Raw genomic sequence first — 63207 nt, 5'->3', positions numbered from 1 at the left:
GACATTGAGTGGATACCTGGTTCAAACTACCACAATTAAAAATAATTTTTGAATTTCTATAAAAGTGAGGTGAAGAAAGTGTGGCTTTGCTCTGCAGTTAGGTAATGACGTTTGTTTGTTTCCACAAAGCAGCAAAAGCATTAATCACAGGTATGGCTGTTATGCCCTGATAAACAAAGAGTTTTCATTTTGGCTCACTGAGTTGATTCAGTGGACTTTGAAACACAAGAAGTATCAGGTGCTCTCTGCAGGGTCCATTAATAATGTTGCAGAAACAGTTAACTGCACATGCACAGTAACAGATGAGTTGTGTGTCTACTATACAGATGTGAACTGCAAAAATTTCTAAATAAATGTGTGCTTAAAAAGGAGAAATGTTTCCTGTTACTTGTAACATCTCCTTGGTACCATAAACCAGAATGATCAAACAAAATATTTTAAAGAAGTGATGCGTATAAACATGTTATTGTTCAACAAGACACAGTCAGAGCTAATAATCTAGGTACTACTGATTTTAGTAATGTAGTATAAAGCAAAGAATTTTTTCTTTTTCAACGGTGATAATAGCCTATGCTCAGCTCATACCCTTTTTATTTCTTTGATATTAACATTAGCAATACCTTAAACTGATGACAGTCAGATGATTGGGCCCCGTCTGTCATTCTGTTCCTAACTGCCTTCTCTTACCAGATTATTGTGTGAATCTTCACAGTGTATAGAATGTGGAGCCTGCCATTTGAGTTGTTGTTCACATGCACGTTCGAATGAGATTTTTCCAAGTCTTTAATTTCATAGTTGTCCCAGGGAAGGTGCATTTTCTGAGCTGAAACATCAGCCTTCGTAAAGAATTTGGAAAAGAATGAAACCTAATAATTACATAGAAAAAAGCTGTGGAAGTTATTGATAAGTTTATGAATTCCCCTTTTTCTTGCAGATTATCTGTCCTACTACTATGATGCTTTACATATATCATTTATTTTCTTTATATTTCAATTTCCTGTCAGTTTATTACCATTATTTGTAGCACCTAAAAGTGTCCCTAATGGAACATGAGACCATTTTCCTGAGTGCTGCACAAACACAGAATAAACTACCCAGAGTGTTTGTAAAATAAATACAAGATGAGAGAAAGGGCTTATTATATCAGCGATCAATAATTATATTGTTCTTGTGAGCATCATGGAAGAGCAGAGTTTTCAGGATTTAAAGAAGATTATAACAAAGCATTGCTGTTGTTTGCATCAGGGACAGCATGAAGATGTTGTTTGAAAATTTAAGGAGAGAGCAGTGGAAGCTGACCCGACGAGTGGGATTTGGCAGAGTATACTGCTATTTCTCTTACTTTACAGGGGTGAATATATTAAACATTATGAATCATTCAGGCACTAAGATAATGATAGGTTTGTAAGGACCTGAAACATATATAGGAAACTAAACACAAAGTCAAGATTGTAACTATGTGTCAAGTATTGTTTGCTGTCTACAGGACGTTACTATAACAAATGGGTAAGAAGCCAGCAGCAGTAACAGTGCACTTTAGAGAGTTGACGGAACATTGTTTTTGTCATTATAATCAAGGTTTAAAACCTAAAATAATGCAATATTTGAGAGTTGTAATTTTCTCAGTTCCTCAGGCAACAGAACAATCTGCGTGAGAAGGATATGGCCAAGAGGGGCTGTTTCCTTGTTCACATGCCCACCAAAGTCCTCAGAGCATCAGGATCAGGTAAGATCATTTCCCGTTGGTTGGCTCTATTGAGGAGGGTGGGAAGGGGAAGGAGATGAGCTTTGTGCTGTACAAGGATTAGGTCTGCTACCTCCAGAAGGAAGGACTCTGATACAGGGCCTTAACCTCCAAGGCTGCCAGCAGGTAACCCCAGCACCAGGGAAGAAAGGAGAGAGCTAATGGATGAGTACTTGGACAGCTATGGCTAGTTTATCAACACCAGTCACACATGCTGTGGGGATGTCAAGAATAAGGACAGCAAGGAGGTTTTGGGGGAGAAATATTCCTCCTCCAGGATGTCTCTTGCTTTCCGTTTCTGTGAGGACAACTGGACTCCAAACCGTGCCCTGTGCAGTGGCAGGAGGCTGGGGCAAGACAGTTCTCACCCCTTTGGCACCTGTGGCCTCTCTCTATCTTAGCTGAAAAAGACTGCCCTCTACCATATTCTTATCCAGCTTGGGGACCAGACATGTGTTACGGATTGTCTCATAATGATACTATGTTTTATTCTCTTGCCAGAGGCACAACAGTGAGTGAAACAATAAATAAATAAATAAATAATATATATATATATTTTAACTTTGTCTCTGACTGCTTGACTAAGATATCCATGTATAAAATACCGGATTTCCATTTTAGAAAAAAATATTATAATGATTCCTAAAATTAATGCATATCATAGCTACACTACTATGTTGTTCACAACAGGTATTTCTCCTCTATTGCTAAAAGATAGCAAAAAAAGCTAGCAACTAGCTATAAATAATATAACAGTTTCTTTTAGTTCTTCTACATAGAGTTTCTAGATATATGAAAATAAATTCTAGATTTATGAGGTATCCTTTTACTAAATTTTTCATGTTTGAGTATCTCATGCATTCTATATTAGACAAGGATATTCTAACCAAAGTAAAATCTCCTCTCTGGTTTGTTGTACCATTTAGATGTCTGTAAAGAGCTACAAAATATTAACAGATGCATGAAACAGCTCGGTGTGTGTATTGATTTCACTTACTATCTTTTACTTCAGCTTCTCAGAGAGCACACAGGAAGCTAGCACTAAGCTGGAATCATCATTCAGAGTGCCATGATTTCAGAATTCGTATTGCCATTCCTTTGGACATATTACTTTCCTGTCATCTTACATGGCATTGCTCTAAACTGACTGTGTAATAACATTGAAGAGAAATGACCTTGTGAACCTTTATATAACTAGTTTTAATAAATGTTCTTGACAGGGTAACCATTTTTTTGGTTCATTTAGTAGATGAGTTTAATGGCTTAATAGGTGGCAGCGTGAGAAAAGTTTTACTTCCTCCTGTTGTGAAAACAAATGGTTGGTGAAGATTTTCTTTGCAGTTAAACTACTGGTGGCCTTTTACGTATTAACGTGGTCTCTTTGTCAAACCTCTTCAGTTTTACAACAGTGAAGGTACATTATTCTGAAATGCTTTCTTAGAGCTCTTTTGTATCAAGAGTTTAATTTGCAACTCGTTTACACATTACTTTTCATCATCTGTGATGACTGGGGAAGAATGTAGTTATTCAGTGTTAAAGTATGTCACTCAGAATTTTAGCCTGCTAAGCAAATATTGTATGGAATCTAGTAGGTTTCTCCTTGTTGTAATATGAAACTCTTTAAAAGAAAATGAGAGCTCATTCTCTGAAAAGAAATAATGGCAGCTGCAGAAAACAGCAGGAAGCAGTGCAAGGTTCCTGGAGGGACCCTATGTTAGAGGGATACTTCCATTTACATTATTTATAGGCTGCATGGCTCCTATTATTAGCTAATATTCTTAGCTATTATTAATAGCTAATATTATTAGCTAATATTCTCTATATTAGCAAAAATACAAAATTTAAGCATGCAGTATGCACTACCTGCAAAGAGTGAAAACCATCATATGGACTCATTTTACACAGGCCTTTGAAAGGCCATTGTATGTATAAGCTTTTGATCAGCACAACCGATAAGCTAAGAAGAGAAGTTTTGTGCATACTTGCAAACATGACTGGCCATATGGTACCTGAACAAGATATTCTTTTAATATATTAGAATTTTTATTAAAATAAAACTTTCTGAAGTTAATCAACTGACTTATCATTAGCTTGCACATGTTGGCTCTGTTATGGGGAGATGCTACACACGTATCCACAAAATGTGACTTTAAGGTCAAGTTTCACAATACATTCAATCCAATCCAACCTAGGACTATTTCTAGCATGTATGCTTTTTTGCTTCCTCCTCTTTGCCTTTGGCCATATGCTCTTGCCTGTTTCCTTGCACTAATGGAATAGTTTTCACCTGCTCTGTGAGCTGTACTGACTCATTCCCAGCTGCCTACTCAATATAAAGTTGTGGGGCTACCAAATATGTCCCTTTTATTAAAGAAAGAGAGGGTGTGAGTCAATAACTCTGCTGCTTTTAACAGCATCTCATGGTTAGCTCAGCTTAGGCATAATGTGTGATCATACAATACGACAATTGGATGCATATTAGATACCATAGTTCTCTAGAAAAACTTAGTGAAAAGCTGAATCTTTATCTAATGAGTAGAGTGAGTAGCATTAAGCCTTTTTTCTCCCCCCCCTCCGTTGTTAAATGTGCAGATAGTTTTGCAAGAGTTATGCCTCTTCCTCCTTTTCAGAGGGAAGGAATAAAATGGAAAAGCTTGGAAAAAGTGCTAAAAAACTAGAAAAATGGTGTCTTTCACTGGACATAACTCTTCTTGCCTTGCTGTTCTTGTGTAGCAAGTTGAGAACTTCATAAGTTTGTTAGGCTTGTTATTATCTTTCTTCTTTCTTGTATTTTCCTATCTAGCAAATTCTCATTTGCAGGCTGATGAGGAAAATAAGCCCTGAAGAATAAAAACCTGGGAAAATGGGGAGTGAGCTGCTCACCTGAAACAGCAGACAGGGTGGATAAACTGCAGCATACCACAACTGATTTTTTTTTTCCTCCAGAAGCGCACGTATAATAATAGTTTTGGCTGTTCTTTCATCAGCTCTGCCACAGGATGTGGTCATGGCTATAAGGTAAGAATTGGAAAACTTGTTTTGTTTTGCTGTGTTTTTGGTTATTTTGCGTTATCCTGCGGATGGTTAAGATGCATGTCCTTATGTGACCCTGAGTAAGAAAAAGGTTAAATCGTAACCGGGGCTGCACCTGAGCCCCTGAAGCCTCCCGGCAGAGCCCTGCCAGCGCTCCGCCTCGGGGCCGCAGCACGGCGCGCCCGGCGCGGCAGCCCCCGAGCCGCTGCCCGCGGGGCCGAGGCGCGGGCGCTCCGCGGGCCGCTTCTTCCCCCTTCGGCGGCGAGAGCTCCGCGCCGCGGAGGCCGGAGTAGCGGGGCTATTAGCCAAACCCCTCCCCGGCGCCTCCCCCGGGGCAGGGCAGAGCCAAGCCGAGCCGCGCCGCGCCGCGCCGGCCTCCTCGGCGGGCCGCGCCAGCTCGCGCGGCCGCGGAGCCCGCGGCAGTTGCGCCGCCGGGGAAGATGCGGCGGCCGCGCGGAGCGGCGGCGGCCGCAGGGAGGGTGCGGAGCGGCCGCGGCGCGGAGCTTCAGGTACGCGCTCGGCGGTCGCTGCGGCCCGGGGCGCCGGGCTGCGGCCGCGGACGAGCTGGGCCGCGTGAACTGCGCGGCTCCGCGTTCAGCGCTGCGAGCGTGCGAGCCCGGCTGGAAGTAATTTGCCTTCAGGAGGTGAATAGAGATTTACGGAGGTGATGAATTTAGGAATGTCGGAGGGGGAGGAAGGGGAGATCATCTGAATGCAGCAAAGCAATTTAAAGTTCAATGGGCCTTTAAGATGTTTGAAAAACTTATAAAGAGGCATTTTCAAAAAAACTGTTATTTGAATTACTATGTGAAATTAATGTAGTCTATATAATGCAGCCCTCGTTTCCTGTCTTAGACAGTCGTGTCTGATAAAGTAAGAGTTTTCTTGTGGTGTTTCTTAGATACTTTGCTTTTAATCATTCTTATGGTATTAAAAGAAAGGTATACTGCTGGGTAATGTGCTATTGTCTGCTAACAGGAGAGATTTTAAAAATGACTTTATCTAACGTGATACTGTTCCAGTGGTAAAAAGAATCCTTTCACAGTTTAGAATGTGCTGGAGTTACAGGACAAAAATAACTTTGATGTGTTACAGTGTGGCTTTATATTTATGCTGTCTTCAGTGGTAGTTTTTGAATCCTACTATTCATTTAAATGAGCTACGTAATTATTTTCTTCAGGAATCATAAGGGGTACTAGTTGCCTGGACGCTTTTTCTGTTGTACAGAGATTTGTTAATAGGATTCTTCTCTCAGAAATAAGTCTCCTTAGGAGCATTTAATGTCAGGAATGAAGCAGCATCAACTGGAAACTGAATATATTTCAGTGAAGAAATACATTCCAAATAATTTCTAATTTCATCTGTGTGCTTTGCATTTTGCGAAAGATTAATGACTTGGTGTTATTTAAAAAGCAGAAATGTTTCCAAATGGTGTGCACTTAACAGTGAAAGTTTTAAATATTTTCAAGTGAAAACTTGAAAAATAATTTGAGTGTACTCTTAGAAAACAGGTCTATGTTAACCAGAATAGAAGCTTTTGACTTAAAAATGTATTTTCAAGTGGAAAAAAAGATGCTCAAAAGATTTCTCATTTATTTACAAATGGTGAGAGAAAATACTGATTTATGAATTTGCCTATGAGGGTTTTGCGATCTGATACTGTCTCGTTTGGTCTTATTTAGCGTTAAGGTACGTGCCCAAGCATGCAGGGGGCTGGATTCCTACTTAGCAGTGCTATTCAATCTGCAAGTGGTCCTGCTGCCTCTCTGTACAGTGGAGGATGAACTGTGAAAACTGAGAACTACATCTGAGCATCCAGGGAAAGCAACCTTGGCAAGCAGGTCAGTGAGCGTTGTGGCACAAGCCGCTGAGTTTCCTGGGGTGAGAACGGTCTGGACAGTCATTTCCCTGGGTAAGATGGAGCCCCTGAAGGTACCTGCCCTCCAAGCCAGGCATAGCCCATGAATATACAGTTTTGGCTCAAAGTTAAAGAATGAATGACTCCCTTGACATTGCAAGTGTTTGGTGCTTTTGGTTACAACACGCTTTTCCTTCTTCTGGCTTGGTAAAGTTTCATCTAAGAATTTGCCTTCTGCTTGTTTGCTCTGCTCAGAATTTTGGGGAAACGGACAAAATGAATCCTACATTTCTAAGAACAAGTTTAATGACAAAAAAAGGTTTTGCCTGCTTTCAAAAGTTCTGACCTTTCTTTGAACAGCTTAATTTCCCACGCTTTCAAAAAGGGAACTAAATTTTGTTTTGCATGAATTTTCATCAGGGATGTGCCTTTAGTTGTTCCCTCTGAAAATTATCCGAAGTCTGGCCAAGTAATAAGCCTTGGGAAAATGCACATGCTTTGATTTTTAGTAACTCTGAATGTCTGAAGGTTCTGTCCTTAACGTACTGGAATCTCCAAGAACTTCCATTCACAGCGGGTCTAGTTGTGTGGCAGTCCCAAAGAATAAACGAACGTGGTTCAGATAACATGCAGGTTCACGGTTATGGGTCCTTCCAGTTGTCTTAGGCCACTTTGGAGCAGGGTATTGGCTCTGACTGGGCTCACTGTGGTGACTTGGTGGGAGGCTGGATGGCACAAAGCAGTGAAAATTAGTTTGTTAAAGAAATGAAGGGTGGGGCAGACACAGAAGTGGAATAGGAGTGCTGTGAATGTTCTTTTAACATGGTTTTACACAAGTATTATTTTAATAGACTGAACTAAAAGAGGAGAGGAGGGGAAAAAACTAATCATAATCAGTTCTGTTTATAATGTTCTCCCAATCATAGTTGTTAAAATCAGGTTTTACTTAAAGTTGCTTGCCATTGAAAATCTGGTTTAGAAATATCATTGATGTCAGGTTTGAGTATACCTCATAAATTTTATTTAATCTTTTATTTAGGTTTTCATCTTTGGTACTGTAATATAAACTTGCCATTTTCCCAGGTGTCTTGCAGAATATTCCAGTGACCTAGGTTTCTGCTGCTTATGCCAAGGAAGTGCTGGCTGCCTGGAAGGCAGTCCCAGTGCCTTGCACCGATTACAGTAGCAGTGTGCTTTACGATTAAGGAGTCCTGTGTGCATTGGCTACCATCCTGCTTCACTTCAGCAGAACATTTTGCTCATTTTTCACTGCACCATTTGCACAGACAAACAAGCAAATGTAAACTTTTTTGAAAATAGGGGTACATTTGTCTCAAAGGCATGCAAAAGAAATTGCTTTGGATATTTCCTCCTCATTTCTTTACATCTGGTTTAGGCCCAATTCAAAAACCACTGAAATCAATGTAAATCTGTCATTTACTTCAGTGGGCCTGGAATAACTCCTTAAAGAATCACAGCAATGTTTAATATGGCTATGTAAAAGTATGCATGTTTCAAAGTGAATAAATTTGTTAAATATTCCAAAAGCAGCCTGACAACACATTTGACCTGGAAGACTCTTGACTATCAGCAGAGTTGTAACTTTATGGCTTGAAGTTTTATATTATTGACACTGAGTAATTCCAGATACTGAGGTGTGAGAATGAATGTCTGATAGCATGACCTGGAAGTGAATTCAGTTTCACCGTATTGAGAACAAAGTTTCTGCTGATTCAGTAGGTTTTGTGTTCCTACTATCATACAATGCAAAGACTAAGTATGGTCCTCTGCACCATTACATGTGGTGTAGGATTTGTATTTTCTGTCCTTGGTGTATGCATGGGTGTTCCTAGACCATATGTCTCAGAACAAGAGACTTAGTTTTTCACATGCAAATTAATGGGGTTCCGGTGCTTGCTGTCACAGGCATTATTATATAAATATAAATGCAGTCTTTCTCCCTGTCTGAAAAGGAGTGAGTTTAGGCAAAATGCAGGATGCAGGGTAAAATGTGTCCCCCTCTCTCCTCTTGTCTTTATGTTAAATGACCTGCACTGCTAGCCAAGTTCGCCGGGGATCTAACGAGGGCCTTCGTCTGTTCTGTTGGTTCCTAGCTCCCAAAACTTCTTGGTCTCTATTGAAAGAACTAACCTTAGAAGGTAATGAGTAATAGAGGAATGGGTCAAAAAAGGAATACTCTCAAGCTACTCTATAATAATATAAAAAGTGTTTGAAAACATCTACTATGCAATGTATAAAATGTAGGAAATATGTAAAGTAAACAAATGTAAGTAACGAACTATTTGTAAGCAACTGTAAATTAATAATTAATATGAATTTGTCAATGATAAACTGTGTTAAATCAAAGTTAGGCCAACCTGATCCTTCCCCCTCCCCCAACTCTTTCCAGCTTTTCCCCGTTTAACAGGCATTTTATCTGCCTTTTTCCTGTCTTATCTGTCACCAACCTTCCAGCAGCCCTCAAAGATAACCAGTAACAGTTCTGAGGCTGCTTTAGCCAGGCCTTTAAGTATCCTTGAATGAAGTATATCAGACTCAGACAATCTAAAGACCCATAATTTAGCCAAATCTAAGCTATATTCTCTATTTCAGGGTGAGTGTTTAGTGTGGTATTGGTTATTAATAGTGACCAACTCATTTCAGCACTTTTGAGCAAAGATTTAGGGCTGCTTAGCAAGATAGCTTTCCTTCATCACTGAATCAAGATTTAATACTCTTCTTGTTTTTATTGATTTCATTTTATTTTGTACCTTGCTCTTTTAGATGTGTCCTTTTTGCCTGGACAGCCCCTGTTCTCCTGCTGGCTGCCTTTGCCACATTTCTTCCTTGTCTTTCTACTAACACCAAACACCAAACTCTTTCTTAAGACAAGTTCAGACTTGCCTGGTTTCCACCTGATATTTGTTGTCATTGTCTTCCTCTTCCAAATCAATGTTTCTTGGTTTTTAATTGTTTTTTTCTTTCCCTTGGTTTATTTCCTTTACTTCTATTTCAAGCTTCCTTGCTAGGATAGTCATAACAGTTTCCCTCCTTGGCCCATCAGTCCTGCCTCAACACTCTGCTTTCATTTCAGCATTCAGTCTTATTATAATAGACTCTTAAAGAGACTCTTAAAAGACTCTTGTCTTTTGAATTTGACCTGTTTGTGATCCAGAGAGAGTGGAGATCAGAGCCCAGCTGAGAGCAGTGCTCTGGTTTCGGTTTTGGTATCGGTGGGTGATGCTGCACTTTGACTGGATTCCAGGAACAGCCTTGTAAACTGAGGATTGACTGCATGGTGATAAGATGTTAAATGTCCACTGAATATATCCCAACTTATTATTCAGAGTTTTAAATTTGATCAAAAATTTAAAATATTTAGATTTCACAGATGCACCAAAAAAGTACCTGACACAAAAACTGTTCTTTATCTGATTTTAAGTCCAAACTCTAAAGCACAAAAGCTATGGTGTCATAAAGATTATCAATATTTTTTTAACATTGCTAAAACCATGTATTGTTCTGAGCATGGGAATAAATTTATTTTCTGGATTGTGGACGTTTATGTACCAGGTCCTACATTTATTATACCTTTTCTTAGCTTCAAGAACAGGGAGGAAGTATGATTAGAATTTGAAAATAACAGGTTCTTGCTATGCATCTGTCTAGGAGTATTTATGTATTGGGCTACAAACTGAGCCTGTATCTAAAAATTTTCAGTCCTGCTTTAAAGAAGGTGTTTCTCATTATTTTTTTTTTCTGATAATAAATATCAAAAAGGCAATATTTTGTTGCTCTGAAAAGATTTACTAATACATTGTTGCAAATGTTTATTTTAAAATTGTCAACAAACTTTCCAGGAGCTCTAGAACAAATACCTTTGTAGATGTACTGTCTGAGCTGAGTTTTGAGATAATCTTGGAGTCTGTTAAAATTTAAGGGTTTGTGAGCACAGCATCTGTCATACTTTTATGAATTACTGCAAAGCTAATGTCTGGATTTTTACTGTTCTATCTTTGCAACAGTCACACCATGTTCTATATTGCTGAAATTGAATGTTCTGGTATCTAAAATATCACAAGCCATTTTTTACAAGACTTTGTACAAGAATCAGGAATGACTTGGCTTTGTATCAGATATTGCAGAAAACCAAGCATTAACAATTTAATACTCTTTTTTTTTTAATATCACTGGCACCATCAGTGTTGTTCTGAGAAATGACCAGTGCCTCATTTTTCTAAAGTGCTCTGTTTAACAATTTGTGTGCTCAAATCTTTTAAGGAAGCAGTATTTTCACTACCAGCTAGCTCTGATAAGGGAGACTTGTGCAAGCTCTAGAACCTGGGGCATGCTCTGAACCACAGCGATGGACAATGTCGTACCCCAGCTCTGTAAGCTGAAAGTCTTGTCTCTTGAATGCTGATTGAGAGTTTCAAACAGTAACAGCTTGGCTTGTGTTGGGAACTTTTGTTCCACTGAGTCTCATAGCAGTATGCACATACTCCAACTTAGATTTGTGCATTCAGGGGTCCTTCCAGCTCCATATCAGGTGAGTTCATACTATTATTTTTTTTGTCTAATTCAGACAGTGTGATCTTTGTGCTTGTGGCAAACATTCAGTTTGCACCTGCCCATGCCTCCTCCATTTGTTTTTTCATCTCTCCCTCCTGCTGAAGATCATTCATACAAGAAATTAAGATAATTTAACTGTAAGATCCATGGGGAAAAAAGTACTGCCCTCAAGGTGTCTGCTGCTTTAGCTACCTCCAGTGCTCCTAGAAGACCTCAGTATGAGCTTACTGCCCAAGAAGTGTGCTACTTTCAGGTGCATTTTGCAGTCTTTGATAGTTTACATGCTGTTCAGCTATACTGCTGGCAAATCTAGGTGTTTCGTGGATAGTTTTGCATATCCTGGAAATGAAAAATAATTTTGGGTGAAATAAAACTTTTTATTTGGCACAAAAGAAAATTATGCTTTTAAGTTTTTTCAGAAAAGCTGAAAAAGTGATTTCAATATGAATTGAAGCAATTTCTACTCAATTGATTAAGTTGACATAGGAAAATATCTATGATAGGACTGCTAAAAATCTATTCCTACCAGATCTTGGCCTCAAAAGGTTCCTATTGTCTGACAATGCTACTGGAGTGAAATTTCAAGTTCCCAGTCACAATCTCATGAGAATTCCTTGCAAAACTTTGGCTGAAATAAGTTGTTTTAACTGGAGTGTGTTATTTTCTCTGTAAGCAGTATTTTGTTCAGGCAGCTCAGCTACTGTTTCTGCCATATGTTATTTGCCAGTGAAGGCTGAGCATTTGCATGCAGCAGACAGATGCAGAACCCCAATCAAGCTAGAATGACACGGGTGCGAATGATGCGGTGACGTATCTGTTCCTTCCCTGCCCTTCCATTTGCACCAGTTGTTCGCATTTTCCAAATGGCAGATCTCTCACAGTTGAATGTAGGGGCCATACAGAAATTCTTCTTCCAATGCTTAGAGATACTATGTGCCTTAACATGAATTTAAGTAAGTGACCTGGTTTTTAGAAGTACTTCTATGGTATTTAAAGGTGTCATAGATGGCATTTTTACAATTTCAGTAGGGTCAGCAGAAGCTTTTCTAGCACAGTGATAGAATACGAGCTTGTATGTGTAGTCTTAGGGCTCTTGAGTTTAAGGATGTGAATACATAACCTGAACTGACCTTTGAAAATGCTCCCACGAAGCTTGCAGATAGCATGATTATCTTGTGCAGAAAATCTGATCTAGTGAATAGAGCAGGGAACTGGAAAAGAGATTTATTCTCTTCCTGCTTTTGCCATTAACTTAATGTATGAATGTGGATAAATTACCATGTAGCCCCAAATCTATTAAATGGCTTTCTTCAGCTCTACATCTGAGAAATGTTATTAAGATCAAAGCAACATTTTTATTTTTTTAACTTTGAAAGTAATTTTTTCAGGTACTCACTGGAAATATTGCCTAAATTACATAAGAGACTGATAAAACAAGAAGGATTTGATCATATCAGATAAAAAGGAAACACTTTGCAGGTTAGTGAAACTTATTTAGTAGGCTATCAGCCATTAGATGAGATTGTAATAGAATTTTAGGTTACCTATGCAGGAAAATTGCTGCTTTTAATATAAACAATCAGTTTAAAAATGCAGTGACCAGTTATAGCTTTTTTTTTTTATATCTAATTGTAGGAATTTCCAGAACAGATGTGGTCTATGCTTCCTGTTTTCCTGCTAAGGTATTGCTGTTTAACTTCTTTACTTAGAACTTTACCAGTTGAACAGCATCTTGAAGCTAGTTCCTGAGTTTCTCCATAGCTAAAACTCTCACAAAAGTTGTAAAATTTCCATTGTATGTAGATTGTGGGATAAGGTCTTTACTAACAAAAATGTTTTGTAGAAAAGAAAATTTGTGCTTCCTATAATACTATTCTCAATATATTAAGACTCCAAAGAGATGAAAAATGGGGAAAGGATTTCTTATATTTTCTGTTATTCCAATGGCTTCTGAAGCTCAGGGAGACTCCAAGTTTTAAATAATTAACTGTCATATCAGCAAAATGAATGCTTACCAAAATGTGAAGACACACATGCAGTCAAGAGGTTAATGAGCTGGGTTTGCTTGGGGACCTCTGAAACTCATTTTAGAGTTTCAGTATTAGAATGATATTGCTTTTACTAACAAAAAGGTCTGCTCAAATTGCTTTTCAAGTCAAATTTTCTTCAAAAGGCTTTAGTTTTCAAAAGGCATTCAGAGGCAATAATGTAGATCCTGATAGTTTTATGTACTTAGCTCCTCTGTAATAAACATAGAAAGAAGTATCTGTTATCAATCACTATCTTAAACTGAACTAGATTTCATACTTGGACCTTCATGTTCTATAACTCTTATCCTGTATATTTTTTGCCTTTAAAAACAAAACAAACGAAAACCTCCACCTGCTGGCAGAGTCTGTGGCTTTCTTAGCTGCATATTTGCTTGTTTATTTGGGAGAGTGGAAAAGCTACCCTATTCTGTATTTGGAACTTAATCATGTAATGCTTCTTTTCTTTATAACATCTAATTGCTACATTATTTATTTAGCCTCCCTGTAATAAAGGCACCATTGTACTTGAGTGTTGTGAGAGAAAGCAGAGAGCCTGCCTGAGCCTTTGCTGTGTAATTGTATCAACATACCACCAGAAGCCTCTTTATTTATTTACTTTTTAAAGCGCCCAGAAGTGCATATACCTGATGACAAAAGCAGCTGGCAGCTGGCGTTTCTGCTCTTCAGCTGGATCCTTGTCCCAGGGGACCCATAACATCCCTCTTTTTTCACTTCTCTCACTTTTTATGGTGCTGAGAAGAGAAACAAATAGATCACAGTTTCCTGGGGATTGTTTGTTTGCATCCTGTACTACTGTTTCTTTTTAATACTTAGTTACAACTGTGATTCCTGAAGACATTTGCTAAAGGCAGTGACAAGTCACATTAAAATTCTAGTTTTTTGCTTTCCAGTTTTACTTTTTCACAGATAATTGTAACATTCCCAAAATGGTATGTCCTATTTCTTTTTTATGCTCTTTCAGGAAAAAAAAAAACTCTATGGAGCTTAAAGAATTTTGCTGTTGATTTGAGTGGAATCAATATCAGACTGAAAACCAGGTTTATAAGAAGTCTTATTCTTACTGTCTGAGTGTATGTCAGGTAAACATTCCTATTGTGGTTACAGTACTACCAAGGACACACCTTCCACAATTAGTGTAGGTGATTGCAGATCAGAGGAATAGACCCTAATGGGGTGTTTTGTTTCATGCCCAGACTCCTTTTTATACTCTAAGGAAGCTAGGCACAGGACTAATGTGGAGAGAAGGTAAACTGGCCTGGAGTGAATTTCTGTTTCACAGCATGACCTGTGCTAATGGCTTGGTGCTGCTGAGCAGTGCATGTCCTGCCCTGGTTGTGCACACTGAGTCTTGTATTCACCTAGTTCTGCTCTGAGCTGACTTAGCTCAATAAATAGCAGAAAACTAAACAAAAACTCTGAACAGTTTCTGCCCAGTTAGCAAAATGAATCAACTTAGCAAGGATGACCAGTACCAGAGATGCAGCAAGGAAGGGGCAGGCCAATATTGGGGGTAAGAAAGAACGGGGGGAAGGCAGCATCTCCTGCCCTGGCAGCAGTGTGATGCTAGATGCCAATGGCTGTAAAGTGTAAACCTGTGGCCTTGGTCTCTGGGGTCTGTTGTTCTGGAGGTTCTCAGCCCTTCCTGATTACCTTTAACTTTGCAAGAGATGCACTTCTGATATCATTGCTTCAGAGCACAAATAAAAGCTGCATGCATTAGCCAGGTATTTATACAGAACACAGCAGGAAAACCAATATAAAACAAAAATGAAGCTAATTTGAAACATACGTAATTATGCAATAGAAATGTAGTATGTTTAGCATTATCTTACAAAAATGAAATTTAGACATTAGGAGGAGGATATAAATGTAATGGAAAACTTTGTGTTTTTCACTGTGGGATGGTTAAATCACATCTTCTTAAATCCAGCCTTTGCTAATGGAGGATTGATAGCATGCACAGTATTTTCCTTTTAACTGATTGAGTAGTTCCTGATCTGTGGTCCAGGGATCACTGATAATCTGTGAGCAATGCTAAATGAAGTTCATCTGGCTTGAGGAAGCATATTAAACAGTAACACTAAAAGTCCTGTGTGTTTACCTAGGCTGGTATAGCCTTGAATGAGACTCTGAAAACATGTCTCAGTTTTTTGCAATATAGTATATGACATTATTTAAAAAAATTTGTATAGGTTCAAGGAGTTTGGATACTAGTGATGTAGAGAAACAAGTGCTTACAGCATGGTATCAATTGGCAACCTTGCTCAAGTAAAATTTGTTTTATTTTTTAATAGGACTTTGAAATACGATTGATTGTTCTGACTGAAAGATCTGCAGTCATATATTTTACTAGAGATGAGTCCTGTAACCTTATTTGGTCAAAACTCCCAATGAAGATTTGTGTCACCAGAAGTGTGGCTGTGGTTTCACAGTGCAAAGCATTTGGTGACATTAATAATTTGTGGTAATTCTTGGCAACCCTGCTTTCTTTTCCCCCTGTGTACAGCTGATTGTTTCCATTCCACACTACAGCAAAACATCTTACTCATTGCAGCTGTTTATATTGCAGTGAACTGGGAAAACAATCTTAAAAACAAACAAACAAACTGTGAGCTAAAGGAAACCTTGGTAAGTTGTTTTGCATGCAAAACACTTTGTATGAGATCAGGGACTGAATAAAAACTGAAGCCTCTATCTCTGACCTGTGGCATGTATGTAAAACTTAGTACAGTAGTAGTTGCTTAATACTGCCTTTCATCCATATAGTGTTAAAAAAAAAAAAAACTAACTAAATCATAAATGCTGAAAAGCTATTGACTGTGTGTGTTGTAATGTCATGCAGAGGGATTAACTCCCATAGGAATTACTAGATTCTGGTGAAAAGTAGTGAGTGTGTATCTATAATACAGTCTCTGAGTCCTCTCTGCCCTACTAACTAGTTTGGTTACTCTGCAGTGTAACCACACCTGTGGAGTCTGTGATTAATGAGTTTTTGGAACATTATTTTGTCCTTTGGGCTGCTGCTATTTGGATGGTTTTGGTGGGTGAAACCCAGCATTTTTATTTTATATCTGTGTCACCATCGACCTAGTTTTTGAAGCCGGTAACTCTGAGCAGCCATCTGTATCCCAGTTGATGCCAAGTAATGAAAATGACATTTAAAGGTAATACACCACTGAGTGATTTGAGGCTTTTATAAGTAGCATTTGCTGTTTACATTTGCATTGCTTCCCTTTTTGACTTTCACTTTCCACCATTTAGAAAAAAACCTGGGAAAGCAGGTGGGAGCTTGTGAAAAATGACCAGTTTGTATTTGGAGGTGAGAGTGGACTCTCAGGGCTATGAGCAAGTATTTCACTGTTTGAACATAAGTGATATATGTACAGTTTGTAAACATTTGTGTGATGTTACTGTTGTGCAGCCACTACTGAAAAAGCAATGGCCAAGTGTGAAATACAAGTGAACTGTGAGCAGAGCTCTCATTTGTTGCCCATTGCTAGTGTTTTCTATATTATACCCACCAGGATATGTCAGTGCCTGTAGGAGCTGTATGTGAGTACAGAATGTGTCCTAGTGATGTCCAGTTTAGGCAAAAGATCTATAATGTAGCATTGAGAGGTAAGATACGGGCTGAAATACTGATTATTGTTTTTCTGCTTTCAGTTTTGTGCAGTAGTGGTGGCAGTGTTCAGAAAGGAAAGGTATGCTCATGCCAACTACTGAGACTTTTGTCATGAGAGTCCAGTGCCCTCCACTCAAACTGGCTTTCTTCCCCAAAAGATGTTATGAGGCTGTGTAGTGAGGTGGGACCATCCACTCTTCAATGGAGCACATCCTGGATGAGTATTCTCAATCCTGGGTGCGCAAAAGTTCCCCCAAATCTTCCTCAGGGAACACTAGCAGGAGTGCAGAGCTGACCTTTAGTTTCCTCTGGCAGCAATTTAGGTAGCTAGCAGCTATTTTGGTCTTGACACTCTACACTACAGTTTACAGGTGTAGAAACTTTGGTTTTAGTCGTGTCACCTGAGATAATAGCAGTTCCTTTTGCTCAGCTGTAGGCTCATAACTCATTTCAGGTCCAGGACCATTGCAAATGATGCTTTATCCCATCCTCTAACATAATGCATTAAAAAAATAGATCCACAGTGAGATGTGCTGAGAACTGGATTGCAGGATGCTAGTAAGTACTCTATCAACTAGGAGTGAAGGATTTCTTAAAATACAATAAGAGGTGTTCCTGTTGTCTCTCACAGGCTTAAAACAAAACTGTATTTTGAAGAAGTTTGATTCCTTTGTGCAAAAATAGACTATTTCACAGCAAAAATCTTCTTAGGACAGTGGAACTCCTGAGAAGTTTAGAAATCACAACAAAACCAAAACATTTTTCATTGTTCTTTTTTTCAATAATTGTCTCTGATATCAGGCTGCCGTTATACCCCTTTTTGACTTATTTTCAAAACTATTTCTAGAGCAGGAGCACTGCTGGCAGTTATTGTGCACCCAGTTCTTAGTCCTGCTTAGGAAAGAGAAAATTACTCTTGTAGTTTCATCTCGGATTAAGTCAACTGCAACATCCCCAAACATTTCCAAGCATACTAATACCCTATTAAGTGTTTTAATTAGCAGTTTAAGGGTTCCCTGAAAATCTTAGTTCTCAATTAAGAAATCCACTGTGTAAATCAATATTTCTGCTTGTGAAGAGCATGAAAATATAATCTAAATGCACTCTAAGTATTTAGGAACCCAAAGAAAAATAAAACAAATCCTGGCTCTGTTGTTTTTACAAAATCCTTTGTTTTTATCCCTGACCCTTACCATGTAAGTTTGTAGATAACAATCTTGTGCGTGTTTTTTCATGACTTATAGATCTCCTGGCAATACTCTGGCAACTTGTTAGTAGTGATGAATGAATAGCTGGTGTGCTTGTGTCTGAGTGACTCAAGAATAATGTTGCTGTCTTGTTTCTAATGTATTGTAATCTTTTCAATTGCCAAGACTTGCTGTAAATTCTCTCTTTTGGGGTCTTTCTGTCACATCTCATTAAATCATTATTAGTCAGGAAACTTTGTCACGTTTAAGTCAGAGCAGGGCTGTGCTTAACCCTCGCTTCTCGGGAGAGTTTTCCCCCTTACTTCTGTCTTAAACTGGTGCGATGTTAAACAGCTGCATCATTCTGACCCACCGGTGGCTGTGCCTGAGGACAGAGCAAAGGGCAGCTATTTAGCCCAAACCTACAGCACTTCATGCAAAGGTGGCATGAAAGTTTAATTGTTAATACATGTAAAACACGGATTTACTGTGGAAGCTGGGGCACTAAAGGAGCTCTAGCCCTGATCCTTATTAGCTCTGCCTAGTGTGTTGCATATTTAAGGTTTTAGGAGGAAGTGTGGCTGCATAGTCCTCCGCATCTGTAATACAGATGAATCCAGCCTTGAAACAATCTACCATTGTGAGATACAAATCGTTAGAGCTGTGAACTATTTGTATTATTAAATAACTTCTTTACAAGGTTCTCTATTTTGGGAGCATTTGGAGGCATATGATTTATGTTTTGTAAAAAGTAAATGCAATTATTGTACTTATTAGTAAAACTTCCACTGGTTTAGAGGTCTAAGTTACTTGATATTGTGCCCACAGGGCTGATTTTCTTAGGCTTTGCTCTGGTTTGCAAAGCTTCAGCTTGTTTGCTCTGAGCTACTGCTGACACACCCTGCCATGCAGAAGCTCTCAGTACCATCAGGTCGAAAGGGCCTTAGTTTCTGTGAGGCTCACAGTTTTTAATGGATTTATCTTCACAACAGCTTGGCATGAAGAGTATTGTTTATCTCCATTTTACATGCAAAAACCACCTGAGAAGTACTTGGACTCAGCAAAAGTTTGATGCCTGCATGCCTTTAAGGTTCCTGCCCAGACTAATTCACAGACAGAATCTGAGTGATGTTCTACATCTGGAAAACTTGTTAGACACTGTCTTAATCTTGGTATGTTTAAATGTCTTAAGCTTTGGCCTTTACGTTAGATTGAGACTTATGTAGAAGGTCTGTGGCAAATCAGGAACTAAACCAAAGTAGTAGCCTGACAGTTGAATTCAACCGTCCTCCCAGGGTCTGGGAGATGCAAGAACTGGTGGACTGACCTCTTAAGGCTTAGGATGGTAGAACGATGACTTCGGCTTTCTGTATTTTCTCCTTTCATTATGCTACATTTTAATCTTTACTTTTTGTGTAAGACCAAGGTCATATTTTTATCCACAGCACTTTAATAAGTCAGTCATCTCTGACATATCTGTACAAAATTTACTAGCACAGAAGAAATACACAAAATGTCCCTGGCAAAGAATCTACAACCAGTGTCACCAGCTCTGTTTCCAAACAAGAACTTTGTGTATGACCCATGTGTAGCTCCATGAGGAGGAGATTTTTCAGCTGCTTTTTCTTTCTTTCAAGCGGGCATCGCATAGCGCAACATTACTCATTTCTTGGGCCGTTTGAAATGGTCCGTTCCTCGTGATGTTTCAGAACACTTGACTCGAGATCAGATACCATGTAACTGCTTTGTGAAAACATTATTAAATGTAATGACTAAACACTGAGTTAGTTACTGAGTAACTTTGAGGGAACTATTCTCTATACTCTTCAAGTTACTGATCACATAATACATTGTGGCTATGTGTGTGTGGGGGAAGTTTAGGCTAATAGTGGCCTATGTATATACATAATTTTGAAGAGGAGCCCAGACTGCTGCTTACAGAAATATCTCAAACACAGGTTAAATGAATAATATGGAAACAGTGATATGAAGGCTCCTGTATTCTGCTTATGCCGAGATGTGCAGTTTCAGAGACTGGCGTGGTTTACCTGTCAAAATGATCCCTATACTCTCCTGCTTTTCCTGTTCAGTAGCATAGGAATGGAGTCTAAGCTTTTTGGTATCATCACCTGCCTTAAAAGTGTGGTGAAACCAGTTAAAAACAAAGGCTGAATCTGAATCCCACCAGAGAATATTTTGCTTCTTCTCACTACTATATTGTAGTTACTTTACTGTAAAAACTGAATCTAGCCATAAGCAAGCAGATTATTTCTGTAGCAAATTTGGAAAGAATTCCAAGTTTTTGCTTGAGATTATGAATAAAAACTCATCTGAGTATTGTTGCCTGCATGAAATTATCCTGTTGACCTCTTATTTGGAGAAGAAAAATAGTGGCATAAAATTAGCTTATTTTTAAGCTCAGCTGGAAAGTAGTGGGAATTATCTCACCAGATAAGGATGTTATAACATCATGCTCAATTGACCATGTTTGAAGGTGAGAAGGAATTTGTTGCAGAGCTTTGAATCAATTCAGAGTTGTACAAAATTGATCTGAGCCTCAATCTGCATGCCTTCTGTGCAGTTTTACAAATAAAACATGATAAAAAACCTGCAGTATGTGGAAGATACGTTCCCTTGAGTTGTCTGTCTGACACTTATTGTACAGTCCTTTTTTTCCCTCACTGAGAGTAGTGAATAACTTTTCAAGGAAATGAAGTCTAACTACTTTCTGTTGGATTTGATTAAATTTTCATCTAGTAATGCTCCTCTGGGCTGCCATTGAGCTAAGGCTAGAAATACATTCACCGGAGCAAAGGCTCTTGGCCGACATAGTGTAACCCCTGTCTAGGGACAGCAGAGGACAAGGTGCAACAGAGTAAGGGATCCTCTTTGGATAATTATGTGTCTGTGAGACAAACGGGAACAGGCTGTCTGGGTCCTGAGGAGGGCAAGGGCTTCATCCGCTCTCTCCGCTGCAGCCTCAGGTTCATGGAATTTTTCAGCTCTGGCCACATGGGAGCTACGATCAGTGGCCAAACACTTGGGCAGAAAAAGAACTATAGTTAATAATTGACCAGTGAGATAATGAAATAGCTGTGCCTGCTGTTTGCTTTTCTTCCTTTTCCATGCAACTTTAACACTATGCGTGATGGAATGTAATAAACCAAAGGGCAATTTCCATAAGCTAGGCAGAGAAATTTTATATCAAAATTACTTGTGCAGCTTTAATGTTTGATCTATGTAGTGTTGTCTGCTATCTCTGAGGCATCCCAATCACATGACAGCCCAGGTAAGCAATTTGGAAAATCACATCCGTGACACTGTACGGGTTGCGATGAAAACATTTCAATTTTTGTTTTTTACAATTTTTTTTCCACAGTCTTTTAGATATTTTTTTCCAGACATAGTTGAAATGTGCATCTAAAGCTTTGGCTTTGGTTTTCTAAGGAGAAAGCTAGAGGTAGAAAATGTAAACTAGTTATATTTACTGTAAATATACCTTCAGATTTCTAGAGGTAATTTGAACCTCTAGAAGTTTGGTTTCAAATCAAATATGGTTTCAATGCATGAGCATATTTTAGATGGCTGTATCTGTTACATATTCTTTGTCTGTAATTAATCACTTGCTGTGACGCCTATATGTATATCTACTTTATGTAGATAAAGAATGAAAAGAACATTCTGGTTGCTCTATATTAGTACCCTGTTTGCTGTAGATCTGGTGAAGCAATGATTCTGCTGATCCAGGGCCTAAGTAATTGCTCCCTAATCTATATATAAAAATGTATGTTTGGGGAGAGGAAGAGGTTCTCTGAGACCCTAAGTGCATACGTTTGAAGGCTGCAGATGGGTGTGCTCCTAGTATATTTTGTTGTCTCCACTCTCTTCTTGCAAGCAGTTTTTCTTTTATCTAGCCAATGACCCTGAAAATACGTCCTAGAGCAGCTGGAAGATATCCTGTGAGGTCCAAGGACCCTATGTATAGCTTAATACAGAGTCTGGGTAGTGTTACACACTTCCAGGTGCGCTTGGGTGTGCTGTACATGGCTGGGAGCAGTTTGCAAGCTGTTTGCAAGGTCTCTCCAAAACAGGAGGAGCAGAGTCTGCCCTCAGCCCCCACACCTCTGATGGGAGGTGGGTAGGCAGAGCTCTCGGTGGCATAAAAGGAAGGATGACTAGAGACACTGCAATCACACACATAGTCCTGGCAGGAGGGAGAGTGCAGCAAAGCACAGGGAAGCATCATGTTTTCTGTTGGTCCTTTCTCCCCACCAAGGACCAACTCAGCTCTCAGATTTCATCCAGTTTGCTCCCATTTAAAGACACCTATTCTGTAACAGTCAGCAGGAAAAAGGATGAAGGAACAGGAAATATTTTGGAAAATATTAAAACAACATTTCGCAATGTTTAACCTAGTGTTCAAAGAAGCCTTAGGGACATAGATTACATGAGGCTTTCCAAACATCAGGGATTATCTTGTATATCTGTGAGCGAGAAAGACAAATTTTTCACAGGGGAACATGTGAAAGTGTCCAAATAATTGAACAAGGGCAGAACTGAATTTATACCAGAAAATTGTAATGTCAAAAATGTTAAAATTATTAGTGTTCTGTAATGCATAAGGGAACAACCTCATGTAAGATGTGGATGTGGAGAGTCTAATAGTCATTTCTGGTACAATAATCAGACTAATACAAAACACAGGAGCTCTGCATTATCACCGGAGTGGAAATTGTGCATTTGTGTGCAAAATAAAGAAAATCTAGGTACATGTTAAATAGGGAAGGTAAGAAGTCTGACAACGAGAGAGCAACTTTTATATAGAAAATAGTTAACTTGATACAAATACTCTTAATGATCCTTAAATACAGGCATTGTTTTAGTTTCAAAGCTGGTAATGAAATTCATGTTATAAATGACTCATTTGGGAACTTGAAGGGGAAGTTTCCCTACAACAAATTACGTGTAGAAGCCATATTTGAAGGAACTTGCACCTTTCTGTCTGAATACAAACTACTGAGTAACCTATGATCTTTCCGTTCTAGTCATAGCACCACAGCTATGTGCCCTTCCTATCAGACAAATGCAATGGACAGAGACTTTCTGCATAAGATAAGCTTGGAGAAGGAAATGTGGTGGGAAATTTCTGTGTTTACTGCAAAGTGGAGGAAATCAGCCAGAAGGAATTGCACGCCACCAAAGTCTCTGCAGTAGTACTCAGCTGATGGAGAAGCTAGCTGCAGAGGATGTTGCTTTGCTGAGCAGATGGAAAAAGGGCCTGATCCCATCAGCAGTAATTTGGCACATTTGAAAAGAAAGTCTGAAATAAAGTACACAAATGCATGTGCAATCCTATTATCTTCTAATAACAGAGCCTAATCTCATACAGCACTAGAAGGCTAAGTTACTAATTTTACAGTTATCTGAAATCTTTGAGTGAAAGCTAAAACAGTATGAAGTGTTACAGATATGTAATCACTACTGCACTCTCTAGTTTATTTGCAAACCATGCAAACTAAGTGAAACTTCCACTTCTCTCTGAAATATTCACTTGCTCCAGAAAGTTGAGTAGCTGGCCTGACATTAACTAAATTATTAAAGTCTCTCATTATTGCACTAAACACTGCCTTTTTCTGAGGATGAGAGAAATTTATCCTTTTATCGATCTTTTTCTTCCCAGATCTCCTGTCAATTTTACAGTATGTCTGAATGCTATTTGCAAAAGTAAAGAGGCATTTAATTTTTGCTAGTGATTCTGAGTAGCTTGCAGCTCATGATTAAGCCCGTCCTAATAAAAATTAACTAATAGATATATTCAGATTAGTTCTAACTACCAATACAGTTTCTCATGGTTTGTTATGAAACCAGTGGCAGCAATGTGTAGTGGAAGCAAGGATAAATGCTTATGATTTTTTTCCAGATTAAGTATATGGGAAAATATTTAAGTACAATACTTGTCAAAGGAATGGATCAGTCTAATGTAATACATATCTTGTATACATTTGGTGTTTTTCTTCTAGTGGAAGGTGCTGTAGTAAATGGATATTACAACTCTCACTCTCAGCCCAAAAGCAGGCACAACTGTATTTAACATTTGGATGAACTAGACTGTAAACAGACGTCCTCTGGAAAAGGTATTTTTTGCTTCTTGTGTCAAAATAAGAATGTTAAAAAGGTAACAGATTTTTTTAATAACAAATCAGTTAATATTAATCCATCATCCTTAATTTGCATGGAAAAAAATGGAAGTGCTAACGTTGTTTGTTAGTTACATTTTAGACTGACAATGTGCTATGAAATAATGGTAAAGCTAACATTTTAATTTTAAAGAAACTATTACTATTTTAAATTATTCAAAAAATAACCCATAGTTAAGTGCTCAGGAGACAATAGTGCTGGGTTCTCTTTGCAGTGTACAACTTTGGAGTGATTTTATTTAGCTGTTTATGGTTCAATTTCCATGTTTGAAAAATGGGGGTAAGTAGTGTCCTCACAATGAGTTTATAGGGATTATATGAAAATCAATGAAATTCTCTGAAAGCCTGGATGACACAGAGTAGAGTACAGCAAGTACTACTTCTGGTAATGATAGAATATTTGCACAATAAACTCTCAGGCACAAGGAGAAAAACTTTCTTCAGTAGATGTAGAACAAAATCTCCTGGTCTCAGGGCCACTCTTCTTAATGTCACTGAAGTTACTATTTGTGTTGTTGGTGGAACTGAGTTGTAATCTCTCTGCCATATCTCTCTCTGTTTTTTCCTCATGTCTTCAGTCTCTTACCTACATATGTTTTGTGTTATGAAGTCTTCTAAGTAATGCAGGCTGATTACTATGCTCTTCTGTTGTCTAGGAGAAACTGGATGTAACAGCTTGGCCATATTATCCTTATGTTCTAGATGCTTTTGGAATCTCTGATAAGGTTATTTGTCCAAAGTTTTACATTAAGGTAATTGTTAGATAGGCAATGACTTTGGGAATATTACAAGTGGAGTGTGAATGTTTCTGCATGATCAATGAAATTCATAATACGCAATCTAAAGCTCACTAAATTCAGTAGATTTTTTTCGTTACATTTAAGGAGCAGAGGGTAAATTGCTTAATACACCTTTATTAAATCTAAATGCCATAATTTTAGTAGCCCTAGAACCAATGGATCTGCATTCACAATATGGTATCATTACTAGAATAAATAGGAATTGGACCACTACCCCTTACCCATCCTGGTGCCTCTGGATCAGGCCCTTCTAAAACTGGAGCAGCAAGAAAGTTCTTTCTTATGGCAGTCTTGTCTATGGAAAACATAATTACAGTACAGAGAAATTTTTCTGCCTGGGCCTCTTAGACCATAATGAAAGAGTCATCCATTAAGTTTCTGAGAGTAGTTTTCTACTATAACAGAAGGAAATGTACATAGCTGCCAGAAAACCAGTATTCTTCAAAAGATAAGATGGCTTTATGGCATTTCTCAGTGAGCCAGCTCTCACCCTTAATTTTAAGGAGATTTTTTCTTCACCCAGAGCTCTAGTAAAAGCCCCCCTCCAAATTGATTCTGATCCATAAAATGCTGTGAATACATTTGGTTTGGGATATTTGTCTGTGAGAGGACCTGTCTGCTACAAGCACTTGGATTTTTCTAATTATGGTCAGTTAATAATGGGTGTATTTTTAAAACTTTGTTAGTCTTCCACAGATAGCATGAAGCTGTTTTTACTGTTATTCATTCTGAAGTCAAGCCACATGTGAATTTGTGTCAGTGGAAGGAAATGTTCAGCCCACATCCCAGATTTCACCTATTTAGAAGCCCATTTCCTTCCTTGTCAACTTGACTTGGTGCCTAAGATGTGGAAAGCTCAATAGAATCAGTAGGTAAAAGGGACTTATGAGAATTTTTTTTCTGATGTTTCTCTGACAACCTTACTGGCAAGCAGCTGATGAGATAGAAGCTAGAAAGCATCTTCTGAGACTGACCTTACCACTAATCTGCTAGCATGTGATCTGAAATTTGAGGTTACAGCTTACCCTTCCCCTGGAAATTGAATTTCTTTTCTTGTTGTCTGTTAAAATATATGTAAACTGTGCTCATCCATCAGAGAGAAAGTAGTCCTTTAAGGTGTTGTGATGCGGTCAAGATTTCTTTTCTCTCACTGCTTATACTGAGTCAAGTGTGTGTGACATGGGGGGAGCAGTTTTCTGCACTAAATTGCTCAGTCTTACTCTTAGACTTATTAGAGGAATAAGCTCCTGGAGGAGCTCATGAGGGCTTTTTATTTAGTTTGAATTTTATGTACTCTAGGATATTAGATTATATATTCTAAATTCATACTGAACTTGCATATATCTAAAATTAAACAGTATCATTAACATTTGTTCTTTCTGAAATTTTGATTTCTTTAATTTCTCTAGTTCTTTAATGCCCTTGAAATATTTGTGTGTGTTACTGCAGACATTAAAAGAGAGAGAGAGAGAGAGAAGAAAAGGAGAAGGAAGACTGTGATGAGTTAAAAGGGATGAAGTAGAAAAGATGCATGCATTTGGGATAAGGCTGTGATTTCTGATAAACCATTTTTTTGTGAAGTGTTTTGAGGTAGAAACCAAAAGAAGTGTTTGGTGTTTAATAGATTAGGGAGTAATGGTGATGCAAAATGACTCCAGTGAAGGCCCACAATGGACCAGTTCTGCCATCCTTGCTCAAGCAAAGCTCTGACTCAATAGGAATCACTTCCTTCTGTAGAGAGCTAGGGATCATTTGAGTAAGGAAGTTTAGGAAGATTCATCCAAAATAAGAGATACTGAGCTGGATCTTTATTTTCATCCTCTAATTTACTGAAGACATTTTCATGGCTTCAGAAAGCCTAAAATCTGTATCTGTGGTTTTCACTTGACATGTTTATATTTAACAAATGATGGTGAAGTTGATTTCTGCGCACATGAGGTATAAATTTAATCCAAATCCAATTTAGGCCCTCCTTCGAGAATGTATGGCACTTTGACTTCCTGTAGCTTTCGGTAGCAGGATAGATTTCCAATTGGGCCCTCAGTGGGCGGCCTTGCAAGTTTGTCCTCAGGTTTTCATATGTGTCATCCTTGACAATGTTTTGACAGCTACCAGTAAAATAGTTTTGGAAATTGCACTCAATGAGAAGTCTGTTTTTTAGAGTCTTTAGAAACCTTTGCAAGAAAAATAGTTGTCAGACTGTATGGTTTCTTTTCCAGTCATCTCAAGGATATGTCATCCGATATATTCTTTTATATTGCTTTCTGATAAGTCAAGTCCTAAACCTAAAGAAATTTCTAATGCATAAAATTGTTGATTATAAATTAGAAAAAAAAAAAAAAAAGATTTATTTATTCATTTTAGATAGAGGAAGCTAAGAAATAAATGGTGATTTTTCAGAAATGCTAGGCATAAAGATGACCATACAGTCCATTTTCCTTGATGTGCTATCCTTCTCCTTCCCTAATCCTTTTCTAAATCATGTGAAAGTAATGGAATTTGAAAACTTCAGACATTAGTCTGGAATTTCTGGATATTTCACAGTCTGGTCAAAGGAGCAGCTCTTACTGAGATGTGAGATGTCTGGAAATAACAGATACGTTCACTGAGAATGTATAGGTCATCTGTGAAGTGCATGTGCATAGATTTCTGTCCAGAAAGTCCTGGATGGAGATCTGGGAAGCCTATGGATATGACTGCTGATTTGCAACACTGATGCCTTACCAAAGGGGTCTATGATACCAGAGAGACTGTAGCTTCTCCAAGGTACTAGCCTCTCTGGACTTCCCTGAGATAGCCAGTGAGATTGCCTGCTAAAGCAAGAATCTCACAGATGACATTTTGGTTGCGATTAAATCTCTTGGCCTATGAAACAGATGGATCAGGTGCTGCAGACTGTGCAACCCACTGGAATCTGAAGAATGCAGGCTAATATTTACATTAATTGTTTACTCCTTGATAAGAAACAGATCATTCACAAACATGTACATGACATAATATTGGTAGTTTAGTCACAGTGTTTGCTTTGCATTTCACACAGTGTTCACGTTCTTTGGAGAACAGTTGCATATTGTAGTTTGCAGATTAATAGGTGTATTTTTCCCTTTATTTCCATGGCACCATTTATTTAGTAAAACAGTTTTATCCTGCAGAAATAGACCTATGAAGTTTTACACGTGCCAAAATGTTTGCAGTGTGTTGCCTTAGTCTCTGGAGTGTTTTGGAGGAACATCTTTGATGATGAAATCCTGGAAAACAGAGCAAGATGAGAACTCAAGAGGTCACATTTGGTCCATTTTTTCTTCTTCAAGGTAGGATCAGCTGTGTATATGTCATTCTTGTCATATTTACCTTATATAGTCACAAAGAATTTCTGTGTCAAGACACAGCTAATCAATTCTAGTGCTTCACAGCCCTTATTGCCAGAAAGTCTTTTTTAGGGGGCAACATGAATCTTTCTTGCTGCAATTTAGGCTAATTATTTCTTGTCCCATCCACTATATACATGGGGAATAACTTTTTGTCTGTTGATTTCTACCAAATATGCACAGTTTGCCTCACTTTTCAGGTTTGAATGCAAAACTTGCTTCTGAGAAGTTCCCCAGGCAAAGGGAAGTTGCTCAAGTTTAAGATAAGATAATCTTACCTGTAAGGCCTAAGACTCTAAAGTCAAGATTCATTGGACTCTCTAAGAGGACTGAAAGTAGCAAGATTTCTAATAGTGAAAGTACAAATCATCCAGGTGTTTCTGATAGTTTCCCTCATTGTTTGGATGAGAATTGGGATAACATCTTTTACAGAATTCCAGTTAAGTTAATGAATTCGCGGCACCTAATACAATCTAAATGAGTTTGAATAAGAGCAAGCTACAAGTAGAAGAAAACTGTCCTTAAAGGAAGGGTAACTTGTTAACTGACTGCAACCCAGAGACACTGATTTTTCTCTGTACAGAGGTAATTTGCCACAGACTTGAAGGCTTTGACTATTAAGATGATAGCAAGCAGTTCAAGATTGTGTAATAGAAAACATCTTTCCTGCAATTAAGATGTTAAGATAGCGACTGATATTTGCTGTCTGCAAGAGCCCATAGACCTCATTAGGACTAGAACCTGTGCTGAATACTCAGACTGTATTTAATGTCTGAGGGAAGTCGAAATTTTAATGTACTTCGCTCATACCTAATTTGAAAAAAGGTACAGCATGGACAATAACAGGGTACATTTCCTTCCACTGCTCTCCCACAAACTTTTTTTCCTCTTCCCTCCTCTTTTTTATTATTATTATAGTAGAGTTGTGGAACAAATCTTTTTATGAGACATAAGACATCATTATCTTAGACCATAGATAGGCTGGCCTAGTACACATACCATCCTGTGGCATCTGAGTTTTGTTCTTCCTTGGCTATCAACCTACTGTGAAGCATTAGACAGGTTACTTTCCATGTAGAGACTGTTTCTCTACCAGGCTTTTGTTTGTCTCATCTTTCTAGTTTGTAAAACCTATAGAGAAAAGATGGTATGTGATGTATTTGCATGTGCTTTGCATAGAAGGCTGTGGTCTGTGTTGGGTTTCCTAGGTAATGCTGTAGTAAATATAATAAATATCAAAGTAAATGGAAGTCAAGCTTTAATCTAGTTTGGATCTGAATGGGTTGTTAGTGGCTTTATTCTCTGGGCATCTGGAATGACATATAGCTAATATGCTTCCCTGTATCTTCCGGTGTTCTTGGTTCTGATAAACTTTTAATTTAACATTTTTCTTTTTGTTCTCAGGGGTGTACAATGAAAACATTGATAGCTTGGCTGGAATGTGCACGTTGTTCCAAAGCTGGGTATTATAGGCTTGCCAGGACATTTCTAATACCCAGAGGCAGCGTGGTCCATGTGGGTGCTTGGCTAACTACCAGATTAGGAAAACAATAGCATCATTTTTAATGTCAGTTGAGTTTTAAGCAAATTCATGTTTCTTTTACAAGTGAAAAGGAAGGTAATTTTCACACAATTCTTCCAGGGTTTAGGGAATAGATTCCCCAAAAGAAATAGGTTTTCCTTACAATATGTTTCATTATCATATTATTTAAATTTTAGGGGAGAGTTCTGGAGAACTCTGCATTATTTTGGTTCTTATAATTTTCTAGTCACTTCAAAGATCTGAAATTGCAAACTTAAAATAGCTATGCAGAATGAGAACCATGACAAGAATGGGACAACAGGACACCAAATGGGGAAAATGTTCTTTTACTTACCTGGTCCTTCCACCACTGGCTAGAAGGAAAGGCTGCAGATAGCTAGAGAGAGGAAACAGGAAAGACTGAAAAAGAGGATCAGACAGAGGAGGGAATGTCCTGTGCGCTGTAACATCTTCCTATACCCCTGTGCAAACAGTGACTCAGTGTTTGTGCTACTTTTTTTCAGTTAGCCATTCTTGATCTTCTAGGATACTGAAATTATATTTTCCATTATTTCTCATATCATTGTAAAACATGGAAATATAAATTCTTCATTATGTTGCTGACCTCACTCTAAATCACAGATAGCTTCCAACAGTCTGAAATAACTGGGAAAAAGAGATCTTGGGAAACAGTGGTCTAAGAAGCCAAGAGAGTACTTTCATAGACGTACATAAACCAAAGCTCAGCTGCTATTTAAATTCTACACATAACTGTGAAAAGTTAGAGCCAAATTCTCATTGTAAATCAGGGTAGCTCCATTAACTTCAATGGAGCTGTGCCAGCATATTCCAGACAAAGCCTTGGCTCTGTCTATTAATAGCAATAGTCAAGTAATAGTCATCAGTCAGAGAGCTGGAGACGTTCCATCAGAACAAAGTTTTGATTAAAAAACAGAGATAAGACTGACAGAGGAATTTGCCTTTTGTTTCTTGCATGGAAAGTAGCTCCCGTGGGGTCTGATCCTGTGCCATAGAGCTTGTGCAGCCTGGAGAGGGCTAAGTCTTTTCGATAACCCGGGTCTCGAGGTGCAGTCTGCTCAGTTGATGTACGTAACCCTGGTATGACTGTGAACGTGGTGCAGTCTGAGTTCGCATTTTGTGTCAGCCCAATCATTCTCTGTTCCATCTGCTTTTCTTTTTCTGTATCTTCAGAAAATCTAAGGTTTTCCCTTCACCAGATTTCTACGATGATACTTAATATTTGTCAATATGGCCTGATGAAGAGAATGTGAAACTTTGTCACCTACTGATGCTTCATCTTTCCTGTGTGACCCTATTGTTTAGGGGTCCTTTAAATTTCACAGCTGTTTTTTATGTCTCTGAAGCTGGAGCTTCTCTAAGTGTCATCCTTGAGTCAGTTTCTTTTTGAAATGCCCCCAAAAGCCCAGCAAAAGTTCCCACTCTGTGTGGTATTGTGCTGTTTTAATTTCCCAGAAACTACTTTATTTACTGTGCCCCACAAGTCCAAGTTCTCTTTATATATTAACTTCTGTGTTTTGGCTTTTATCCATCTCTTCCCTTGTCTCAAAATGAATAATACCAGAACAGTGTTTGAAACAAGGCAGGAATGTGAAGTTTTTTCTTTAAACAGCAGCATCACCACTGAAATCTGTCTTCTCAGTTTTATGAGATACCAGTGCTAAAGTACCTGGCTAAGAGTGATAAACTAAAGTCTGGTAAATTCTTCACTTTTGAATAAAACAAAGTTATACAATATCCTGGTAGGATTTGGGAACAGTTTGCATCTCTTCAGAAGATGTCAGTATCAAGCAGCTTGTCACTGAAAATTTCAAGACTTTGTTTGCTTTCTTTTAATAACTGATCAGTCTTTAGAACTGATTTAAATGAGAATTACTAAATCAAGTCATTGGCTATACCTCTCTGGCTTGCCAATTCAGTCTTTTGTTAGGCCTCAGTACTACCTATGAGTATGTTGGAGGGGTTTGAAGAGGGGTTAGGTCGTGTGGCCCTCTGCATGTGTACCCTCTGCCTAGTGATGGGCGGCTTGTAGGGATCTCATTTATTAAACTAAATTTGCTTGCATCGTGAATAATAATCATGGATGACTGAGTAGATGTCAAGTGCTGCTAATAAACACGGGCTGTTTCCTGTACTCCACAGGTATTGCATATTCATTACATGTGAAATCTAAGCTGATGCTGCTCTTTCCATTACATTTGCTGTGTTTGCAGTGGAGTTCCTAGCATCACAGTCATAAAAATATTCATTTGTTTTAAAAATCTGATTTTATTTTTTTACTGACAGCAGAATCTCTCACCAAGACACTATCAATCTCTCATCAAGACGCTTTCTAGCCTCTAGGAAAGATTTTCCAAGGTGTAGATTTCCGAGTGAGGACAGAAGTTGCATGAAAGCTCACTGAAACAACAAATCATTTTATCTTGTTCATCAGATAAAGTACGATTTCTCAGAGAAGCAAGAATGAAATCATGGAAACCTTTAGGAAGGAAAAGAAACCCCAAGCCCCAAACTCTACTAGATATTTTCTCCAAAGCAGTATGTTGCCCTTTATACATTTTGAGCCATTGTATTAGCAAATATTTACTCAGTGTCAGCTAAGCTTCCTGAAGAAAGCCATCTGATAACACTAGCAGTTTAATAGTTTTATTTATAGTATTGCTAATCAAATCATGCTTTCCTGTCCTGCAGTATAGTATGCCCATGGGTGTCTATGGACAGCCACAGCTGAAGATACTGAGACCCCACAGAGTGTCTGGATCATCAGCAGATAAACTGAAGTAGCCTCAGCTACATTCTTGTGGCTGTGTCCTCACTGTGCCACGAGGCTGCTTTGGGTGGAGTGAAATAACTGGATGAATCTGTTGCAAGCCATAACCAGCCAAAGAAACAGAAATAGTGGTCATATAAAGAAATAAATGTCTGATTTATTGTCATTAAATGCACTGGTTTAAATAGTTAGTATTTGCAAAAGTTCTTGTTCTCTTGTTCTCTTATTGTTACATAAACAGCCTCTGGATAAATGAGTTTCCTGTTCTGCTGGGGAGAGAGCTAAGAACTGGATGGGGGGGAAAAAGGAGGCACCATCACAGCTGCTGCCACATCAGTTCATATTTCTAAAAGGAAAGAATAGCTGCAGCTATACCTGGAAGAGTCCTAATGTGCAATAGAAATTTCTTAAAACCACCTACTGCATCAAGATCTAGACCAAATTGGCATAAATTCTGATTTATATATACTGGAAAGACTTGGTCTTCGAGGATTGGTTATGGGTTGAAGTGGCTTTGTTTTTCCCCCTGGTAATCTCATTTTATTACTGCAGTATACCTATCCTCTTTTCTACTTGGGAGGGGAAAAGGACAGTCTGATCTCATCCCAGGAACTCTAGCTGGATTGCCTGGTGCCTGCAAGTCAAACAGCCACTATACGTGTGGGTTGCTGGATATGTTCGGTATGCAGCAGGTTACTGTGGCTGTCGTAACAGTAACTTGTCCAACTAACTGTCCACATGTTCGTATTTCTGTGCAAATTTTTCTGAAAGGAAAAGTGGAGGTGCTGGTGAGGTGTGGGATACACTCTGTGTAAGGTAATTGCAGTCCTGCTTTTGCAAAACTTTGTGCTGTTTAGATCAGGTCTTCATCTATCTGAAAAAGAGTCAGACGCTGGCCTGCAGCTGGAAGCACGTTCAGAAGCATGGTCCTAAGGCACTCTGAAACTTTAAGCTTAAAAACAGTTTGTGCATGTGGTGCCTAAGTACCTCCAGCATTAGGTGGCACCTGAGCTGGAATTTTCAGCCTCTCAGGTTCATTTCCAGGCAGATTTGGATCCTGATTTGATTCTAGCTCTTAATGTTTCGCAGTCATTAAGAGAGTGTCTTCTAATTTTAAGTATAGTCTTCTAGGTTTTATGACACCTAGACACCTTTTGTTATTAAAAACTCAGTGGCTCTCTTTGTGATAGATAAGATAAAAAATGATCATTCCAAGATCCTAATAATTATTGAAGCCAAAAATTTACATCTGGTAACTCTAAATGCTATTTTCAATTAAATAAGGTGGTGGCAGATTTGGTTGTTTTAGTTTGGTTTGTCTCAGTTCTGTCATAAAATCTTGACAGAACAGTCAACTGCAGTCTAACTGCAGTGTTCAGTGCTGTTTGTGCTTGGGTCATTGTACCATCTCTTAAGGATTAATGAAGTCTGTCTGCTTTGGAGACGAGTATCACCTCAGCTGTAACAGGAATTGCAGATGTAGTGAGAAAAGACCAGAAAATACGTAAATAAAACATACTAATGTTCTCTGGAGTGTAATAAGAGGCAATTTTCTCACGAGTTTCCCCTTGAACATGTAGGTGATGATCAATGCTGAGTCTCACAGACAGGAATTAGAATCCTCCTGCTGAAGATTTATATATATATATATATATATATATATATGTTTCTTTTTCTTTTTAGGATCCTCTATTATTGAAATGTGACCACGGCTTTTTCAACAACTCTATTGTGGACTTTTAATCTGACTTTTCTGGAAGGGCTGCTTTTTAGTAAACATGGCTTCATCTGGGAATGAGATAGAAAGATGGAATCACAAGCAAGAGGGAGAGCTATTAGAGCCAGTGACCTCTCCTGAGAATGGTAATCGTCTTTCGCCAGTGAAGTCAATCAACAGTGTAGACAATCTCTCACACCTTCATGGAAAATCAGACTCTGCTTACAGCTCTTTCTCAGGGGGCTCAAATGTTCCAGAGTGTCACTTGCCATCATGTTACAGTGAAAGCTGCTGTGTGCCTCCAGAGCAGGCACCATACATGGACTCAGAGTATGTGAGAGGTATTTATAATCTCAGTGCAACAAACTCTGAACTCAGATGCATGCATCCATACAAGTCACCAGATCTGAGCAGCCATAACAACTCTCACAGTGTTAGTCTTGCTGAGCGATATGGAAACACTCCTACCCGAGGGACTGTAAATCAGAGATCGCTGCCTCTGGCTGCACCTCCACCTCCAATGCCCTCTCCACCTTCTCCTCCCACGCGACTTGACAGCTATAAAGTCACTAGACACTTTGAAAACACGACAGGGAGGTGTAACTCTGGAAGTCGCAGTGAGCATAGTGTGCAGCCATCTCCTGTGCAGGACAATCAGCTAGAAGATAAAGATATACCATGCAGTCAAATCAGGGACAATATAGCTGAGCAAGATATTTTGGCAGCTAGGAGAAAGACTCTGGAAAACAAGGACCTTTCCTCTTCTGATGCTAAAAATGGGCTATCTAAATCAAAAAATCAGAGGTTAAAGACAGAGGAAATTAAAAAGCAAAGTCTTTTCCAAGAACCTCTCAAGAGAAGCAATCCACGCATTTTCATTAGACCTTCTTCATTCATTTTTCAAGAATATTTAAAGACTGACTCCATGGCTAGTGCCCCTAAAATTCTTTCTGCTTATAAGATTCCTGAAGAGATGAACTCTAAAGCCTACCCTCCACCACATACCAACCCTAACACTGTTAATGATATACAAGAAAACAAACAGTATCCCTGCATTGTACATAAGCCAAATTTCAGAGAAGTAGGTCTGCTAAGCACAGTGTCAGAACCTAGCCAGCGAAAAGGATCCTTGCCCCATGCTCATTGCCCAGTCCATGCTGAGTTGCATTCAAACTTGGATCGGGATGTGTTTGAGGACAGCTATGACTTAAAAAATATGGAAAATACTCTCCCAGTTAAAAATGCATCAAAGAAGCTAAACAGTTGTACAGATAAGTATCAATGCTATGACTCTAAAGGAGAGACTGGGAATGATGTTTGGGAACCACTCCTCAATCAGCAAGCCAAAATGCAGAAGTCCTCAGTGTCCCACAGCTTGGATAGTGTAGAATCAGAGTATCCTTGCTGTAGGGAATTGGATCATGTAAATAAGCAATGTTGTGATAATACTAACCAAACTTTTTTCAGACCAAAGGAAGATGCTACATCTCATTTTTTAAATGAATCCAACAAAGAAAAACAAGTTAATAGTAGTCCTGACCTTGCAATGCATCTAGAACAAGAGAAATCTGCACCTCCTGTTTGTTTTCAGAAATATCAACCTGGTCTTCAAAAACAACTTGAAAGACAGCTGCAGGATAATATTGTCAGTGAACAAATAAACAGGCAAACAACTCCCCTTCTTTACTATCTTTCTGGGGGAAAAACCACCAATATCCTGCATCAAAGGAAGCACACCCAACATCAAGAGGACTTGAGGAACTTGCCAAAGAAATTTTCAACAAGCGATTACTCGGCCTCAGTACGATCTGTAGACATACAAAGGGAAAGCAATCAGCTTCAAAAGACCAAACACAACCATCAGTGCATTGCTGATAATCTGAATGAGGCTGATGATGTCATTCTGGGAAGTCCTGGTTCATCAGTAGATGAGAGTTTCAAGAATGACTACAGAGAGCAACTTAAAGTGGCTCAAAAAAAGGTTCTAAGAGAAACCTCCTTTAAAAGAAAAGACTTGCAGATAAGTTTGCCCATTAGACTGAGAAAGAAACCCTCCAAAAGACCTTCAATTGAACATCTTAGATCTTTTTCATTATCCAGTCCAAATGAGGATGCCAAGCCTGTTTCTTGTCCTCCTCCTTCTCCGCAGTTGATAGAAAACTTCAGTAAAGGTGAAGAAATTAATGGGACACAAATGGGTCGAATAGGGGGAAGGAAAAAGGCAACAAAAGAGCAAAAGAAACTGTGCTTTTCTGAACCTGAGAAACTAAATCAGCTGGAAGATAGGGATGTATTGTGGAGTCAGGTCAGGGATGAAATTACTGAGCAAGATGTAATGGCAGCTGGGAGAAAGACTCTGGAAAACCGAGGAAGGGCGCTTTCCAGTTCAGGCATCTCCAAGACTGAGCTGAAGCAAATCCAACATACTGCGCTTATTGAATACATGGAACGAAAGATTAGTCAAAGGCCCAGTAGTTCGCAACATATCCCACTGCATAATCCACCCATGCAGAAGAGACCTTCATATCCTAAATGGCCTTTTGGAAAGATTTCCAATCTAAATAAAAGCAGGAAGATACAAAACAATGAGGTTTTGTACCGAGTTTTCTCTGAAGAAGAATTTCCAGATGTTTTTCCTCCTTTGGCTGCCCCATTGAGCTTGACCAGTAGATGCAATGCCAGCTCCTCTGCTAGTACAGTGTCTTTGAAACCTAACCTGTCTCCCAAGGAAGCAGATGGAAGCTGCACCAGTAGGTATGCATCAGCTGAAAACCTCCCTCAGGCAGGTGCTTCTGGTAAAGATTGCGAGAGGTCAAAATCAACTCCTCCTCCTATGCAGGTAAGAAAAATGTTAAGATAATAACTCATTGTTTGAGTCTCATGTAAAGCCTTCTACCTATTTTAGAGAACAGTGGGACTATTCACATGAAAAACTGCTGAACAGTACAGATGAGGAATTAAGATTTGTTTCTTAACATATGGTACGAGAGACATCAAATAAGGAGGGAAGCCAGATTTGTTTATTCCATAAAAAATGCAATGGAGATATTTAAAAGGAAAATGTATGGTCTGCTTCGCAGTGTGCAGGAGAAATAAATTATTTTAAATTCTGAAAGAAGTACTAGTATTTTTAACATATGAAGTTCCAGTTCATGATAACTCTTCGTTCTCAGAAGTGTTTTTTTAAGGAATTATTGCAAACAAACAATGTATTTTTATGGGAAAAAAGCTGTAACATAATTACATAAGAATGGACACTTAGCAACAGAATTGACTGAAAAGTGTAAGCAGAATCCGGGCAGAATTATTGGTTATGACTGATCAAGTGTACAGACAGAATTAATACACGGGCCTTAGTGAGGACCAAGTGTCTGCTTCAAGAAACAAACTGTACAAATGTCATATGCAGCCCACTAGGGTTGGGCAACACACAGGGCACATAACGATCCCTTTTAATACTGTAGATAGATATATATATGATTTGACATTCAGAAATCTTGTTTGGATGAGCTGTAGAGGAAGGTGGGGTATGTGGTCTGTAAATCTGATGTATTCCAAGCCTCTTTAGAAGGAAAAAAAAAAAAGATTGTCTCATTTCCCTTGCAAACTGTGTTATGAGACTGAAGCTTTGGTTTCCTAGTTCACTGTTTTTTCACTTGATAGCAGAAAAATCCTTCCAAGGTCTAATTTGCACTTATACTGCTTTTATTTATTTATTTATTTTGCTCTCTACAATGTCAGTTTGGTTTATTCCTTCCTCTGCTCCTGGGCCCTGGCATCATTGTCTGCAGTGCACTCTGTAAATGTTGTAATGTAGTCTAAAAATGCTGCATATATCAGTGTGCTGTTTCCATTCCCAGGGTACTTCCAGATGTGCCGGTTCTCCAGCGCCACCAGCCCAAAGCAGTGAACTGTGTCTTGGCCTCCCCAGGTAAGGCTGTGCCACCAGCACGGCTGGGCGAGCGCGTGGAGCCGTGGCCACTGCTAACCAGCAGTAGCTCTTAGGAGTCCTGTTGTCCTTCCATCCCGGGATGGTGATGATGCCCTTACCTGGTGTGCGCTCTGCCGCACAGACTAAGGAATCACAGGACTCACCCCTGCCTGATGTTATGTCAAGTGTGATTGCAGGTGTGATTGCTTCTGTCCTTGCCTCTTGGGATCCTTCATTGCTCTAATGGGAATTATTATGTGGTATGCTATTTTCTTTCCCTTTGGAGCAATCTTTAAAACCATTTTTACTCTGCGGTGGAAAATGTACAAACATACCAGAAACTGAGCTGCTCTCTCTGCTGAGCTATGTCCTGCAGATATTTGAGATCATTGCTCCCCCATCTGGTCTCCAGCAAAAGCAGCACCTGGAATTAGCTCAGATATGCCCACAGTCTTGAAAAATATGCTTGCATAATGGTAATGGTGTGGGGAGGGGTTGTTTGCTTGTTTTTTTTTCCCCTGGAATAAGATTACAGTGCAATTTACACATAACTAGAAAGTTTACATGATCACCCTCAATGTTTGTTTTGCTCATTTAGGAGTATTGGGAGAAAAGCAGCTGAGCTTTTTTTCAATGATGAAGTGGTGCTGACGCTTGTGTAATAACCTCTATAACTAGATTTTCTCCTGTTACAAAGACATGAATGGTTTTTGGAGAGCTGCTCATGTCAGTAAAAATTCTATTTTTATTTAGATTTTAATATTTTGTTTAAGTTTCCAAGTTCAGCTGGAGGCTTAGGTCATGATAAATATAACCAAAAGTTCTGGACAAAATATTGTGACATGATAAATGTATTTGTCCATAGTTCTATGATGTATACTGGGGAAAAAAAAGATCCAGAATTCATTTCCTTGCTTATTAATTTAGATGTTCATCTATGGGAACTTGCTTTAAGTAAAGGTTTCATCTGTTTCAGATATTTTTTTCTCTTCTTCTTCCAGAAGAAAGTGCTGTTGAGCTAAGGTAGAAAATCCAAACTAGGATATGTTTGCATTATCAGTTACTTCAAAAAAAAAAAGTTCAAACTAGGGCCAGCAGAAAGAGCGTATTACGATTATTACCCACTCCAATGCTGTTCATATATCAATGGAAAAAAAGCTTGTTAACTTTATTTTTTTCATTCTGTATTTATTCTGCACATACAATTTTGAAGTCATTTTCATTGCTATTATCCATTTTCCCTGATAGTGGCTAGGGATGCTTTGTTTAACCTGCAAGATCTGATCTTAGCCTTTACTCCCTTAGCCTACTATCTTGCCCTTTGCCACTGTAGCGAGGCCCTGAACACGTAAGGATAAGGCCGAAGGGTCTCTGATGTTTGCGGTGATTTTCTTAGGTGTCCCTTCGTCTCTTCCTTTCATCATGTATCACTTCATAAAGATGTGTTGATCTGTAATCACAGTACTGCATCGCCATCTCATTGCTTAGTTGAGACATTGCAGGGAAGCATCCTGTTGTGATACTGCACTGTTTTGCAGGGAGTATTTTTAGAACAGTTTTTGATTTAAAAAAATGGCTTTTCCAGCATTAAGTGTATCACCAGAACCAGCTGAGTCAAGGTCAAATTCAGTTTTTATTTTTTAATTGCAGTTAAAGGGTGTGCATAATAGATTAGGTATCTCTAAGCAATATTGTTAGTCATTATGTAGTATGAAACACGAATAATCTTTTCGTCACCAAGCTGACTTTTTTGGATGGAAGGCTAAAAAGGCTCTGTTAAAGCTAAAAAGCAGAGTCTCTGCAAACCTGGAAGGAGGGCAACTATGGAAAGAGGTGGAATTTCAGAAACAGTAAGACTCATTGTTGAGCCAAAGCGTGGCTCAATTTCACCACATGAAAAGCCTGTGCATCTCACCAGTGCCTGGGCTTGAACTGAGTAAACACAGCTCAGCTGCAAACCGTCAAAGCACTCAAGAGAGCCCCAAATCTGGGCCAGGAAATCTGCCCAGACAAACAAATGCTGAAGATGTCATGGGGCTCATGGGATTAAATACAATAGTCCAAACATTTGAGAGCTTTCCTAGCACAACAAAGCCCACTCGCATTTTCCTAAATCTAGAGACAATTCCAGTGTATGTGTCTGTGTGTCTTCACTGTGTATCCTGCAGTCTGCACTGGTTAAACTTTAAGTTCCTCATCACTGTCCACTGGCCTGGTCTGCTTCAGGAAAATAAAATGCTCATGTTCGTATCTCCACATATGGCTTAGAAAAGACCTACATCATGCACAAAACCAGGGTTAGTTAGCACCAAGGGAAGACAGACTCTCACCCAGCTCTATTATTTTTATATGTGACCTTAGAGAAAGAGCTAAACAAAGGAGAACAAAAATTGAAGCAAATTCTTTACACCTATTTAAAGGAAGAAAATATTTGCTTTGTGTGTACAACTTTAAAACTCATTTGTCAATTTAACTTAATTATATCAAGGTTTAAAAATTTTCCTTTCATCTGACCCCTGTAACTTTCTTCTCTACTTGCCCCCTCATAATCCTATGAGGTTATGAAAAATGTTGCTAGAGGAAAAAGTAGTTTGTGCATTCAATCATCATTAATACAGTAACATTTGCATATACAGATGCACTGAGTATTTTTACAAACAGTTGCATGTAAATATATGCATATTGTTTGCAAAAGATGAATTGCACCGATATTGTTTGCATCTTGTGTTCAACAGTACTCCTATATTCTTGCAAATCCTGGCCCTTATGTGTATTTTAAAAACATGTATCTATACCTACTCTATCATCATGAATATAATTATTTGTGCCCTGCAGGCAACAGCTTCTTCCATCAGAGGTTTTTCTGAAATGTTGCATCAGAAAAATCAAAACACAAGATCAGACATGCATTAGCTCATCTCAAAAGGAGCAGTTTGATCCCAAAAGGATTAACTAAAAGGTTTCAGTAAAACTTTTAATAGCCACTTTAAAACAGAAGCCATAAACAGTGTTTCTATGTTTTTATTCAGTTCACCTAAAGACAAAAAAAATTAAGAGGTCTTTTGTGATGAAGATTGAAATGCAGACTAGAGCATTGCTTAGATAGCTGAAGTGATTCTGGAGACAGTGACTATATAAACTTAGGCTCTTAATTTTGGGCTGAAATGTTGTAGCTATAGAAATAAGGTGTATGGAAAAAGACAGTAAAGGTTTGCCCTCATGTGATGCTGTCAATGCATTAAAAAAAGTCTGATGGAGAAAAAATGAAAATATTGGAGGAAGTTTCTTTTCGTAATGGGAGAAACTTAACCTACTTATACTTTTTTGTTTATAAGTGTAGAAAACAGATCTAGATTTTTCTGAAGTTCTAAATTTCACCAAGACAGTAATGAAGCTGAGGCATTTCATTCTGTAACATGTGTCTAAATAAAAAATATAATTGCACACAATTTCTAAGACAGGGCAGTTGCTGAGAAGGTACCTGAAATTTCAGTCATGTCCCTGCCAAGGGCCATCACCAAACAAGAAGGAATCCCCGAATCAGTGACTGAAGAAAATTCCTAGGTCCTTCTGTTCTGGATGCCAGATAGAAACCTTCTCTTTTCTGCAGCACTTTCTTCTTACTCCTTTCCGAGTTTTTGCTTTCTCAGCAGCAGCATGGGACTGCCTGGCAGCTCTCAGAGGCTGCGATCCCGACCTGGAATTGGCAGCATGCTGGAGCTGGTGATCACTCCCCTCCGCTGGTGGGCCAGGAGCAGCTGCCGCTCGCTGGTCCCGGAGCGGGAGGGCTCCTGGCAGCCCAGCGCCCAGCACTGCTCCCAGGGCCGCGGGCTCGCGGTGGGTCCCCACTGCTAGCCAGCATGGGTCATCGCTAGAAAATGGGCGTTATTAGAAAATAAGATGAATGGGGATTCAGCTACACATTTTACATACTCCCTTTTCATCCCAATGTGCTATTTATCTCAAGCAAAATGAATAGCTCCTACAGAATAAAAATTTTAAAAACTTTTAATAGAAAGAGGATGCTAGGATTATAAGGATAGTTAGCTGCAACTACTTAAAATATTTCATCTACAAAAGTATCTATTATAGAGAAAGTCTCTCAAATAAATGCAACTTTTGTCTTCTTTCTTATAGTTTCCATGATGCTGAGAAAGATGACTGTAAAAGTTATGAAGATAAAGACAACAATATAATTGGAAGTTCATGCTGTCAGTTCAGTAAGGAGCTGATTCCTGAAACCTCTATTCCTATCCCAAGAAGTGGAAGCAAGGAAGATACTCAAGTGGAAAAGGAGTGCAGAATAAAATCTCTGAATGGCAATTTTTTAATAAAATGTCCAGAACAGCAGTTAGAGGCAGATGATCCAGTTGTCCCTCAGGAGAAAGTAATACACTGCCAGACCACATTTTTATTTCAGGCTCATCAAGGAGAAAAAAATACAGCCAATGGTTTAGCTGCAAAGGAAACATCTGTGCCTACTGGACAAGATGATATTCTCCCAGAAAAAGAGAAATATCTACCTAAAAGGAGGCTGCAGTCTGCTGAAGACCAACGATATGAAGAACTTGCTATGGAGATCATTGCCAAAGACAGTTCTCTGGCTGATATTCTCATGCCTCATACCATTAGAAAAACTACTCTAGACTTGATGGAGGGTCTTTTTCCTATTAATATTTCTATGTTAGGTAAATCACACAGGAAAAAGGAAGATGTACAACCTGTGCAGGAGAGCGAGTAAGTAGAAAAAAGTAATGCTCTGGTATTTCAAGCTATTTTAGCATATGGATATCATGTATATTCTTATACTAAGGCTTGGGCATCTTATTTTTGTTTCATTAGCAAAATGTTTTATTGTTCTGATTTACACGTCAAGAAATATCTCAGGCTATGGGTACATGACTGGAGAAGAGAAGCAGAAAGTGGAAACTTGGAGTAAGCCACACCACAATAGCTGTGTATAAACAAACAAGCTGTGCATTTTGAAAGTGTGAGAAACAAGTAGGCTGTGTATTGGTAGATGGGCATTTAAGGTATGACAAATTTAGCCCAATTCTGTTGGAATAAATTTGCTGCTGTTCAGCCAAGCTACGTGGTTTCCACGCCACATCGTTTGCACTTTTTGCAAATCTTTTTGACAAGTTCACCTACTCATGTGTCCATTGCTTACAGAAGAGGGAGACATGACTGGGCTAAGAACAAGAGCAAATACTGCTGTGCAAAGGTGGTGACAGGGCACCTTGCTAGCCATGCTAATATGGATATATTGTAAACAGTATGCCGAATGGCATGCATCAAAAGCACCATGACCCCTCATAAAAAGGGACTATGACAATCCAGGGCTGCAAATCTTTTACTCCATATCTTTTCAAAAATAAGAAACATTGTGGCTTTGAGAAGAAGGAAAAGTGATTCTGAAATAGATACGTACAATTAGAGAGATGCATACAATTATGAATGCAATGTTTGTGGACAGAATTCTACTCAACACAAATGTTTATCTTCTGTTCAATAGCAGGAAAGGTAATCAAGATCTAACAGAAGAGAGCCCTGAGACTGAACACAATGCCAAGGACAGGAACGAAGATCCTGTTTCTAAGGGGAACCAAATCCTGAATAAGAGTAGAGACAGCACAAATGACCTAGATGACATCACATCCAAGAAAGTAGGTAGATGACTATGAAAGGAACAATTGTTTCTTCACTGTGACAAAGATATTAATATCACATATATTATTGTGTACACTTTTATTCATGGCTTTTATGTCACTAATATTCTTTCACAGATAACTCTGAGTCAATTTTTTTTCTGTAGGTAACACTTAAAGTCCTGACAAATTGGTATATTGATTATAAATGGTGGTATTTAAGTCCTGTGTGATTTTATTCAAATCCCTCTTCCCACATACTCATCTTCACCATGTCATCAGGGATGGGATGTACTGAAATAAGCAGCAGAATTGGTTATACATTTCCTGGCAAGACCAACTCCAGTGCAGCAGCTGACTCACAATTTAACTCTCAGATCTGTTCTCAAAATCTATAAAAGTCATTACAACTGGTAGTCTAAACTAGAAATGCATTTTACAAGAGCTGGAAGCAGTTTCTACTGTTTCGGTACATTTGTCTCTTTACTTCTATATATGAAAAGAATAAAGTCAGGTTGGATAAAATTGGATTACAGTTCTACTGATAGGAATATGGTATCCTAGAAGAATAATACATAGCTTGTAGATTTTTTTTTTTTTTTCTGTAGAAACCTGGCCATATTCCATCTCAGGTAATTACAATCTACCTTCCTGAAATTCTTCCTGCTGTGGATGTGGTGACGTTTTTCATTGCACATTGTTGAACTGCTGCTCCTGTTCATGTCAGCATTGGCTGATTTCCATAAAAGCTGATACATTTGTTCTCCCACTCTGATCTCTGGGCCTTTTTCTGTATTAACACTTTTGTATCAAATGGCCTTCCTCGCTTGGTTTACTACCCAGGATAATTTGGCTTACCTGAATCCCCTGTGAAATCCTCTTTTTCTGTGTAGATTTCAAATGAAATTTCAGTCAGTTCTTCTAAAATTTGATATAACAGAGCTGTGACTTCATGCTTATGTCTTAGAGCATACCCATATGTAACCATGTTGTAATCTTTATTCCAGTTTATTCCTAACTCTGATTGGAAGCTTTCTGAGCTAGGAACTATGTCTCCAGTTTAAGATGATTACTCACCCTTAAGAGCATGAGAATTAAAGTCTACTCTGGAAAATCCTTCCCCTGCTTTTTTTTCCCAGAAGCTTACAATTATTTTAAAAGTCTAAAATTTAGTAGAGATGGTGTGAGGAAAATTCATTCTCTTTAAGTAATTTGAATTCTCTCTAGCAGTAACAAAGTTTTCTGTTTTTCTTCCCCCCCCCCATGTAGATGGAACTCATTTCGAGCCTCCGATCAAAACTGCAGACGCTACGGGAGGAAAGGGAACTTGTCCTCTCTGAAACCAAGAAGTATGCAGAGCGTGGCAAAGAGCTTGAGGCAGTGGTGCAAGATATCTGCAAGCCCAATGAGTTTGAGCGCTACATGATGTTCATAGGCGACCTGGAGAAGGTTGTGAGTCTGTTCCTCTGTTTGTCCAGTCGTCTTGCCCGAGTCCAGAATGCCATGAGGAAGATTGATGGAAATACAGATGCTGAGGAGAAGGTGAGTGACAAGAGAATTTAATTTGTTTTGATCACCTCTTTCAAAGTGGGTCTATGCTTGCCTTCATTTGTCTGACAAATAGATAAACTATACTTAAATCTGAACCAGCCATTGCTTAGCCAGTTAGTAACAAGCCATGGGCTATGTTTCCACAGCTGAAGCAGAGCAGGCCTGTGGCAGAGGCAGCTGTGCAGTGTTGGAGAACAAAAGCAGGTGTGCTGTGTGCAGAGCGTATTTTGCTCTCTGACTCTGCGTGAGGTTATGGCAGGAGCAGCAAAACCCTGGAGAGGGTCTGAACTAGAGAGGCAGCTTTTGAATGCTCAGACTGCTCGCTGGGAAGTAGTTCAAAACCTGTGCTTTAGGATCCCTCCCCCCCCCCCCCCTTTTTTTTCCATTGGTAACTTCAATGTGGTAATTACTGCCTTTGAAATCTTCTTTCACTTAATGGACTTGTCTTCACTATATGGAGTAGGAGGAAGGTATTGTCTTAACTTGAGATAAAATTCCCTGCAGTTGAACTCAACTAGCCAATTGTGCTGGAAAATTAGATCTTTCATCATGTCTCCAGGAAATTTTTTCAGATCTGAAATATGCTTTTTAATATAGAAGACAAGCCCAATTTATCCCAGAAATAAGGACAGAAGAAACTCATCAACTCTTTTAAGCAAGTTTTTCAATATTTTTAGCAATATTTTACATTAGCTTTGGCTAATATACACTTTGTGGTTTGGGGGGGATTGTTTCTTGAGGGTTATATTTGTGTCTTCATAGTAAATATATTAAAATAATTTATTCGCTACTTTGAATAATGTGCTCAATAAAGACTTGTTTACATGCCATCATTCTTATGAGTATCTCCCAGTCACTGCAATTGCTCCAGTGTTAGCAGACCAAGGCGTTCCATTCATTAAGGCCAACTGCCGTTTTCAGCATGCAAATAGTTACCATAGCTCTGTGCCGGTTTTATTGGCGTGGTCCTGAAACTGGAAATTTTCTGGCAATGCTACGTAGCCCTATGAAAACTATTACAGCTGAAACAGAATTAGCTAGAATGCAAAAGGTATTAAAATCCTGTAGAACAGGAAAGGCTTGATTCTTATGGATTTAAAAGAAACCTTTGATGAACAGTTACTCTCTGTATCAGAGTTATTGTGTTGCATGTAGATTTTAACAGCAGTCATTGGTTCGCTGATCACATGCAACTCTCAAACTACAAAAATTTGTGCCTGAAAGAGTTTCTACTTGAATAAAGTAGATACAACCTACTCTAAAATTACCAGAATTTTAAGAGTGTGTGTGTGTGTATGTTTTTTTTTCCTGAGAACGTGGAAGAAGTGAGCTTTGATGGGATTTACTGGTGTCTTTACCTTCAAGCCACAAGAGTGAGTAATTCAATCTAGAAAAAACTCATGTAGAACAGAAAGCCTACAACAGGAAGTAATTAAACTAAATAGACTGTAGCTTCCAAATGAAGATCTAGACTTTGCCAGAAATTATGAGTTTTCATATTGTGATGCTTTGGTTTTTTGTTTTTGTTTTTCCTATTAGCAATCACTGAATGAACGACACAAGCTCTTGTCTAGACAGCGGGAAGATGCAAAAGACCTAAAAGAAAATCTAGATCGTAGGGAAAGAGTGGTTTCTAGTATCCTTGCCAAATACCTGACTGATCAACAGCTCCAGGATTACAGACACTTTGTTCAGGTGAAGACCTCCTTACTGATTGAACAGAAGGACCTAGAAGAGCAGATTAAATTTCTTGAAGAACAACTAGAAAATCTTGAGAAAAGTATCCACCTCTAATAGCCAGCAACAGATCATCCACTTTTACACATGGTGATTTGTGACGTTTTCCTGGAAATCCATATGTATTCATTGAACTTGGCTCAGTTTGATGAATTCTTACTTCTTACAATTCTGTTAGCACCACAGTATTGACAAGTGCTTAGATGATCTAGGCACACACTGGAAATGCTTTCCCCTTTCCATAGACCAACTGACAAAATCTTACAGTATGTAGCAGATTGCATTTTGGAAATGACTGATAGGATGTGTTGCTCCTATTAATTTGGCATATTCCCCCCCGCCTTGTTGTCTGTCCGTCTGTTCCCAGATTGACATAATCTCAATAAAACAATGGTATAAATATTTTCCTCTTGTGGGTGAGCTGAGTGTTTGAAAAGAAAGAGGATGTGGGTGTTCGAATCTGAACTGGAGATTAAACAATGCCATAGTACAATATTATGGACGATTTCAGTGCAACTCTTGCACTCATTTAATGTTAACAGTCTCTTTATATGTATATATATTTATATATGTATAACACATAGTAAATGAATATACTGTCATGTAAGAAAGCAGTCACTTCCTTTCCTCCGTAGTTGCCATCCGTGAGTCCCTCCTGGCTTCGTGTAATCAAGGTAGGCTGCTACCAGAAAACAACAGCAGTGATCTTTGGCATAGACTACGAAGAACTGACTAATGACGAAGCCAGCTTAAGTGAACACTTCTCAGACTGATAAGCTCTGCTCTTACTCCTGCACAGTCTATTTGCAAAGTCCTTGCTATTCTTTCAAAGTGTTTGTTTTTCAAACAACGCCTTAAGGGTTTTGTTTTTAAGAAGATTTTCACCACTTCTACCACATTGGTATTCCCAGGCAGCTCTTGTTTAGCATCTTTCCAAATGCTAAATTTATTGTTCAAGTATGTTACAAAGTGCAAAAATTAGAAATAATTTTTACTGTTTTCCAAAAAGTCATGTATATGTGCTCCTTATTCCTTTGTTATAAGTTTGAATTTCAGGCAAAGCGAAAAATGATACTGGTGATGAAACTGGAACCTCTACTGGCGAGCGAAGCAGAAATCGCCTTTCAAAAGCAGCAGTAGATCTGGAGGTCAGGTGGGTCAAGATTTTAATGCTGGTTTTTCGTTATTGATTCATTACTAATGGGCCAAGCCCGAGATAACGGCAGTAGCTCACATTGGGTGTAAGTCATGTGCAGCATGCCTGGCGCAGCTGCATGCTGGAACGTGGACTTCCACAATCACAGTTTGATGTGCAAATACAAATAATGATTCAGTCTCATCCCATCTTAAGAGCTTTACAGAGGATCCTCTTTAACAGCTAGAAGCAGCCCTGAGCATTTGTGATACTGATGAAAGACTCTTCAGTTCCTCAAAAGCGCAGCCATTACCTGCAAGAGGAAGGGACATGTTGCTCTGGGGAGATGTGTCAGCCACTGCTCTCAGCAGCATGCTGTGGTGTGGAGTGGGTAGCAGCTGTGCGCTGGGGAGGACGTCGCACCAGAGATGACAATGCTACACTACTCCTCATCAGCTGCTGTGAGAGGGAACCATCCAACCCTCCAAGGGATGTCTTTGTCAGTTTACACTGTTCAATTAAAAAAAATCTTTCTCTAAAGCAGATCTCACCAATTTTGGAGCTTGGTGCTGCCCGGAGTATCCCGCTGTGGCACAGTGTGGCATGGCAGTCCCTCGACCACTTGTGTTCTCGGCTCTGCTTGCTGAGCTCAGTCCCCAAGCTGAATAACCGGTGTCCTTCCAGCACTGCCACGTTCCCATCTGTGCTGCAACGTCCTGTGGGGAGCAAGGGGTGGCAGTAAGGAGGCTTTAAAAACAGACCCTTTTGGAAAAGATGAGGGGCTCGTATTTCCCCTATACTTTGGCAGAAGGCATCATCCTGTTGATTCATGAGCATTGTCATGACAGATATCTACTGCCTTGCTGAATAGCAAAGCTTTTACAAGAATACTGTGATCCCACATGGCTCCCTGCAGTTGTTGTCTAGCCCTATGTAGTCCGAAGACTGAAATGTGAGACGTGGGGTGTAAGTGCAAATAACTGTTGGCCGTTCTAGGAAAGCAAGGAAATGCTGCAGATGTGGTGAGGGTGGAACTGAAACCCTATGCAGTGCTTGTACCTTACTACTGCTGCGCCACCCCTCATTAACCTGCTGGCTGTGCCTGGAGTTTCCCTCACGTGCCACTCCTCCAGTGATGATAGTGCAGTTCCTCTGCCAGGCACCTGCAGATCGGGGAAGCCTCAATGCTCTGATCTGCCTTCCAGCTGCCACTCAAGCCCTGGGAAGCAGGTGGTTTGCAGAGCTTCGGGGCCTTAGCAGCTCCCCAGTGCTGAGCCCTGCAGGGCCCCTTCTCAGGCAAAGAGGAGTGAGGAGGTGTTGGGGAATGCAAAGAATGAAGAGCTCCAGGGAGTGATCCTACTGCTGCCAGCCCTGACCCGCCTGTGCCACGGGCAACCCCGACCGGCCGAGCTGGGGGCTCACCATGCTGTCTGCAAGCCTGATGCTTTGCAGCATCCCAGGTAGGAGGTAACCTGACCCCTCCACTAAGAGCAGCAGAGACCCGAAGTGAGGTGTCTGTACGAATTAATTGCAGCTCCATGCAGTGAAATAAAAAATAAGAGTGCCCAGGAGAGGTAAAAAGGTGAAATAAAATGTTAGAGATTAGACCTTCCCCTTGGGAATGCTGGCTGTATTGAGGCTAATGCAATTTCAGGAATTATATCTGTAAGTTACTTGGCCTTCCACGCACAAGAAATGTGGGGGAAGAAACTGCAGTAGCTTATGTTCTGCTGAGCAAAAGCAAGTGGGCCTGATCTCTGAATAAAAAGATATTGCTTAGAGCCAGAGAGATTAGCCAATATTATAGGTGTGGGATAGAGCGAGAGGTCAGTGCAAATGGAACATGCATTATGTCCATTTGACAGTGTCTTGGCAGGAATTGCTGGAGTTGTAAAAGTAGCGGCTCATTTGGATTTTGATTCAACACCCACTGGGACATGTGGGAGTCGCTGCTGGATCAGGAGCTGCCATTTCAGCTGCTCAGGATGAAACTGAAAGGGTCTTTTTTAAACCAGACCTCATTTCTTCACTAAAGTGTTATGCCGCAGGACTTTTGCATGTGGAGCTAATTAAGGAGTGGAAGGAGGCTGGTGTAAATGTAATCTGCAAAAGATGTATTTGGTGCTTGCAAGAGCTGTGTTTAATAAGTAGATGGATGTTCTCTCTGCTTTGGGAATTCATGGCAACTGTTTGAATAAAATTTTAAAAATAAGCTTGGAGCAAAGCTAATCTTCAATGCCCTGAAGGGATCCCACGTATACATTAAAGAATAATCATGCAGTACAAATTGTGCAGCTCCTGGGTTTAACAAAATGCACTCAAGAAGTAGCACATTAATTACTCTGTTAAACAAAATATCATAAGCATTCAAGGTTACAAGAGAAAATGAAAAATATCACATGAGCCATGAAGCTGAGTCATCTCAGATAAATCTACTGAGAGAAAGTAGAGGTTGAACTGATTGTCTTGATTTAGAGAATAAGATGGCACTTCTGAAAATGTATATAAATAACCAGATGCCTTTCTAATAGGCTTCAGCCAATGAAAGAAGAACGAGAGCATCCCAAACTATCTGAAAAAGAAACCACTTATGCACCAATCCCTTGGGAAATCCCGGCCCAGGATGGTACGACTGGTGGTTCCAGCATCTCTTCTGGTGGCTCAGGTAGCTCCTCTACCCTGAGCTCAAGGTAAGTGTCACCTAACGGCACAGTGTCACCAGCTGGAGGTAGGAGACAAACCGGCCTGAGCTACCTTCCCTGAAGGCTACAAGAATCCCTGAAGCAGGGAGCTGCATGCGGACAGACAGCCGTGCTGGCAGGCATGAGCAGGGGAGCTGGGCTGAGTCCCTGGGCTTAGATCCACCTTGGCTAGCTGTATGGAAAGGGGGGGACCCCCCATGGAAGAGTGGGGGAAGCAAACGGCACAAAAGCAAACATGGTGATAAAGGCTCTGCATCTCACTGCAGTCTTTCACTGCAACCATGTTGTTGAGTCGCACTGGTGTGGCCATGCTGAGAGCATCCGCTTCACGCAGGGAAGAAGCTGCCTGGGAAGGGAAAGTTTGCATGCTGCCAGGACCTGCTTCTACACAGGGAAGGTGTTGTGCCTACCCGTGCAGGTACATAACCTTTTTCTTCAGTGTAGCGAGGCTAAAGGCCCTTAGACGAATCTGGATGTGGAGGGACGGTTCGAACAATGAAGTGGGCTCAGCCTGCAGCTCTGGAAGGGCAGTGGCCCCCAGGTTGTGTTTGCTGGGGGCACGAGTTGGTGCTTCACAGAGCACCAGGCGCTTGGGCATAGGGGCACTGAGGCCCGGCCATGGGTGCAGGGGTCGATGGCAGTGGTATGAGGAGTCACACGGGGACTCGGGAGCTGCGAGCCTGGGTGCAGGCTGGCTGCAGGCCTTGGGTGTTTCTAGAGAAATCACGGGGCCCTGGTCTAACTCAGCAAGGGCTGTCAGCAGAGTTGCATCAGTAAGTCCTGTAATAGGCAGCATCCTGAGTAGATCCATTCAGGTGGCCAGAAACTGCTTTTTCTGGTGTATTTTTATTCCACTGAAGGAGCTGGTACAAGTTCTACACATAGAAACACTCATTTCCTCATATATCCTGCATTTCCTTCAGAAGCGTTCATCAATATAGCTTTGCCAAAAAATGCTTTGAGATGCAATGGGCTTTTTTTGTCCCTTTAGGGAGGTTAAGGCCAGACTGCTCAAGACAAGGGCTTCGCCACATGCTTCCAGCACAGGTCTGTATCAGAAGTCTCTGCAGGTGTGACAGTGTTATCAATGGAACAGGTCTGGGGAGAGCAAATATTAGAGCAGTTTATCTATCTCTGAATGCTTTTGTTTGAACTGGGCTGGGTTATTTGGCAATGACACATTTTCAGTGCTGGCAGCTGCATCAGCATTTGAAAGCATCTCCTGGTGCAACTTTCCTGCTGATGAGCTCTAGAAGGATGAGCCAGTGGCCAGGTACCCGCATTTCAAGCTACCTGCATCTGGTGCTGTTCTGATTCAAAGTTGCACACTCTAATCCCTCTTGTTCGGTACTGTCACTGCTGCTGTCACAACGTGGTTTTGCCAGCAGGTTACAGGTTTCCTTGACTTGAAAGATCAGGGAGGCGAATATGAGAGGAGAGAGAGGAAGAGGGAAGCATGATCTTGGCGGTAGCTTCCCCACTGGGGTGAACAACCAATACTTGGGTGTTATATGCCATTTTTCTAGCAGTAGACAAACTTTAATGCACTGTTTACAGAGAGCAGCAGAAGCTGAGGCCAGTGTAAGAGCTAGGTGTGCTTAATGATTTGCCTTGTTTTATTCTCTTTATAAATCAGTGAATTAAACCCTGGAGCTGAACTAGTCAGTGAATGTTCCTCATTATGGTACAGAGCTTTTGATCTTTGTCTTTCCATTTTGTCCCCATTGCTCTCCCTCCGCAACAAACAACGCGCTGTTTGTGCCCGTGCTATGTAGGGGCCAAGTCCTTGATAATAACCTCTCAATTTGGAGCATCCCACACCAGGACAAATCACTGGAAAAAGCAGCAACTGTCCTGTTGCCATTTTACTCAGATTAACATGCAAATCAGGAGCAAATGCATGCAAGAAATGTAGGTCGCAGTGGAAATGCACAACGCAGGAGAAGGGAAGAGCCACAGGCAGGTCGAGAGGACTTTCTGAGTGGTTTCTCTGCCCTGGGGCTGCCCCTGTGGCTCCTGTTGGGCCCCTTTGCAGCAGGAGTTTTGTAGCAGCTCCTCTGCTGGACGCTGGCTTTGCGATGGGCACTTTCCACAGAGAGGTTCAAGACGTACGTCCTGCTTGGACAAAGCGTGAGCTGCTGGGAGCTGCAGGTGCCATGAAAGTTAGGGCAGAGAGTATCTGCAGCACTTCCTCATGCATAACTCAGGGGTCAGCGGTCCATGCAACGCCTCACCTCCTGGTCTGTGGCCTGCAGCCAAAATCCCACAAGGACACCTCTGCAGGACAGGACTGGCTTTCCCAGGACTGGCAGAGCAGAGGCACTTCCATTTGCACAAGGCTCAGGGGAAGGGAGCAAGTGCGGTCCAAAGAGCGATTTGAACCCAGGTCCGATTGCGTTGCCACCTTCGGATCAAACAGCCACAGCCCACAGGACAAAGTCTGTCCTTGCTCTCATGACTGTGGCTTGCAGTTTGTTTGCAGACCTCTTTCTCAGGACTTCAGTGCAGATTTTTGATCTGAGGTGCTTCAGAAATAGTTGTGCTGAGGAGGACAAACTGAGTTATCTTTAGAAAGACGGACCGAGCCAGGGTCAGACAAACATGAGCTTTGCTGATCTCCGATACTGGTAAGCTAAAATACAAGCCCGCGTTATTTATGTAGGTGCTCCACTGAAGGCAGAACATTCACAAGCTATGGATGACTCTGCTCACCATGCCTACACAGCTATAAAAAAAAATATCACTAATAATTGGGTACTTTGAAAAGACAAGGCAACCAGGGTGATACTTTCCATTTTACAACAGGAAAATTGAGATATGACAAGTAGGTAGCTAGTGACCAAGGTAAAACATAGCCCAGAGCTCTACAGCCAGGCCATAGCCTCAAAAGGCAGCACTTGCCCAGTGCATGCAGCCCCGCAGCCCCAGCTCTGGAGTTTCTGTGAAAACACTGTGTAAAGGTATCTGGACCAAATTTCTCAGCTGTCATTCATTCATGTGAAAACGCTACTGGGTTCAGCTGCATTTGGCCTTAAAACAGTGAAATGTAGGGAGAATCGATTAAGCTGATGGATTCATAAAACAAGATCAGCCTCAGGCTCTGCCAAGAAAGCACTCCTCTGCTTTGCTGAGCGTCGTACGCACTGTCCCCTTCGGAGCGTGAACTGGGACGTACAGGAACAGAACCCAGAAAAGCCAGAGACTGGTTTTACTTCAAATCAAAGGTAACACATTTTTGCAAGATTATAGTGGTTCACTTGCAGTAGCTCTGGGTATTTGTTTACACCTGCAGTCGAACAGCACTGGGTACACTCATCACAGCCTGCCTCAATATTATCTTTTCCTTACTCTGGAGGAGGAATGAGCTGAGTCACAGCACAGCCCGGGGCGACCGTGGGGGACCTGCGGATCGAGCTGGCTGCTCCCAGCTCTGCTCCTGAGCAAAAGCAGCAATGCCTGGTTTCCTCAAGGCATGTTGCAATGAAGCTTTTCCTCAGCTGCCACTTACTGCTTTTGCTCTGACACAACAGCACAGGATCAATGAAATCTTATCCCTACTCTCCTCAGGGTGAAGTCACAGCCACACCTCAGTGTTAAAACACACATACCACCACCACCCCCCAACCTACATCTTCGTACTTTGCCTCTATGCAAGTAGGAAAAGCAGCACAAAAAAACAAAACAAAACAAAACACTCCCCCAAAACAGCTGTATTGTTTGAATATGTATTAAGCATTTATCCATAACTAAAGAGCAAATTTCAAAATAAGCCTGAGTCAAACCAGAGATTTCCAATTCACATAGAAACAGAAAGCTTTAACTACGTGGTGTCAGTGCTGCTGCTGTTCCAGAAGTAACACGAATGCACACACATGCCTGTTTGGTTTCAGCAGCTAGAGCAAAAAAGTGTTTAATGGCAGTAGAGCTGGAAAGAATTTTTAGTACAGAGCAACAGGTTTTTCTAGAACTCAGAGCCGATACACTGAAACACGAATCGAGGTTTAAAATGACCACACTGATCAATGGTCTCACCAACAGCTAAGCAGCAAACAGGAGGGATTTTTTTTTCCTTCTCCAGATACAGACATTGTGAGGTCCTTGATCATTAACATTTGCCTGACAACCAGATTAGTTCAATATGGAAGCGGACAGATGCAGAGTAACCCGTTGTCTTCTAAGAGCAGCAGGGTCAGGCCCCTCCTGGGGCCAGTGATCACGCGTGGATGGAAGGAAAGCTCCTCTGGGGACATCACCAAGGGCCTTTCCAGAGCCACCTGGAGAGGGACAGGACGAGCCTCTGCCTTCAGTGCAGCTGGGCAGCGCGTGTTGCAGAGCGTTTCAGAGCAGCCAGTTACAGACAAAACAAGGAAGTACCAGGCTTAATTCAAGGCTGAAAACATACATTCCTGAAGTCACTGATTTGGAAAGAACAGCAAGCATGCAAACAGGGCTTCAGGACAGCAAACTGAGCACGTTGTGGGGACCAGAACGTCAGAGCAAACACAGGATCCTTGTTGTCTTCATCACCTCCAATTCGTACAGTCCTTAAACATTTCTTGAGGGAAAATATGATGGTCTAGCAGACTACTTAAAAGAGTCAGACAGTTTCTTTTCTTACCTCTGCCTCTACAGTTCAGATTAATTTTAACCAAATAATTAAAAAAATCTCATTGGAAGTGTTCACATAATCTCAAGTTCACATGCTTTTTGGAGCTACGTGTAGTATCATATATAAAACAACGATGTTATGTAATACAAAAGAAGAAGAAATGCAAGTTTTAGGTCAATGATCCATGCTGTTGAGATTCACATTGTTTTAAGTCATGCAGACATGCTGCTACAAAACACCTAACATGAAGTCCAACTTTTGTAAATATTTATTGTAAATAGACCAAAATCAAAGCTTAAGGTTTATAAGAAGAGAAGAAAAAAAAAGTCATATATAGAAGTCTATTTTTTTCCAGTTGGGTATCATGATATTTGCACTCTGAAGGATTCATTTTCTAAATTTTCACTTCAGTTTTCCACTATCAAATATCATGTTTTTATTCAGTTCTATTTAAGTGATTGAGCTCTTCTCAAGTTTATAAAAAATTCACAGTATTACAAGATACATGGTTAGTACCACCTGGTCAGAGTTTTTAAGGAGAAGAAAGAAAACAAAAATGGAAAAAACCCAGGCAACAGCAGCAGCATAAGGTTAACCTCGCTTCCGACTGAGGTAGACAGGTTACAGCGTTTTGAGCGACGAGAGGGTTGGGGTTTTTTTTTAAACTCTTCATCTAATCAAAGGCTTTAAGCAACACTTAGGATAGTCATATGAGTATTTCCAACAGTAAGAAACTTTGTTTTGAAGAAGTTAAATACTACATGCACTTTTTAATAGAAATATTCTACTTCTGTTACCAAAATAATCAGAAACATCATAGAAAACTATGCAACTTTCCTCTAATAATTTAAGCCTGCAATATAAAAAGCCATTTTAAAGTACCTGGCTAGAAGCTTGCTGTTCACAGTGTAAAACAGACAATTCTTTACCCTACTTCTGCTTTTCAGCTGAGGAACACAGATGAAAAAGGCTGTACCTTAAGCATTTTAACCTGTCCACGCACAGAGATGGTTCTACTTTTTCAACCATTAAGTAGGAAGTTTGCGCTCTCCATTAACACAAGGGCACGTACAGCATTTATTCGGGTCCGTAATGTTCCCTGGGCTCCCTTTCTACAGGCTTCTGCAAAGCAGGTGTCATCCAGCGGCCTCTGGAGCCAGACCCGATCACCGATTTAATTAAACGTCTGCAAACAGAGAAATAATAGAAATCCAGGCGCTTCCATGAAAAGCGAGAAAACCAAGGCCCCAGCTGCCCTCACTAAGCGACGGTGATTTCGCCAAGGCCAGGGCTAGTGGCTGAAGAACAGCTCAGACACGGGCCTGCGCTTGACCACCAGCTCTTCCTGCTCCTCCTCTACCACCTCGCAGAGGGACGAGTAGGAGGGGAAGCTCCCTCTGGTCTTGGGCTTCTTCCTCGGGCCCGTGGAGGCAGCAAGGAGCTTGTTTAAGGACGACGGCTTCCTCAAACCCTTGGTGAGATCGTAGAAAGCCATGTCATCTGATATGACCCCCAGGAAAGTGCTGGTGGAGCTCAGGATAGAGGCAGCAATCTTGGTGTTTTTCCTGATGGGCAGGGAGCGTCCCGTGCTGCTGTGGAGGTCGGGGTCGCCCAGCAGGCGCCGCACAGCGAAGGAGGCCCCGTCCTTCAGGTAGTGGTGCGGCTTCTTCCCGCTGTAGTCCCTCAGGTTGGTCTTGGCGTTGTAGCTCCGCACCAGCATGGTGATGATCTCCTCGCGGCCGTGCATGGCGGCCACGTGGAGCGCCGTGTAGCCGCCGTACGACTTGACGTTGATGTTGACGTGTCCGCCGGCTTTGGTCGCCACCTCGATGATCTTCCCGGCCATGTCGCAGTTGCCGCACTTGGCAGCCCAGTGCAGGGCGGTGAAGCCCGACATGAAGTCCCGGCGGGCCGCCAGGCTGGCGTCGGCCAGCAGCAGCCCGTGCAGCTCCGGCGACCAGCGCCCGCCGGCGGCCTTCACCAGCCACCGGTGCTCGGCCTCCTCCAGCGGCACCGCCGCCGTCTCCTCGCCCGCCCGCTGGCTCTTGGGCGCCCGCCGCAGCGGGGGCGAGCGGGGCCCGGTCTCGGCGGGCGGCGGCGGGCAGCGCACGGGCAGCATGCAGGGCTTGGCCGGGGGGTCCCGCCGGGCCGGGGGGTCCCGCCAGGCGGCGGGCAGCGGCACCTCGCCGCCCTCGCTCTGGAAGCGGCCGCGCAGCTCGGACACGGCGCCCGGCGAGGGCAGCTCCTCCGGGGGAGCGGGCGAGAGCCGCCCGCCGCCGCCGCGCAGCGCCTTGCGCAGCACCACGAACTTGGCGCCGTCGCGCTCCTTCACCACGGCCACGGCGTTCACGGCCGCCTTGAAGCGCTCCCGCCGCGCCGCCCGCTCCGCCGGCTCCGCCGCCGCCTCCAGCAGCGGCCTGAAGCGGCTCAGCAGCTCCGCGTTGCGCACCCGCCCGCCGCGCTCCCGCAGGAAGCCCAGCACGGCCGCGGGGCTCACGGCCAGCTCGGCCATCGCGCCGCGGCCGCGGCCCGTCCGCGCCGCTCCCGAGGCAGGAGGCGGCCGCCGAGGGGAGCGCCGTGTCCCCGCCCCGGCCCCGCCCGGCGCGGCGCGGCCGCCTCCGCGGGTGCCTCCCCCCCGGCCGCGCTCGCTGCGCTCGGTGCGGCCGCGCTCTGCGCCGCCCGCGCGGGCCGGGGGCTGCGGGCGGCCCGGGGGCTGCGGGCGGGCAGCGGGGGACGCGCTCGGCGCGGCTCGGCAGCGCTTCCCCCCCGCGCCCGGCGGTGCTCGGGGGCCGCAGCGCGGCTCCTGTCCGCTCCTGCCGCCGCTCGGGGGTGTCGAGGAGAGGGGCGGCGCGGCGCCCGCCGGCACCGGCTACGGGAAACACCTCGCGCACGGGCAGACGGACCTTCACCTGTTCCTGATGCGGCTTCCTAAAATAATTCTTTTTGTTTCTGCATCGAATAACTGATACAGTTTTAGGTACAAATCAGTTTGCAAAGTCAGGGCTCCGTTTTCCAAGAGGTTTCTGTTACTCTGTGGGAGCGTTATATCAGTCGTGATTCTTCTGCATTACAAAGTTTCTTATCTGAAAAGAAGTCAAATGATACATGGATGGCTCAATGTTTTGAAATACGTTTGAAATTTTATATGTGCACTAACATATATATATATTAATACTTGCTATCTATAATTATCTACAATGTACATGTTTGTTTATATGTGTATCTGCATACATAATGAATTCTCTACAACATACCTACCTGCATGTATATCTAATAGTATTTTATAAATATGAGCTTTATAACTGTGCTGCCGTATCAATTTCTTCTACTTAAGAATTCCTTTCTACATTATTATTCTCCCCAACTGTATAGAAAAAAAAATCTCAGACAAGTGTCTTTCCCTGGGGGATAGGCTAGGTCTGAAGATCTCCCGGAAAGATGATGTTCTGCCCTGCAAACTTGTTTTCTCTTCAGTTTAGTGTTGCAACTGAGATCACAAAAATGATTCTTGAATGACTGAACAGTTTGTCTAGGAAAACAGCAAGAGACTGAACAGAGAGCAAAGAATTGGTGTAGTATGAAGACAGATAAAAGTAGCTGTCTGTGCGGGGATGCACGAGAAAATGGACTTGCTTTGCTTTCACTATCTTACAGCTCAAATAAAATGGAGTATCAGCCTGTGCCAAAGTCTCCATTTTGAAAGCAGTTCAGGTTGCCGCGATCCCCAGGCAGCACACCTCTCCCCCTTCTCCGTGGCATGGACCTGCTTTCTGCCTCTCCTCACCTAGTGCTGGTGATGGAAGAGCCTCTAGCCACAGGTTGCTCCAAGTATTCGTTGGCAGTCGTTCCCCTTCTCTCTCCATCTTTGTTCAAATCTCCTCTGAAAAGCTATTTTATCTCTTGATAGCAAGCTGGCACTGAGCCAGTTCCTCAAAATCACTTTGCTGCTCTAATGTTCTCTCGCTGAATGGTGCGTTTTCTTCGTGCTGCCTGTAGCAGTTCCGTGTTTCTATGTGAACTGCACACCTCTCATTACTGCCTCTTTATACTGTACATGCAGCAACCTCAGCCTCCACTGAGGCAGCCACTTCTGTGTAGTGCTTGCCTGTATTAGCAACGCTTCCTAGCTTATAGCATCTCCACACTTCTGCCTTGCCTACTGTAGAGTGCTAATAATGAGCCAGCATCCAAAAATTAATTGCTATGCTTTCTTTCAATGTTGATTTCTTTTCCTTGCTAGAATCTGTTGTAGGCATAAGAAAGACTCAGCAGTCCGTAATTTCTGCATTGCTAATGTTCCACTATACCCTAGGACTGTAGTTCCTATCTGCAAATGAGCAGGAGGAGGGAAAAAATTGTTTTTAAAATAACATTTTCTCATTTTATGAGTGTTAAGGGAGAAGTTGGTCCTGTTGTTTGAATGGGTTCACGTCCAGCAGGGCAGGTCCTCGGGCTCACCTCAGCGCGAGGACTGTGCGGCTCCAGCAGTGCTGCTGTGTGTGCTCGCGGCGAGGTGCTGCGCTCCATCCCTGCCAGGGCAGCCCTGAAGAAGGCGTCAGGCTCCCGAACCCCTGTGCCTGCTGAGGCTCACGAGGGGGCTGTCAGATGCCCCCCCCCCCCGCCGTTTTATCCCCACGTGGCAGGTCTCTTGCTGAGGGATCTCCACGCACCAGACCCCTGGGAGGCACTGGAGAGGGCGGCCCCCCTCCGTGGGGACAAGACCTGCCTCCGAGGTCCGAGCCCTTCTCCAAGGGCTTGTGTTGAGCTGGAGGCCTGGAGGAGAGGTACCGCCGAGGCTGCTCCCCGCAGCAGGTCCTGGCGTTGCTCGTGGGGTCAAAGCGGAAGGGCTCATCCTGAGGAGGTCCCAGCAGAGGAAAGAGGATGTGTACGAGTGCACCGCATGCTATGTGCGAGTGTGAACTGGTTGCTCTGGTTTAACTGCCCTGACGCAACCAGCTCTTTGAGCAGGTAATCTTCCAGCCTTGCATCCAAGCGCTCGCACCAGGTGCACTCGTGTTCGTGCTGGGTAACCCCCGCTGTGCAGCCATGCTGCCCTTTGCTGCTTGGTTACTGCCTACCGGCTTAGTCCTACCCCGGCTCTAGGCAAGAGCAAAACGTGTGTCCCGTCTGCCAGCCCTTACCCTTTGTCTGTTGATGTCCTAGGGTTGCCCACCTTTCCAGCCCAGGAGATCGCTTTTGGAGGCAGCGCCGCGCCGAGTGCAAGGGCAAAGGATCCCAGCTGAGCTCCTCTTGGTTTACTGGCAGCTGGCCTCACTCTGATCAGATCGCACAGCAGAACTTAGGCTGCTCAAATGAGTTTTATTAATATAGATAATAAATAAGCCTGGAGCACTGTAGGAGTTACACTCATCAGCAATCTAAATTTTCCAGCCTTAAAAATTATGAGGAGCTTTACCTCTTTTTTTCTGTTTTATGAAAAACCTAAAAAGCAAGTAGTTTGGGGGGAGCTATTTACAGACTACTGTGGGCTGCTTCTTAGGAGCTTTCAAGCTAACAGTTATGTCTTGATATTTCTAATTTATGGGTTGGGACAAAAACAATATATAGAAACCCATGATTAGATTAATTTACTACTACTTTTTTTTAATACAAATACTGCAGTTTGCTAGTTTTATTTCAGAAGCCCTAGAGAATTGGCCTCTGTTTTAAACTATATGACTGAGAAGTGTTATCTTTACCACATGTAGAAATTCTGCAACCTTTGGAGCTATCGTCATTGCAACGTAGCAAATTGCATGCTGAGAGCCTGGGGCACGTTGCCATCCCCTCGGGGGAGGAAGATAAGGTTACGTGCCTGTGTCTATTCATACAAAACGCAAACAGGAAATAAAGTGGGAGGCCAAGCCATGTGTCCAGCCATAGCAAAGAAGTTTCTGATGACACTTTAAAACCAAAGGAGATGATATTCCAGGTGCTGCTCCTTCCCCCAGGATTTCCTCAGAGCCATAAGGAAGGTGGGGTGCCGTGCTGGAAGGATGGGGGAATGCAGGGGGAAGGTCCCAGGGGATTGAAGGCTGCTGCTTTGCAGAAAGGTGAGGCCTGGATGGTAGTGACTGTAGCTGGGATTTCTACTTCAAGGAAAGACTGTTTTTCTCTGAAATGAAATTGGGATTCCCAGAACAAACAGAATGACATGGGCCATGATTTTCCAGTTTCCTTGTTGATATTTTCATGTGAAGCACAGAGCACACATTGTGAAAGAAAATAGCTCTGCCTTTGTTCCAGGGAGAAATGCTGCAACCTTCCATAGATAAACAACTGAGCAAACCCTGGGAAGGGGGCGTGCGTGCATGTGTGCATGCGGGGTGGGGAGGGGAGGGAATATTTGCAGAAGAAAGATGTTATCTGATGAATGAGCAAGGCTCGGCTGAAACTCAAGGCCCCGGTAACCTGTTCAGAGGATGGTACTCCATGGCAGCCATTCAGGTGCAGTTTTTGGTGTAACTTGGTGTTGGTATGTGCTAAATGTGCTGCTCATTTTGCAAGGGGGTTGCAAGGTTTGGTTCTAGCCTCCATCCCCAACAACCCCTGCTTTTCAGATGGTGCCAGTGAACTCAGTGGGACTGCTTACAGGGTAATGCAAACCTGGCATGAGTTACAGCAAGGTAATATCACCCGTTAACATTAGGAGGCAGGGAAATTTGGGGGGCTATTTCTAGCTATCTTATTTACTTTGCCTAGGACAACTCCTTGTGCATAGGGGTATAGGATCTACATTTCCCACTGAATTTACTTTCAATTTAGAGAGCTGGCACTTCTTCAAAAAAGCCTTATAAGTCCCAAATGTTATGAGTATTATTAGTTATACTCAGTATATATATTATTAGTTATATATATATAACTAATAATAAGGGTAATAAGGTGCTTGGTGATACTACTACTAAAAGAATAACAGCGAAATCATTTGATTTCTGAAAATCCCCATTAAGATATATTGCAAGAAATGAACGCAAAAGAGTAGTTATCAGAAAGCTGCCTTCTGTGATCTATGTCGAAAGATGCGAAGGAGATCTGTTTATCTGCACCACCTCGATTTGAAGGTCAAGGATTTTACTCAGCCCTGAAAGATGCAGCCATTTACAGAAAGCCTTGGTTTTGCTACAGTATTCACGTGGCAGGTAGGATTGTCACTTGCTCGGGGTGGTGCATGTGGAGCAGAAGGGCCTCTGATAGCACTTATTTCTCTATATATGCTCTGTCTGTACCTTGGGTCACAAGCTGAAGAAGAAAACAGCCTCTAGTGATCTCCCCACCATCAAAACTGTGCTGCTGCGAGGCCACCATTCGCACAATGAAGGGCATTTGCCTTTCCCAAGGACAAAGAGGGTCCAGGCACAAAAATGTGTCACTGCAGCCCATTATATTCTCTCCCTGGGCTCCTTACTGTGTGTGC

At 41.2% G+C, this 63207-nt stretch overlaps 2 protein-coding genes across 6 annotated transcripts; one reads left to right on the top strand and one right to left on the bottom strand.

Moving 5' to 3' along the window:
- The first annotated feature begins 5176 nt into the window (after nt 1-5176).
- On the top strand, nt 5177-47749 carry SHROOM1 (shroom family member 1). 5 transcript variants are annotated; one of them, XM_062587635.1, is made up of 8 exons: nt 5177-5286; nt 6460-6618; nt 34447-37319; nt 38341-38411; nt 42549-43148; nt 43930-44077; nt 45329-45601; nt 47150-47749. In XM_062587635.1, the coding sequence occupies exons 3-8, from the start codon at nt 34542-34544 to the stop codon at nt 47402-47404; spliced, it is 4125 nt and encodes a 1374-aa protein (XP_062443619.1). In that variant the 5' UTR covers nt 5177-5286; nt 6460-6618; nt 34447-34541; the 3' UTR covers nt 47405-47749. The 5 variants fall into 5 exon arrangements, with proteins under 5 accessions (XP_062443619.1, XP_062443615.1, XP_062443616.1 ...); XM_062587631.1 differs by having other exon boundaries at nt 43927-44077; XM_062587632.1 differs by lacking the exon at nt 6460-6618 and having other exon boundaries at nt 43927-44077.
- A 9335-nt stretch (nt 47750-57084) lies between these two features.
- On the bottom strand, nt 57085-58305 carry SOWAHA (sosondowah ankyrin repeat domain family member A). The gene has a single exon (XM_062587596.1). It carries the CDS (start codon nt 58303-58305, stop codon nt 57085-57087), a length of 1221 nt encoding a protein of 406 aa, XP_062443580.1.
- Between the last annotated feature and the right edge of the window lie 4902 nt (nt 58306-63207).

Source organism: Rhea pennata, chromosome 14 (assembly GCF_028389875.1).
Source record: "Rhea pennata isolate bPtePen1 chromosome 14, bPtePen1.pri, whole genome shotgun sequence".
Taxonomy (NCBI): Eukaryota; Metazoa; Chordata; class Aves; order Rheiformes; family Rheidae; genus Rhea; species Rhea pennata.
The sequence above is the reverse complement of the archived record's forward strand: the minus strand, read 5'-3'. Positions and strand labels throughout refer to the sequence as shown.

Excerpts from the sequence above, each read along its gene's own strand:
- SHROOM1 (XM_062587632.1), top strand. The coding sequence starts at position 34,542 with ATGGCTTCATCTGGGAATGAGATAGAAAGATGGAATCACAAGCAAGAG. Across the intron at positions 38,412-42,548 it reads CTGTGTCTTGGCCTCCCCAG|TTTCCATGATGCTGAGAAAG; the intron begins GTAAGGCTGTGC and ends TCTTTCTTATAG. Across the intron at positions 44,078-45,328 it reads ATGACATCACATCCAAGAAA|ATGGAACTCATTTCGAGCCT; the intron begins GTAGGTAGATGA and ends CCCCCCATGTAG.
- SOWAHA (XM_062587596.1), bottom strand. The coding sequence starts at position 58,305 with ATGGCCGAGCTGGCCGTGAGCCCCGCGGCCGTGCTGGGCTTCCTGCGG.